Source organism: Fringilla coelebs, assembly GCF_963513975.1.
Source record: "Fringilla coelebs genome assembly, chromosome: 11".
Taxonomy (NCBI): domain Eukaryota; kingdom Metazoa; phylum Chordata; class Aves; order Passeriformes; family Fringillidae; genus Fringilla; species Fringilla coelebs.
Window position 1 is genome coordinate 13,585,274 of NC_140037.1, and position 72,089 is coordinate 13,657,362.

A 72,089-nucleotide genomic window follows, 5' to 3' on the forward strand; every position below is an offset into this window, starting at 1 on the left:
CTGCAGGAGGGTACCTCACTTTGCTCAGTGTGTGTATGCATGTACAAATTTATTTATGTGCCTGTGATTTGCATGCAGCAGCGGCCAGGCAGAGGTCCCTGGCATTATCATGAGAGATTTCTTGGTGAAAACACTGTCAATCAGTCTGCTGATTATTCCCTCATATTTTTGGAGTCAAACTCAGAAGACCTCAGCTTGACTTGCTGATGAAGTCCTGCTTGGCTTCTCCATTCTGAGTCTCAAAATACTAATGATGTGATGCAGAAGCCATTTAAATCATCCATGGCTGTTCTCTGTTGTGTAAATGTGAGATCTGTTCCACACCACGAGTGTCTTCAGATATTTCTTCTTTCTTTACCATCATTTCTGTGACATGAGACCAAGGGTTTTCAGCTACCCTTTATTTTCCTCTCTCATACTCAGGCAGCACAGGACTTCAGGCAAAGCACTGCCTGAAATTGGAGTGGGTCAATCCAAGATGGAAACACTTGGAATAGCTGTTGCACTGTATATGTGCAGATTCTTTGTATTTGCAGACATCTTGGTAGATGAGGAAGTTTTAGATAAAATGATTTTCCTTGCACCCAACCATAGTTTCAACTGTTTTAAATGCAGATTGGATTGTAGAGTTGTTTGCTCGAAAACTCTGGGAACAGTCAATAACAAGGAAATACTTACATTCCCTCCTCTCTTCTCTTCAGGGATTATTTAGTACTTAGTGTCTCAGAAGCTTAATAGAAATCTTCCTTACCATAAATTTTAATAGGGCAGAACTGTAAAATATAAAAATGCCAATATACGTTTTCTAAATATTTAAAAAGATTCTCTTGCTCAATTATTTAGATCACATCCAGAGTTCCCTTGAAACAAATTTAAAGTTTTACATGGATTTAACAAAGTACACAAACACAGTTTGTGTACTGACACTGCTGAATACAGAAAAAAATTTCAGTCAAACTTCCAAATTAAAATTTAAGGCTTTCAGGATTTTTAGTGATGTACTAAAACAGATAAAAGTACTAGAAATTACAAAGAGATACTGGAAATGTTTTATTAATGTTTTGGCTTTTCTTTACCAATAATTTTTTTGTTTTCTTTCTTTTTTTCTTCTTTTCTTTCTTTCAAACACATCTTTTTGTGTTTCAGCTTTGCTGACAGCTCTTGAAATTAAAAAGGAAAATTTAATCTGGGCCTGTGTACATTGGGAATTATCGATCACAGACTTAATCTCAGAATAGTTTACTCTTTGCAAGAGAATATTTTGCTGTTTGCAAATCACTTTATTAGGGAGCAAATCTTTGATTTCTCTATAATCAAAGGAGCAGTCTGGAGGAGGCCCTGATTTGTTCTTGCTTCCAAAGAAAGCCATGACCAGAGACCTTTCCTGGTGAAACTTGGTCCCAGTGCCCAGGGCCACTCAAAAATGCAGGTCCCTCTGGTCACAGTGTAAACCTGGTCTTGAGCTTGAAAAGGCCTGAATGTTCCTGCACTGATTCCTTCTGCTGCTCTGGAGAAGCAAACGTGGCCCAGATTCTCACTATTTTTAATTTCTTCTCTGTGCTCCATTGCAGCTCTCAAGCACAGTTTAATGGCAGTCTTTACAACCACAGTCAGAACTCATAATTTTGAAACAATAGGAGAAGAATTATCAGGGGAATAAGTGTCTGGCATGGGGCAGTTTTGCTTCCTTGCTAGAGAAGAAGAATCCAGGACATTTTAAAATATAAACCAATTCCTAACAGTTATTTTTCACTTTAAGACAGTAAGGCAGCTTGTAAAGCCCATCAAATGCCTGAGGTGAGCTCTAATGAGTTTTAACCTTGCTTTTTGCACAAAAAGCTTTGCAGACTTCCTGTGCTCGTTGAAAAATGTGGTATTTTCTGATGCACAGATTGTTTCAAAACCACTCTATAAAATCCCTGTGGACACAAACACTGCTGATATTCATGCACTAGCATTTGAATCTTCCTAGAATGGCAGTTTTTTAGCTCAATTTTTTACTTCCTACTATATTCAGGAGGTGAGTTAATCTGTGACTGCATCAACATGAGGCTACCATCACGAAAATGTCGTTTTTTCTTAGTGGCCCAGAGTTTTCCAATGTCCTCGTAGAATTCAGATGAGATGGAATCGCTTTATTCCCCTTGATCAGGTATTCTGGAAAGAGAGGTGGACCTGAGCACCATGCCACACATTTAAAACACCAACAGACTGATTTACTACCTGCTGACAACTTGGGTGCTCACAATAATCCTGTTTTAAGATGCTGTCTAGAACAGCTATAGAAACAGTGCTTGGAAAGTCAGCCTTCCAGCAGCTGCAGTGCCAAACTTCAGGATTAAGCTAACACACAGTGTGAGGAGTTTCTTTTCAAGGAGCTGGGTGCTGGAGGAATCAGCCCTGTCCTTGTCCTTTTTCCTCCTCAGGGTGCTGGTTGTGTGGTTTTACTCAGCATCAGTAAATGACATGCAATGATGGGTTTTAATGTGAGGTATAAATGTATGTAGAAAAGGCTGCTGCCTGTTCCCAGGAGCTTGGTTCAAAGATTTGGGTTTGAAGGGGCTTTAAACCTCATCCAGTTTCACCCCCTGCTGTGGGCAGGGACCCCTTCCTCTATCCCAGGCTGTTCCAGCCTGGCCTTGGACACTTCCAGGGATCCAGGGGCAGCCACAGCTGCTCTGGGAAACCTCTTCTAGTGGCTCAGCACTCTCATAGGGAAGAATTTTTTTTTGTAATACCTAATCTAAGCCTGCTCTCTGTCATTTTGAATAAAGAGAAGCATCCCTGCACATCCTGGTATCCCCTCCTTCAGCTTCCACAGAGGAGATGGCAGTTGCCTGCTGTTCAGAGAGCTTGGCGAGGTTTAATTTTGTAATTATTATAATTTGGGGCCTTGAGTTGTGTAATCCTTTATTAATATTAAGCATTATAAAAATCAGCTGTAGAAATGCTAATGTATAAAGCTTCAATTAAAGGAGCAAATATAGCATTGTGAAAATTTCTCTCAGTGCAAAAAAAAGCAGCTCTCATCTACATTTCTGGTTTTGACACTTGTAGCAGTGATCACTTTTCTTTTTTGTTTACTCATTATTTATGTTAACTATTTTACTTATTGCAAGCCACTGTGAATTTTTTATTTTTCCCTTTTGAGAAGCAGATTCTTTTCCCATCAGGAAGAAATGAGAACCATATAGGGTTTATTCTAAGAACTGTTGAAAAAAAGAGGCAGGAAAATCCAGACCAGTAAGAAAGCCACGAGCTTACCATCACCAATAAAATTTTACCTCGTATATAAAAGTGCATGTGTGTCTCTTGGGTCAAATCCAATGCACTCTTTGTGCTTTATTAGTTCCTTTGATGTCAAAGGGACCAACTCTAGCTGTTGAAAATAAGGTGAGAATTATAATTTACTGCTTCCAGAAGCTCCATCAATTCTGTATATCCCTGGGCAAGCTGGATATTTTGAGACACCTGGAAGACCAATAACCACCCTTTATTTTCACTGCTGGCCAATCTGAGTGTATAACCTGCACAAACTATATCCAAGGACTCCTGTTGAATATCTGTTCTGCTCAGTTGCTATTCACTTCTGACTACTTGTAATATTATAGATTTATTCTGGATGTGAGTGCAAGTTGCAAGACAAATATATTGATTCAGAATACCTGGTAATAGAACAGTAATTGCTTTGTTTTAAAATTAAGTGACCATACTCATTTTAGAATCTATAGTATTTCATCATTTCTAGTGGTATCATGATTTGAAATAGAAGAGACTCCACAGCCAATTACCCTCACAGAAACAATAATCCATGTTGTATTTCACAAACAAATGACAATCAGGAAAGCTGCTCTTACTTATCAGAAATGCATCTGATTTGAATGAATGTTCCATTTCCAGGGAAAGATGAGGAAAATAATATGTGCCTTTTGAATTATTTGTAGATACTTACATAACTTAATGGAAACTATTTTTGCTTTTGTTCATATAAATCTGCTTCAGTTTTATGCTAAACGAATAAAGCAGCTTGGAATTAGGTACATTCTGTAGTTTTTTTAATGAATACAAATGCAATATAAAAGCATAGTCTTCAGTAAATAATAGGTTTTTCGCTCCATTACCATATTTAACAAGTAGAGGGGAAAAAAAACACTGCTTCCAGTCCTGAGTTAGTGTTCTGCTGGAAATGGAGTCTGATGCATTTTTCTGCTCTCAAAGATTAAATTCCCTGTGGCACACAAACTGCATATTTTCTGAATTGTGGCCTAATTTGCATTTTTTAAAACATCTGTTTATGAATATCTTTGTGATAATAATTACTATTTACAAAGTTTTAATCAGGAGAGGGAAATTTTTAAATGAAGAATACTGGAGGGAACAGATTTTAACCTTCTGGTCATTACTGCCACAATTTATTCTCCCTTGGTCTGCCAGTTCATTTTCCCCCCATCCCTACTTATTTTGTCTCCATTTTAATCACATTTCCTTTCTCATTTTTCTCCTGTTACCAGTGGTGGCATGAAAACCCAGGGCTGAAGCTCCTGTTTTACTTGGTAAACAAGACCTTGTTTGAGAGGGGATGAGAGGAAGGGTTTACTGGGGTGGGGTGGAGGGGTTGCTTTTAAGAAGATTAACTTCTTTAATAAAATTGGAGGAACACAGGGACCTGATGTGCCTGCTGGAACAAGGTAGGCATGTACTGAGTAAGGAATTGTCAGTGGTAGTGTAGCTGTGTACAATTACCTGGTCAGAATCCTGCCAGCTCCCTCAGAACCTCTAAATGAGAAAAACCCACATCCTACAGCCATACAGAGCATCAGAAAAATCTAATAACTGGGCTTGTCCTTCAAAGCAAGAAACAATAACTAAGCAGCTCTAAGTGTTTTTCTTCTCCAGCTCCTCAGCTGGGGGAGGACTTTATAAAAGATGCCCTGAGCCAGTTGTGCACAAACAAGTGGAAAATCTCATTAGATTTTAACACCTTGAAGGAGCTGTGCTTTTTTATAGTAGAACTATTTTCCTTTCAGACCCCCAGCACGTTAATCAATTAAATACCACAGACCTGACACTGATTCATAAAAATGTTAGCATGAAGTGGTTTTGCAGTGCAGAAAACATATCTTCAAAAATGAGGGAAAGGGAGTTTTGTCTATGTGAGAATCAGTCCCAGTGTTATGACACTCCCTTGATCTGCTGCATGTTTTTTGGATTTGCAGACACAGGACCTGAGGTAGCTGGACGTGATAATGAGAAAAACAAGAGGAAAAGTCTTTGGCTTTTTTATCCATGATGGGAAGAAAGATGACCTTGTCTTAATCCTCCTCTCCCCCTCTTCACTCACAGCAATTTTGCTAGCACTGGCCGATTAGTGTAAGGTAAAATACTGTCACAGCCAAGAAGCTGGAGATTTAGTATGTTACTTAGCTGAGGAAAATAGGCTACTGCTCTGTCCTCATTGGGGAAAAAAACCAAAATGTGGAGTCTTTAAGTTGGCCAGGCTGAGATGGGTGACTTGGATAGAAAGCTTAATGAAAATTCTGTAAATTTCAGATGAGGTCAAGTCTCTGTTCCCTTTCTCTTTTTACACAAAGGCAAATGTACTAATCCTCATCTCTGCCTGTCTTGTACGTTGTTACAGCTCATTCAAGTGAGTAGCACTGCTGCAGAAAGCTCTCCATCCATCCTAATTAAGACAGGCTGCACAAAACATCATTAGGTGGAACAAAGCAAAGCATCTACTTGCAATGCTGTCTGTAACTGCATTACATAGCTTGAGTCCTTTAGCCATCAATTACCTTGGAGTAAAGCACTTGAGGCCAACAAGCCCTTTGTGGTGGTGATGAAGCAAGGTGCTGTAATCCTGAGCTATTATATTATCACAGGATTTTTGCTAAATAGAAATAACTAAAGTAGAGTAAGATTTATGTGCTAAGTTTTTTTCCTTTTAACTCATGCTGTATGGTTTCTCTACTACACTGAGGAGGTTTGTTGGATAATGTTTGCCCAAGGAACAACATTATCATCAAAATTGTGCAGTTTTCTCTTTCTTTTTCTAATGATTGGAGTGATGGGTGAAATGCTTTGCTTTGTTTTTTAGATGGTCTTGATTTTCGAAAAAGTGTGCTTAAAAGACTATATTTATTCAGAGGATAAAGAATGGAAAAGTTTTGATTCACCTTTCCATGTGTGGGAACTCATTTCAAGGTTGTGGTCCTTGGCCTGTAGTGTTTAAATTTGAAAAGTAACTCAGAGGTGGCCAAGAATTTCCTTCCATTATAATTGATTAATTGAAAAGTACATTCCCAGTTTTTCTTTTTTCCTTTTCTTTTTTGTTGTTGTTTCCTCTTTTTTCCAATGAGGAAATTTGAGTGGAATTGAAATATTTTCTGCTTCATAAAGCTAAAGCAATTTGGTTTTTTTTGATTATACATTTATTTGCATCCACATAGGAAGTCAGATTGAGAGGAATACTTTATTTTTTCTTCTTCAGTGGAAAAAAATGTTAACACAAACTTTTAAAACTATGTGCACTGGCTTCCAGCAGACTCATTTCTGACCAGCACATTGGGCTCTCTGACTGCAGCAGAATTTTTCTTTTAAAAACCCAGAAAAAAATTGTAGATAGATGGCTTAAGTTTTTACTCTTTATCTAAGAAAGAAATATAAAAATATTGGCATTTTTGTTGGAAACTGGGAAATGGCACAGGAACAGCAGTCACACCACAACCCCATTGTGGGAGAGGTCAGTACCGGTAGCTGTCACCTCCCATCCACTTTTACAGACTGTCATGTTTGTCTGCAGAAAAGAATCAGCTGAAAGGCTCAGCAGCATCATCATCCTCCCTCTTGCATCCTGTGTTTCTCAGGATGAGCATCACGGAGTTGCCTGCCTCTTTTTGTTTTTTCTGGTTCAGCACAAACCCCAGGCAAGGTGAGGCAGGACAGCTTTAAGGTCTCTCCAGGAGGAGATGAATTCCCAACACGGCATACCTATGTGTCAGCCTCTCCTCAGACTGTTTGTTGTTTGTTGTGCTGCTTCTGGAGCAGAGTTCACTGGTGGCATCCTTCCTCTGCAGTGTAGCTCAGCATCCTCCAGCCCCTCGTGTCGTGGGAGAGCGGGGAGCCCTGTCTGCACTTAGCAGAATCAAGCATTTCTAGAGAAAGAGAAGGAAAATCTAGCAGGAGAAATAATTTGAAAGAGGAAAGAGGAGGAGGAGGAGCACAAAGAGGAAAGATAAAGGCAAAGGAAGAGACAGGATCAAAAGAGAGGGGAGATGACAAGGGAGAGCAGAACTGTGAGGGAGAGAGCGAGGGAAATGCTGCAGCAGCACCAGGAGACTGTAAAAAATGTTCAGCCTTCATATGTTCAGGGTTCAACTTTCCTTTAGCAATGCATGGAACAGGATGTCCATATGGAGTTTTAGCATCCACATGTGACAAAGCAACCACTTTTATCCATTATTTAAACACAAGGTGCCAAGATTGACAGTGCAGCTTTGCCCAGTACAAGGGCAGATGTCTTGTTTCCTTTGGGGGACAAAGACTACATTTCCTTGGCTGTGTCTGCACGTGTCTCCTGCAGTTGCACATTGCAGAAATAATGCAAGACCAGATGCACAAGCTCTGTCACACAGGACCTGCAGTCAAGTCCTGCCTGCTCACATATGCCCAAGAAAAGATAGATATTCCTTTGAAAGCAACAGGCAGGTTGGGTATCTGCCTTTTCATATTACCTTTAAGATTAAGAACATAAGCAGTACTTTATTCTTTGTCTTTTAAGATGCCATTTAACTTTCCCAAGCAGCTGATTACACATTAGGTATTGGAGGACAGGAGGGTGCTTTTTGTCTTATCTCTGTGATTTATGGTTGAGCGCTCAAGCCATTGGATTCAGACACCTGAAACCCTCACTCATCTCACCAGCTCTAAAGAGAAAAGTGCTTCTGGTTTTGATTTATTCTAGAAATAAACATTTTTTATTATGAAGCACAAATTTACTATAATGGTTTTCAGATCCCTAAGGAGAAGCTTTTCCAGCCTGCTACACATATTGATAATGTAATACAATATATTTTCCCTTATGGCTTTGAAGTGTAGGTCTCAAAAACTCAACTTGAAAAAATCTGTTTGAAACTTGCAAGTCACTCCGTGGAGGTGATTTGTGTTGTAATGCCTGCAGACTGTGCTGTCTGTATTGGATGGAAAACAGCACCTCAATATTAGCAAAGCTGAGACAAGGAGCATGCAGTGCTTTGTTTTATAAATGTTTTGTTCCTTTTTGGAGGATCGTTTGTTTTATATCTGCTTCCCTATGGTGACTGGCATGGCACTGTGTGATTCATCACAATAGGACACGATAAGAAACACACCTCAAAGATACAACACTGTTATCAGAAAAAGAGGGGCCATTTTGGCATTAAGAAAATTTAAGGACAAAGTCTATAGGTATAAATGCGTGCAGTTCTCATTGGAATTAAATGTCACTTCTTTTCAGATAAGAAGTGAAGAATGTAAGAGCTTTAAATTGTCAGTGAAGAGACATGACAAGGTTTATCAGGGTCTGCTGAGTGAAGTCACCTCCCCTGGACCTGTGGTGCCACCAGCCTCACTGAGGGGATTGGCAGTGGGACTGTGCCTCAGCTCTCCTCAGAGGGACCCCTGCACAGAGCCAGCATGCACACACTTCTTTGTCCTTGACAATTCAGGCAGAATTCAGATCTTCTTTCCAGAGCTTGTGCCCAATAGGGCATCACAGGGGGGCTGGAGCACTGCTCCTGTGAAGGCAGGCTGAGAGAGATGAGGTTGCTCAGCCTGGAGAAGAGGAGGCTTCAGGGAAGCCTTGTGGCCCCTTCCAATACCTAAGGGCTCTACAAGAGAGCTGGAGAGGGACTTTTGATGAGGGCATGAAGGGATAGAACAAGGAAGAATGGCTTTAAACTGAAAGAGGCCAGGTTTAGATTACATAAGGGGAAGAAATTCTTCCCTGTGAGAGTGGTGAGGCACTGGAACAGGTTGCTCAGGGAAACTGTGGATGCTCTATCTCTGCAAGTGTTCAAGGCTAGGTTCAACAGTGCTTGGAGCAACCTGACCTGGTGGGTGCTATCCCTGTGCGTGGCAGGGAGTTGGAACCAGGTGATCTTTAAGGTCCCTTGCAGTGCAGACCACTCTGTGATGGTCTAAATACTTTCTGTTCCCCCCATCCCTGCCTGCTCATGGCTCTGGGAATGGCCACCTTTGCTGGTCTGTCACAGAGGCCCAAGGTGCAGCTGAGAAGTTGAGTTTACAAAACAAAGTCAGGACCAGCAAGGTACCTCACAGGGCTCAGGTGTGGGCTGGGGAAAGGAGGAGTGTGCCTGGGGAGCACCCCTGGAGCCATGGCACTGCAGGGCATCCCTGCTGCCCTGTCTGGAAAACCACCTGCTTTCCAGAGAGGCAGAGGTTTTCAGCACCCTCCCTTTGCTTTCAGTGGGGTTTCCTTGACAGGGGAGCTAGAAGTTGGCAAACCTTCAGGACATCCCAGGAAACACAGCATGTTTCTAATTCATACCATTTAAGCATCTGAGCAGCTCAGGAGAACCCCTGTGCCAGTGCAGCCATTTCAGAGGCCTTTGGGGGACAGAGGGTGACTTTAAACCAGCTCCTGCTGTAAGTTTGTAGTCACCTTTTTGCTGGAGTTTCTCAATATGTGCTTCCCTTTTGCTGCTTTGAAAGCCCACAAGGTTACTGGCAATGTTTATCTTTCTTGTCTCAGTCACTTTTATTAGATCTTCTGTAAACACTCCCTCCTGAAAGAACATTTTCCAGAACACATTTGGGAAGCAGACAAAGAAGTACTGGGATATTTCTTTGCAGACACGCTTTTGGCAGCACTAAGCCAGGCCAGTGGCCAGGAGCTGGCCAGGGACAGGTGAGCACATCAATCCCACTGCTGCTGGGGAAAGAACCTTGGCATCAAGCACAGCAGGCTGTTGTAATCAATTAAATGCCTGCATCAGAAAGAGAAACATTTCTGAAAGTTAACTCAAACTGGGATTTCAGTCCCTCAGTGTTCAGATTCAAAATACTTGGATAATTGGGGTTTTTTTTCCTGTTTTTCAATGCTTTCATGCTATTCTCCTTGCTGTACCAGTCTAAGCAGGTGAGTGTTTGTTTTTGGGCTGTTTCCTGAGCTTCCCTCCTCACACTTTGTCTCCACAGGCAACTGCAGAGAACAGGAGCTGCCTGAATGCTCAGTGCACTTCTCTCCCTTCCTTACATTTATTGCTGCTCTTTACTGGAGCTGTAAGAGGCATCAGGGCTTTAGCAGTCCCCAAAGTGCATCTCCTGGAATGGAGGTGCTCTGGATGGGAATGCTGTGAAGCAGCACAGAGAGCTGGTGGGGAATGCACTGAGGGCAGGAGCTGGGGCAAGGGGTCAGTGGGAACCCTTTCAGTGAGTTGGTGCTGAGGCTGCACTTTAGGAACTGCAAGAGGTGTGAGGTGTTCCAGCAGTACCAACTAGAAAAGTCACCATTTCTCAGCAGCTGCCACACAGTGGTACCAGAGATATCCAGCATTTCCTAGTGCACAGGCAGGAAATCCTGGTGTGTCACATGTAACCCCATCCCTGGAGTCAGAGCAGGGAATAGAGGGAGTGAATCCCAAGAACTGGCAAACAGCTGGAACCTCAGATTCAGGAGGTCACTCACCACAGATCCCCTGAAGCTCAGGCCCTTAGAAAGGATCAACACCTGTGCTCCTGGTCCCATCAGAGGTGGGGAGGTGCCTGTGTCGGTGCTGCAGTGAATTGTTGGCTGTGTTGGAGGGTCCTGCTACCAAAGGATGGCTGTGATGCCGGCTACAGAGGTGGGAAGGCTTTGAGTGCTCTTGGCTTAACTTTCATGAGGATTTATTGATCACCCTTCTGTGTTTGAAGTGTTCCTCAGAGCAGGCTGCAAAAGGTAGGGTAAGATTTTCTATGCTGTGGCCTGCAGCACCTTTCCTGAAGCAAAGATTGATCCTTTTCTTTCTCTTTTTGTTGTTGTTGTACTTAAATATGAGGAGGTTTGAAGAAAAAACGATGTTACAATATTTTTTGAGTTGTTCTTTTTTAATGATGGTTGTATTAGAAGTAGTCTGTGCCCCTGATATCCCTGTGTTATCTGGGAAGGCAATTGGGTCTCTGTTTCTTGTGCCTACTAAAGAAGTACCTGATGTTTGGGAGTCTTCTATGTATCATCATCTGTGCCCTTGTATTTTGATAATGCTGCCAGTGATTTGCTGTCCCTATAACTTTTTGGAATTTCTTAAAGGAAAAGCATCACAGTGGTATAGATTAGGCTGATATTTGTAAATTACTTACTTTATGGAAGGTTGTGGCCCTAAAAATAGTTTTCATTTCATGAATCACTCTTATTCCTCCATAATTCTATTTTTCTCATGTTGCTAGAAGTGCCAGTCTTTAGGATACAGCATTCCTGCTGTATCCTAATTCTGCTGAGATCCTTTAATTCTGCTGAGAAGTGCATCCCACATTTCACACATACACAAAGTATTTTTTTACATTCCTGTCCTTCTCACTGATGATGTATGGAATAACTTTATGGACCACACACACGATGCACAAAGATGACATAAATGGTTTCTGTACATCTTCCAGCTGGCCTCTCTAAAGGGACAGAGAGGCAGAACAAGGCAAGGCAAAGAAGCAGGTTGGGGAAAGAGTGGGCTACAGGCAGGATATTAGTAGTGAGGTTAAGAGCAAGTGTGTTTGTAGTGGGTGTGTGAGATTAAGAGCAGAGGTGTTTGTTGCTGGTGCTATGGAAATCCATGCTGAGGTCAAGGAGAGCTGATGCTTTCAGTCTCCATCCTGTGCAGTGGCAGCAGTGCCCACTGCAGCCCCATGCTGTGCTTTCAGCCCTGAGCTGGGCACAGATAGCAAGCACTGCTCTGGACAAAGGGTGTTACTTTGGTGTGTGTGCTCTGAGTACTAAACCAGGTCTAAACCATCAAATGGTTTTTCTCTACTGTGTATGTATGCATGCAGGTTTTTAACACGTCTGCCATCCCTTTGTTCTGCCCTCTGTAATAAAAGTTAGCCACAGCACAGCTCCACATTGCTCCTGTGCTCAGGCTGAGCTGTGCTGCTCTGCCTGGACTGGGTGCATTGTTATCCAAAAGTATTGCCAATTTTAATGCTTCAGAACCACAGGGTCTAGCTCTGCAAACCTTAAGCCCCACGAGCAATCCCCTATCCACTGAAATCAATAGAATCCCTTGTGTGAATAAGGATTATGGTAGTGAATAAAGGGTTTTCGGATCATGGCCCTAACCCTTTTTTAATTAACCTTCTAAGAAGGAATTTATACAGGAAAACTCTGTCTCAGTGGTGAGCAGTCAATAAACCATGTCTTTGTGACTCCTTCCTTCCTTTATGGGTCCTTTGTGTGAGGCTTAAGTGAAATGGATCTCACTCTATATCCCTTCCTTACTTCCCTTCTGCCCAAGCCAATCACTTTATAAATGTCATAATTTCTCTCTATTGGTCCCTTTTTGGGTGTATTTGCTCTTGTCTCATTCACTGATGTCTAGCTCAACTGGTTTTTTGCATTAGGAAGAAGAAAGGAGAAAAAATGGACTGAAATATCAGGAACAGAGATTCCATCTTATTTTAACCTCTGGGAATAAAGCCACTAGTTTATACACTGAGAATCCCATAAGTGAGTTTTTGCTTTATGGAAGTTTCCACTTCCAGTATTTCACTATTAAAGATGATCTGTCCTAAATACAAAGTTCTAGGATTTGGAGGCTTAACTTTCAAGTAATCTCCTGTAATTTTCCATCTTCAGGTTCACCCCAATGCCTTAAAATGTCACAGTTATTGTTTGCCATTACAGATAACCACAGTGGCCCAAAAGCAAAACGAGCAAATGACAGAAAATAGAATAATACTAAGATGTGCTTGTTTAGCTAAAGTGTTTTCTGATAGCATTGCAGCCTAGTGAATCACAAGTGTTAGGAAATGGTGAGGATAGAGAAAATTAAGATCTCCACTACTTCTAACAGAAAAGTGTGGATTTGACTGCAATCTGCAGGACATAAGGGATTCCTGAACACTGCAAAGAGTGTAATGTTGTTTTCTCAGTGCTGAAATGAAGCTGAAAGATAAATGAAAAGTTTGTGAGTCAACAGTAGTATTCTGTGCTTTCTGTTTTCCAATTACCCACAAACGGTTTTTTAATTTCTGTGAGTATTTGCAGCTCTCTGTAAATTGTAAACACTCTGTCATACGCTGCCTGCTTTGTTTGTGTCTGGCTGCCTGGCTGGAACTGTATCCCATGGTTTCATGGTCTTTTCTGGATTTTAGCTGGATAATTGTGACTTAATCACAATGTTTCCTGGTGAACATACAAATGTTTACCCAAAATTAAGTGGAATTAAGATTGCAGAAAGACTTATGAGAAGAACATTTCAATTCATGCGAATATTTGCAGGTATATGGATTTAACAGAATTGGACATCTTAATTCAAGACAGTACCAGGATAAAACATTCATTAATTTTCCTGCTGTTGTTCATACCTAAGCAATTTTATTTCTAGGAAGATGTTGAATTAGCTGGTAAGTGGCTCAGCTGATCCATTGAGAAGCAAGGTCAGTTGTGTCATGGACACTTAGTTAATCCTGAAGAATAACAGGCATGTCATAATGCTCACACTGGGCTCAGCCCAGTTCTTCCTGAAGGATACCCTGCACTTGATTTGTTTGCCTTTCCTCTGATATTTCTTTGAACTCATTCCCTCTTTTCTTCTCTCTGCTTAGACATTCATAGCATGTTCAAAATAATTGATTTGGTTCTGTGAAGATTTATGTCTGTAATGACCAAGTCTCATCTTTCTTCATTTCTCTTCTTTTTTTTTTCCCTCATCACTGTTGTTAGCAATAGAGATTTCCTCCTAAATAAATGCAGGAACAAGTATGGAAATGCAGTGGATAGCTGCTGGTGCTTCAGCTTTGAAGGAAGCTGTCTTTGGAGAGGTGCTCAGTAGAGTATTCCTCCTTTTAAAAATTCTCTGGAAATCCAATATTTTTCCTTTTCCTCCGGCATATTAGGCAAAGACAGTAGATTTATGCCTGCAAGTTTTACAACTTGGGAGTACTCTTTAGAGAATCTTTTTGTTTTGTTATCTTTCTAATTCCACCTATTATTTGCTGGGAAAAAAACCCAAACAATTTCACAATTTCCAACTTTTCAAATGATCTAAGGGTTATTATTCTCAGCTCTTTCCTTCTGGTAACAACCTGCAGCCACAGATTTATTGGGGTAGAAAGGCCAGTTTTTCTGCTTTGACTCCCCCCAAGTCAGACAAGGTAGTGTTGTGCAGCAGCTGGCCCCAAATGCTGGTATTGCCCTCCCAGCTCTCTGCAGCCTTCAACTCTGCTGCTGGGCAGCATGTGAAATGTTTTTTAAGTTCATTCTTTTTATTCTGGAATAAAGGCTGAGGTGGGGAAGGCTTTTACTATGAACCTTAAAGTGAAGAAATACTTTCTCCATATTTCTAACTGACCTTGTTACTACACTCCCCTCTCCTCTAATGCTCCTCTACCAGACCTTCAATAATACACTCAATTTCTGCTATCTGAGACAAGCTGCTGTCTAATCTCAAAATTTCTCTCTTCCTTTTAGCTTGTGTTTTCTTCCATGAGTTTGTTGCATCATACTCACAATTCCCTTGCTAATACTCTGTGTCTTCGAGGCTTTATCTCTTGGTCTCAGAAAAGAATTAATAATCCTTCTGACAACTTTATACATTTAGCCTTTCACCCCAATATTTTCTCAGAGAAATTTTTACAGCCTAAAAATCCTCTGGTATGAAGGTACATGTAGCTCTTAATCTCAGTTTTGCTTTCAGTGAGCTATCATTTTAAGCAGACTCAAATATACAGTCTGTTATTTACAGGACTGTTTGTTTACCCAGTTAATACCACAACATAAACCTAGATAGATCACTGTTCTAACCCCCCTCCCAATTTATTTACCCTTTATTAATCAAAAAGCCTTTAAATCTCACATAAGAAGTTTCTTAAAACTACAGCTCGTTTCCCCCAAAAGAGATGCTTTCAAAAGATTGCATCAGCATCTTAGATTTTTAAGTATTCCTGTGTCTTGATTTCCAAAACAAGCTGACCATTAAGATTCTCTGAAGGCAGCAGTCTTGTGGGTGGTTTTGTTTGTTTAATTAAAATGTCTGTCAATTTTTGGAAAAATCCAATTTTGAAGCTCCTATTATGACTTGATAAAACTTAACATGCTTTGGTTATTTAAGGGGATGGAGTAAAAGTATCTTTTCTAAACAAGCTGAACTGGCAGTAGAGGTTACCGGAAATTTTCTTTTAATATTGTTAGACAATCTAAAAATCATGATGAGGGACTTGCATGGATAGAAGGAAGACTTTGGTAATTATAAATTTCATGGTAATTTTTTATCAATAAAGGCCTGAGTAATAAGTTCCCTTCTCATATTCCCAATGCAGTTCAGAAAGGTCAGAATCTTTGTGGTAGGCACTGCCCATTGCTGGTTGTTTGCACCAATCTGAGATTTTAGTACCCACTTTTCAAGTCATCTTTTCTCAAATATAACTTTTCTGGTGCTTGGTGTCTCAAATGCAGTACTGTTCAATATAGGCCTAAATTTTCCAGAGTAATTGCAGACACTGAATAAAACTGAATTTGATTCATAAGGGATCAGTGATTCTTTCAAACCCAGTTAAGCTATTCTTTTTAATACCCCTTTAAATAACTTATAAATTTCTAACAGTTTAAATTTCTTGGTGGAAGACACTAGGCAATTACAGAACATCTGTGTGTCTAGTAATTCTGGTTTTTGCTTGGTGAGTTTGTTTTGTTTTTTTTTTTTTTTTTCTTTCAGCAATTGCTACAAACAATTTTGGGAATTAGGTTGTGTAATTTCCAATTTCCATGTACCACGAGGAGATAAGGCTTTATGGATGCTTGTGGTGGCCTGATTGCAGCATGCAGCAGGAGCAAGGGGTACAGAGAGCCTGGGGTTTGCACCCTGAGAATGGCAAATGCTGCAGGGATAGAGAGGAGCTCACAGGGAGGGGGAAAGCAGGGATGTCTCATGCTGCTCTAGAGAACTGGTCTGTGTCAGGCAATAGGAACAGTGTATTATAACAAATGATATGAGTAATGAGAAAAAGGTGACACTTTTACAGAGTGTAATGAGGGCTAAAACCTATAAGGTGCTGGATAGCTTAACAGCTGGTATTAAATCAGCAGACAAAACATTTGCTGAGATTGTGGAAAGTCTGCAAAATTACCTTTCTGGTATCTGCTGAGTGTATCTGCTTCTATAAAGAGGATCAAAAGAGAAAATGAGACAATTCTTGAATTTGTCAGTTCAGAAAGGGTTTAAATGATGTGTTAAAGAGACTGGATGGTGTATTATATGCAGAAATGAAACAGCCTAAAAATGGTTATTGACTGGGGTAATTGATCCAGGGCAGGACCCTGAGAGTGGCGGGGCTGTGGGAGACACTAAATGCTCTGGGCGACCTGTGTGACCACTAAGCAGTGTCCCAGGCTGAAAGCTCAAACCAGACAAGCAAAGCAGCATGTCTTGTCTCTACGCAAATGAGTGCTGATGTGAAATAGCTAAGAGAAAATGGGATATGCAGGTTGCAAACCTATTAGCACCCCTTGGAAAGGGGACATAAACAGCATTTGGAGCCGTGGTGCTGCACAGGGCAGCGTCTGTTGTGCTCTGTTGTAGGGAATTGTAAAAGCACTAATACCTTTACAGCGGTTTAAGTTAGGATACAATAGCCAAAATGTTATTGGATTTTGTTAGAAGTGGAGGGAATGGAATGTGAAATGTATTTTTGGCAGTGTGCTCACACACCAGGAATGAAGCATCGAGTTCATGACGTTTTAAACGGACGGAAAGAGAATCTGCATCTTCCAAGTGCTATTGCAATGAAGGTGTAATTGTAAAATACCTTCTGTATTCTTCTGCAGCATGTTGTGAAATTTCCTACATGTTTTAGGAGGACATGAATATCTTAAAATTGTGCTTTTGGGAGTGATTAAACATACAGGTTTCTAGGCTTCTGCAGGAATTAGAAAAAAGAAGAAAAAGGTGGAATATGAGCCCCCCTCAGAAATCTTTTGGAAACCTGGGTGGAACACTGCAAGGTGTTTCCACCAGCTGGAAACCAGTTAAGGCTCTTTGCATCCAAACTGAGTTCAATATGAACTCACACTTGCAATTTAGTAACTTTTAACTGAAAGAGTGGGTAAACTTGTTCCATTAGTTGGTGGTAAACTCCCAAATCTATCTAGAGAAATATGTCTATAAAATTGGAGATTGAAGTTGATAGCAAGAAATAGCTCTTCAAAGACAGTTGCAATATCACCAGCTAATCCTATCAATGCCATCAGCACTTGTTTTTAGCACTGAACAATAAAACTAATGTTTTATGACATTGTTAGCACTCCGTGGTACTGGAAGCTACCAGCAGAGCACCTTAAATAGCACTGCTGAGAAATTGTCAAGAATTTGAAGGTAATATGAAAAATCAGATTTTTTTTTTTCTTTTTGGAGATTCTACTATATATGGCTGGCAGAGTTTCACCTAAGCCTTGTGATTTATCTTGAGGAACCTCAACCTCCAAAAGCTCCCCCTGTGAGCCCCTGCCTGCAGTCAGTCTGTTATTTCTGCAGGGTTTTGCCCAGGGCAGTAACAGTGTTCGATCTGCAGCATGAACTGTTAGAGAATGAACAGAAACACATTGATCCTTGTGGCATTCTGGGACTGCTCCTGAGTGATGGTGCTCATATTGTGTGAGAAAGTCCTTACACACCTTTGTCTATAAAGGTACCTTATGATGCTTCCCTAACTGGAACAGGAGCAGTAATTTCACATCTGATGGAAGATCAGAGTGAAAGGTTCATTGCCTTTGCCTCTAAATTCCTTACTTTGGTAAAATGGAGCTGCATGGAAATAGAGAAAGGAACTCTGAGCTATTCTTGGCAGTTTAAAATTTTCCACCAGTGTTATATAGAGGATGATTTATGCTGGTTGAAGATCATCAACTGTGCTTTCAGCTTTAATCCCACAAAAAAGAGTTCCAATCTTAACTATTGCAAAGCTTTCAGGATGGGAAGATGGCTCAACTGAATTGATTGCAAAGCTATCAACAGCTTAGTGAATTTTTGTCTGGCAAAATTTTCACTGAAAAAATAACCATTAAGGGGGGGGCCTATAGACTCTGCATGGCAGAAATTCAAGGTCTTGAAAAATGCATTAAAATAAAAGAGTAATCTGAAGATTAAAATTTGTACAACACAAAGCGGGCACATTTGTACATCCAAACTAGTCCATCAGCAATATAACATCCTTCTTCCTACAAACGTGTTTCTTACAACTCTTTCATCTTTGGAAGAATTTTGTGTTTCTCTGACTTCTACAACTTTGTCCTTCCCATTGTGTATCCAGTCAGGTACTGACCCCCTAATAATTTCCATCACCCCTGTTGCTGCTGTCTCCTGTTTCATGGTAAAGGGAAGAAGTGGCTGGGGTGGATTGTGATTGGGTGGTTTTGTTTTGGTTTTTTTTTTTGGTTTGACTTTTTTTTATGGTGGGGTAGTAAGTTTTTTGGGGTTTTTGGTGGTTTTGTTTCTTGAAGAATTAAAATCTGTGGTTTTTACTGATATGTCAGGTTTGGTTGCATCTGGGGTGGATATAGATGTGTTTGGAGGATGGAAACAGTTAAACCAGGTATGTTTAACCTTAGAGAGGCATTCTGCAAATTACAGAGAAATTACACGATAAGCCTTGTAAAATTTGATTGCTCCTATTGTTCTTTCATTACAGAGTCATCACCTAGAAACCAGGCTTAAGATAGCTCCATTTTTAATTCTATTTTATTAAGACTTGCTGGGTCTCAATTAAAATCAAGATGTGATTTTTAAAGGGCCTGTTTTTTTCCAAATTCCAAATATAGGGAATACTTAAAGTCCAGGTTGTCTGTCTCACTCCTCTATCTCAGTGGTGAGGGACTTCTACAGAAATAGATTATAAAGCATAATGGTCTCAAGGGTTTTAAAAATGCATCTTATGCCTAAATATTTTAATTTTCACCAGAGTTTAGTGTTTTGATTAGACTATGCTGGGCCATTTATTAGGTATGTACATCTCTCTATTTGTGGAATCTAATGCTTTAACTTCATTAGATATTCACTAGTGCCCAGGATATAGCAGTGCAGGGACTGGAAAGTGTAAAATTCTCATTTCTGAACTTGGATAAATTGCATAAATTTGAAGAGCAGAATGTTATTCTCACCTTGAGGGCCCTAATTGTTTTTTGAAACGAGCAGAATGTCAGAGCAGCTCCTCACCACTCTGACAGTGCATTGCTGCAAAGATTTATTCACACTTTCAGGAAAGGACTGACTCATACTGTAGCATGGGCAAAGATAATGTACAGTGAAACATCAGATTTCTGTGGGGCAGCTGGAATACAGAACAGGCCATTACAAAGGAGATGTTGCCTGTATCACTGAGGAGCTGAATTTTGAACTCTCTCAAGGTTGGGGTTTTGGTTGGTTGGTCTTTTTGTTTTTAATCCAAATAGGTAGAGGGATATTGAAAAAAAAAACAGAGTAGTTGGGGGATTCCTTGAGTATTTCTTTTTATTGCAGGAGGAAAATGAAGCACTGAGAGGCAGCAGAGATAATTTATGGAAGCTTGGGGTGGTAATGTCACAGCTTCATCTGTCATATGTTTAACCAGAAGTGGTATAGGCTGTGACACAGACAAGTAGGATGTTTACCTGCATATTCTGCAGAAGGGATACTCAGTGAAAACACAGGGCACCAATACAGCCAGACAGTGATGTGTGCTGGTACCAGTGAGCTTTTGGCCGGCTTTCATGTGAAGGCATTCTTTGAGATATTCTGTGTGAAGCAAGAAATGGTCTCTATAACAAACACCCTTGAAAGTTCCAGAGTATTTGTTGACCACCTGCTGGCCATACTGAAAGGCACATTGTGCATCACCACCCAGCAGACAGACTGCTTGTGCCCTGCATGCCGTGGGTTGGTGGTTAAGGCTGGAGCGGTCCTTGGTGTGGAGGTTCTCAGGGCGCTCACCCTGCGTGGCAGGAGGTGCTGTTAATGAGCACAGAGCAGCTGCTTGCAGCCCTGCAGGTGGCCAGGGTGGCTCCTGCAGCCTGTGCAAGGGCACAGCAGCAACCTGGGGCAGCTTCCCAGCCCTCTGCAGCAGGCTGTGCTTTCCCCGTGCAGAGGGAGGGTTCTGGAGCAATGTCGATGTAGGAGGATCCTGCCGTGATCCTGGCGTGGCAATTATGGATGATCTTAGATCCTCTCTGTATGTATGTCAAATGCATGATTGGGCTTTTTGCATTCCAAATCAGCAAGTATGGGTATGAGGAAGTGCAAATGTTGTGTAGATGGTGCTGGCAATACAGAGAGTAGTAAAAGTGGCCCCACATCCGTTGAATGGATGTAATCTGAGAGGTGTTCATCAGATAATTCAAATGCTCAGAAACTCTGTGCTGGTTATGGAGATTAAAAAAGTACTTCTTAGATCAGTTTGTGTAGCAATTTCTGCTGTTACCTTTGTGGTACAATCTGCTCAGCACTTAGCCAATTGATGTACAGATACTATGCAAAAAGATCAATTTGGATCTATGGGAAAAGCTATAACAATTCATCAGTTGGAATCAGATGACAATCTTGAATTGTGATGAAGCCATAAAGACCCTTTGTTTCTTCCCTGGCTGTCAATACAAGTGTTTATATTCCAACACACTTGAGGTAACTTTTTTTTGCTGCCTTTTGTTAAATCTTAATTTCACAAGTGGCTGTTGACATTTTGGAGTGAATAATAAGAGGCAAACATCAAGCAAACAGTCTAATCAAACTGAAAATACACTGAAGTGGGATGTAAAAACACTTTCTCCTTCTGCACCTTCATCAGGTTGACCCTTTTCAGTGCTCTGCAGAAGGCTGCCAAAACACTGCACTTTGTTAAAACATGTAAGAATACCTTTATTATAGATTTACCATTATTTATGTACTAGCTGACAAATTTGTTCCTCTTTACTTCTTGAGCAATAAAAAAATAATGTGCTAAATTTCTGCTTTCTAATATGAAGGCCCTTTTACCTTGCCAAGCCTTGGGTCATAAGTGAAGAGCCCAGCACTGTGGCTATTGATCTCTTCTGTCCCAAAATCCTATTTTCAGAAACACTCACTGATTTGTGTGCTTCATTAACATTTGTTTCTTCTTCACCATAATAATGAGCTGTTTATATCTTGCTCAGAAATAGACATAGATTAATGCAACGTTGACTGCAAAATCACCAAGGAAGAAAACTGCTGCACTAGATAAACTTTATAGGTCACGTTCCTCCAGTTTCACAGTCTGGGATGACTCTTTGTCTAATAAGGCATGGCAGGGATTGTGATTATCACAGAATAAATGCTGGAGTATTTTAAAAGTGCAAAGCATAACTGCCAATGTTTGACTTCCTAGAAATAGAACTGTATGGTAACATGTGGTATCATCAGAGATGACTAATTAGTGAGCACATACATGTTCACAGGTGTTTATGCATATCCATTCATACAGAATGGAGGTAGGAAAAAAACCCAGTTCATTTTTACTGTGTTCTAATGCATAGAAATGCATTAAGAAATTAGAACTGGAAAAAATGCAAAGCACTTCAATGTGGGAGAAGTAAGAATTTCATCTTGCTTGTAGTATCAGTAATAAGAATTACGGTTCCATTCTACATTGCAGATGTACACGTGTCTTGCACTTAAGTAAAACATATCAGCACTGATTCTAGAGGTTTCTTAACATGCCAGAAGGAAAGGATTAGAGTAACAATCCAACCCAAGTTAGGCAATTTCTCAGCAATGTACATATCTCTGTTAAAAATAGACACCTGAACATCATTGGGACTTTCCATGAGTCACCTGATGGAATGATCTGATCCTTTTTTTCCTCGATATGTTCTCTGTACTTATTTCAGAGTCTCAGCAGGGTGGATGTAACTGCATATTGCACAGGTTGATTTTTCTGAGTACAGCAGGCACTGAACTGAAACAGCAGCTTTGCATTTCAGTTCCTGTGGTTTCATCAGGCCAAGACACATACGTACCTTTTGTGTTCTTCCCCATTGCTTGTTCAGTTTAAAGGGAATTCCAGGAAGAAGTAGGATGGTTGGGCATATCTCCTCTCCCTATTCTTCACACCTGTTCCCTTAATGGTGTGAGTTCAGTGTAAGTCTGCAGGACTGCTTTAATCAGGTGGAGTGGGAACCAGGTGTGTCTTCAGCCCCGTGAATCCTTAAAATATAGCACTGAGACATTGGAGCTCTTTTGAGTGTTGTACAGGAAATACTTTTCTTGAAGGAAAAAAAACTAAAAGAACATGGAATGCAATTGGCAACTCTTAATAATGAATGAATTCAATGGTTATCCTGTGCAACCTTTTTTAATAATGTGTTTCTTCCCAGACACAATTTTTCAGCGCCTAGAGGTTTTTCTCCCTCCCCTTTGAATTAATTACTCAAAAAAAATGTTCCTTAATATCACTAACAAAAGTGTTTGTGACATGTCTCTCTGCCAACACAAAAACTTTATAAGCCACAAAACTTCATTCTGACCTCAACCATTTACAGTGTTCAGGAAGGCTTAGAATTGTACCTGCAATTTAGGTGTAAGTCTTCGTGTAACCTCTCCAAGGAAAAGCACAGGTTGCTGCAAATCTTTACACTGAGATTCATTGGCAAGAATCTGAATTCAGGAGAGGCATAATGAGGGGAAATGGCACGAGTTATAAATCTTTAAACAGAAGTAAGGTGTGTATATTGCCCTTTTGGGCTTCCAGCTCTCATGGGTTGACCAAGGGCCACATGTTGGAACCTCCCCAGTTCTTAGAGCTAATGTGCCTGTGCAAATTGAGTAGACACTGTTATTTAGGGTGTAATAGTGACTTCTTTGCATGAGCTTCCTTGTTATTGTGATTAGTCACAGCAGTGTGCGCTGTATTTTGGAGATGTTAGTCACGCTGCAGATGTGTCATAACTTGTTATCAAGACAAATGGCTGTTCATGGAAGAAAGGTTGCACCTGTGGAGAAGAGATTCAAGAGACAACTTGTGCATCACCTCAGCCGATGGTTCCCAGGTTTACATGTGTACCAAGGCTAGGAGGGCAGGAGATGTTGGATTTCTGACACTTTTTGTGTTGAGAGATGGGCAAAGTGTATGAAGAGAAAAGCATACAACATATTTCTTCCTGAAATTATGCTGCTGACTTTCTAAGCCAGGAATCCTCAGGAGTTTTATAATAAAAATAAACTGTCATCCTGCAGTATTTCACTCAGTCATCATGTTTCTGCATGAATCATCAGATATTTATTTTTTCTTAACATTGCAAAACCTGTATTGGTCTATCTACCAGTTGCAGAACACTTAAAATGGCCTTAAAAATATGTCAGGCCATCTAGTAAGAATATTGAAGGCCTGAAAGTATAATTTCTCAATATCTTTTTTCTTCAGCTGTTGATGTCACACTTAATACTCACTTAACTTAGCAGTATAGGACAGTATGGCTGTGTAGGACCAATTATCATCTGCAGTGCGATTATTTAGGTACTACTAGTGGTTTTCTGGGCAGCTTAAAACAAATGTAAACACAAAAGAAGATGCAAATAAATTAGCAAGGCAGCTTAAATTTAGTGCCAGCAAAAGCAACTTGATTCACCGTGCTAGGCTACAAATATATTGAATCTGTTTTCTCCCAAATACAGAATTAATCTATAGAACTCATTGCCACAAAATAGTAAGCTCTTAATGGAATTCATCGACCAGATATTTATATGGCTATTGAATGTCACAGACATGATGGGCACTGTGCAAGCACAGTTCTGATTATTGCAAATCCTCTCAGAACCTGCAAATTAGAAAGAAACCCTCCCCAGAAAGTGAGTTATTTCATAATCATCCATTATAGGATCTCCTGAATCTTCAGCTGCCTCTGGTTGCTCTGGGAGATGCACTTTTCTGTCTGACACAGCACAGGTGTTTGTTAGTTAGGATCAGTCTTGTAGTGATTTAATGACAACCAAGCTGTTCATCAGTGCTCAGTTAGTTGCTTGTCCTGGAAGGCACTGGGGTCTGACCAAGCCCCTGCCTCACCTGTCCTGGCTGAGCAGTGTCTGGAAGCTGAGAGGTGGTGGGCAGCAGTTTATGGAACACCTTGGTGCCACGTATAGAAATGATTTTATTTTATTACAATGTGCAGGACTGTTTCCCCATCCTGCTCTCTCCATGAGATGCTGCCATTCCTCCCCAGAGCTGCTGAATATTGTGGTTAATATTGGACAAATCTGGTGGTGGTGCTGAAGTCTCCATCCTGCTGCATTTTGTCCACAGAGAGACAGGGAGCAGTGAGAAACCCTGATAGACACACCCTGGATGGAGCAAACCTGGACACAAAACTGGGCCCCCTGAGTGCCACTGCACCTGCAGAGAAGCTCCTCAACCTTCTGGTTCTCCATCAAAACCAGAAATTTTGGCGTCTTATTAACTCAGCCTGGCTTACATGATGCCCTGTGGCCTGTTTTGCCAAGTTACTTTCAAAAAGACAAAATTATTTCAGGCTTTAAAGTGCACTTTTTTAAAGCTAATGGAGCTGTATTGGAAGAAATCTGAAATGGAAATGCACTTAATAGCAATATGAAATACCAGTCCTTGCAAGGGGAATGATAGAAGGTGAACCAATGTTTGCATAAGGATAAATGCATATATATATATATAAATAAACAGAAGATCTTCAGCTTGCGTCATTTAGCTTGTGAAGATTTAGAATTAAATGGAAATTTAGCAAATAGTTAAATATTCATCTTTAATAAGTAATACTCTTCAATAATGTGCATTGTAGTACTAATGCATAATAAGGAGCATCAAATGGTGAGGATGGCTTCGCTGTCATTTAAAATTCGTTCTGCTGTGGTCAGAGCAACACTCAGTAAAAAAAAGACAAAGTTCCATCCTAAACTGACAGTGTTGAATTCCCAGTGAGACTGCAATGACATTCCTGTGACAGCAATTGTGCTAAGCCACTGATGTGAAGGACACTTTAAACACCTCGTCCTATTGCTGCCTTCAGTCCAAGTTAAATGGTTAAAAGCAGGAAAACAGAACTTCTAGCCTTCATATATCTGTGGCTGTGCTGGCCTCTAAAAGCTGAGGGGTTTATGGAGTAAAATTGCAATTCAGGGTATTTGGGGGATTCTCACCCAGATTTTTCTGTCACAGGAGCTTTATTCTCTTGCAATCACAGTGTTTTCTGCAAAGTTACTGTTACGTTATTGACGGTGGACACACGACTGACACCAAAAATGGTGGCAAGCATCAGCCCTTTATTATTCCCCAGTACAACTTTTTGTACCTTTGTTTTTTCACATGCATAACACCTGCATACCCTTTTGTGGCAGGTCAATACACATCAGCATGCCAGGCCTGTTCCCCTTCCGTGCTGTTCACCTGTCCTATACAGGTGCACCCCATTAGAGGGGAGGCTTGGCCCCAGCCCCATTCCTGTTCTCCCTCACATTATGAAGCTGCTGGAAATCAGATGGGTAACTTTAAACAAATGTTCTTAAAGGCTTGCATAGGTACACAGTAAGAGCCCTTGAGGAGCAGGGGAAAGATATTTGCATTTTCTGATTTTGCAGTTTTTACCCCAAGCTTTGGTCTCAACTGTTGAAGAAAGTTAACTGCATTTCTGGTTTCTTTATACCTACCTTGTTCTATGCTGGAACTTCTCATTCCAACATGCAGAATTGTTATTTCTGTGCTATTAACGTTCAGATGGAGGTGGTGATATTGCCACTGCAGTTTAATACCCTCTTTTGCTTTGCCATCAGATGGATTGTTGATGTAGAAAGTGAAGCAGTGAAGTGAAATACCCATGGTGATGTGTAAATGGGTCAACAGGTTTTTCAGGCACCTTTGCCAGGAATCGTAAAGTGTGTGGAGCATCCATTTAAATTTTTATATTTGGCTGCATCTCATTCAATTAGTCTATCAAATTCCTCATTAAAGTTCTTGAGCATTTAGAACTACATAATTAAAATACCATTACACTTGGTGGAGGGGAAAAAAATCTTTAAAGTGCTCTGTATCATTAGAAAAAAAAACCCATCAAGGAATGATATTGCATTAGTATTCATTACTATTAAAACATGTTGGAAGTGGAAAGAATAAAAAGGATTCATTTTATAATGCCAGCTCCAGGAATGACCTAAGGCTTCAAATTTATATTGATTCCTTTAGTTTCTGGTTTCTATGTGATCACTGTGTACATACAGGAAGAATTGACTGAGAGACATTTCAGTAAACTATTCTAACTATTCAGTATTACCCATACTTCACTAAATCACCAGTTTCAGTACTGATTCTTTTTAAGAACACGCTTCTAATGAAGTCATTACAAGACTACAAGTGTATAAGGAATGACAGTTTCATGAATAGTACCTCTCAGTGATTACAGACTATGGTTTGGAATAAATCAATCAAAAAGCAGATCCCCAAACAAAACTAACAGGAATGCAGCAACCTCTCCATGCAAGGGGGAAACTGTCCCAGATCCCGTGGTGCCTAGTTGGGGATTTAAATAATGGCACTTGGGATTTTTTTTCCCTCAATAATGGCATAGACTTTTCACCAGAAATTCGCTTTTATTGGCACAGCAGGCAACTAATGGCTTGTCTTGTTTTTGCATTTTAATACAAAGGGCAAGAACACCAAGCCTGTGGCACTCGTGGGAATGACAGATGATCACAGCCTTGGAGCAGGGTGCAAAGGTGTGTGTCCCACCTGGCACACCTCGAGCAGTTTGACACAGACTCAGCAAAGGCAGTATGCTACCTTCATTTATAAAACACAGGACACAGCACACTTGAAAAATACTGATTTTCATTTTTTCATGGAGAATAACCTCTGGCAAAATTCAATTTGCTCTTCTCTTCACTTTTTACTGCCTTTTAAAAATAATTGTATCTCTAGGAATTTCAGTAATTGGTTCTATTGCACTTACAGTTAATTATATATTTTTGATTAATGTATTCTATTATGAAATAATTTGCTTAGAATATCTGATAGCGATTTAATTTCCAGGTTATTTTCCTTCTCAGCAACCTGAGGAATTGGCTTCCAGATAGTGATGTGAATGGGTTATGGTGACAAGCATTATGATCTAAGATAAATCACTGTATTGTAGTTAGTAACCTTTATGTTGTCAAACATGTCAAACATTGCCTCTTAATTGATTTCATTTTTCATTTTAATTAAATTTTGTATTCACAAAAACCACCAGAAAGAGGAGAGTTTAGAAGTAAAGCTTTTCAAAAGCATGGAAATTGAGTTCAGTAATACCAGAGACACCTGGTTTTCATCTTGTAACAGACATGCAAAGGCATGGAGTTTCATATTTGAACACTCCTCTATGCTTTAACTTTAGATGGGGACTTTATATTATAAAAGTTACTGATTTTTAAGTTTATTTTAATTTTGCATCATTTGAAGCAATTAAGTGGCTTTGACTTTTAGCTAAATGGAGAAAAGTGTACAGTCAAAAAGAAAACATGAAAACATTTTACATTTGTAAATCACAGTAGAAGTTTCTTTTCAGTAGCTCTGTAATTCCATACCTTTATTTTTTTAGGGTGATTGAATTAGGTGAGATATTTATACCTAGAGATCAAATGAACCATCTTACAATTTTGTGAGAAACCTGTCTTTGCATTTAAATCTCTCAATACCCAAGCCAAGTGGGAAAGTACTTATATTTGCCTAAAACAAATCACAAAGGGAAGGGGATTAAACAACTGACTCTAATTTACCACTTAGAATGTACAGGTACCTAAGTGCTGGTGCATCGTGAGGGTTAGGCTGTCCTTGACTCCCTAAACACAGATTTTCAAAACATGCCAGGAAGGCTCAGGTAATTGACAAGGTAATTCAAATAGCACTGCTTTTGGGAGAAAACCAGTTTAATTTTAATGACCTTTCCAGAAGTCTGAACTGTTCCCTTGTTCACACGTTTTTGCCTGTTTGCCTCAGGAGTGCAGTCAGTGGTAGTTAAAACCCTGCTGGAAATCCCCTCTTCTGTTCTCCTCACTGAGCTTATTTCATGAGAAAACCTTTTTCCAGGAGTTTTCTTGTCTGTTTTGTTTTTTTCCCTGGCATTGGCAATTTGGCTACTATTAGAATACGTTGCCTGTGCCAGCTGATCTCATGACTAAAATTCTCCAAGTTCTGTGAGGTGCTGATTGCAGCTCCTCAGTTTCAGGTTCTGACAGTGGCAGATGATAAATCTGTTTCCTTCTCTCTTCAGATTGCTGTGGTGTTGTCTGTGTGGTCTTTTGCTGATGGTTCATCTGGGGTTTTTCTGTTCAGCTAATTTGTCCTTCTGTATAGGATTTGTATTTTAGCAAAACACCTTCTTTGGAAATTTGGCTGATTTCTATGAGTGACATCAAAATTAGCTCACCCTGAGCTAATTTGTGAGTTCCTAGGTAGGTAATCCCAGTATTTGAGTTTCTAGGTAGAGATTTAAAAACAAAACAACAACCTCACACTTCAGAAGAGTATGAAATCTCATCTGTGTTTTGTAACTATGAAAACTTGCTTCTGGATGACCTAAGGTGCAATGTATGCTTCAGGTAGTTTGGCATTTTTAATACAATTTTAGTACTCCCAGGCATAATTATTTGATATTTAAGTTAATGTGATGCTGCAGTGTCTAAAGAATAGACAAGGTACAAATAATGAAGACCAGTCAAAGAAGATAATTGAAACTGCTGGGGGTTATATTTGCCTTTGCATCAGCTTTCTTTTAAAACCTTCCTTCATGTAAATCTAATGAACTGGAACAATCCAAGACTTCATCAACAACTAATCAAACACATACTATTTTTTTTTTAATGGTGAGAAATCACAGATCCAGTTGTGGCTAATGGAAGCTGTGGTAACTCACCACTTATTAAAAATGTGTTTTGTGATGGTTTTTTAAGGAAGAGGAGGGATCTGGCAATCATAGGCCAAAAGCCTCTGAGAATAGAGCTGGCCAATACTATTTTTTTCAGTCAGAAAAGAGCCTCCCAAAGCTGTAAACTTTAATTAACAGTTTATTAAAAACTCTGATGAAACCTCCTCTGGGACTACATCAAATAAACACTAATAATGACCTTAATATGGAAATTTTGACAGTGAATGGCATCTCCTAATCACAAATTAATTTCTTGTATAGACTTGATCAACCACAAAAAATACCAAAACTGCTTTTTTTTTCCTATATACACATAGATGTTTGTGTAAGCATATAAATATATAAAGAGATATGTAAGAATGGACATGTATAAACATTTGTGCTTATGCAGGCATTTGATGTGTATATAAATGTGTGTAGGTATGTCCACATATTTGAATTTGTAGATAATAAGTACAAACTTCTATGCTACCAAAGCTCTCCTTACTCTTTAAATTACAACTGGTTTTTTGGTATCCTGAATACATATCCCAGCTTTCTTCAAGAGGAAAATTAATTTAGTATGTACAACCTGCAACATTACATAGATTGGTAAACACAAGGCACCAGTTTTATTTTGTTGGTATTTTCTCTGTATTTTATAATTGAATAGACTCTATAGATAGTTAGACTCCTTTATGAATTTCATTAGGTTTTTAAATTGGTCGATGGTTTTAGTGTGAGGCATCCAGAAATCTGAGGCTCTCGGACTTCATTTTTCCTATCTGCGAACACATCTAATTCTGAGTTGGTGCCTGTGTGTGCTGCAGTGGAAGCACTTTAATTCTTATCTCTTCTTCTCCAGCAGCTCCTTGCAGGCAGCTGCTGAAGGGTGTGGGAGGGGGCAGAGCTGTGTGTGCTGTGTTCAGCAGCCCACAAAGGGCCCCCAGCCTGTCCCTGTGTGCTGGGGCTGCCTTGCTGCTCCCCAGAGGGTGACAGCAGCTGCCAGAAATTGCACCCACCTCTGGATTATTTCCCTTAATTCAAAGAAAAGTGGTAAAGAGGAATATTTTGGTATTTCTATGTGGGTTTTCATGCTCCCAAAACCAAAACCACAGTTCTTATTTTCGTGTATTTTTGGGGTCAGCCAGCCGCTCTGTTGGAAGTAGGGGTTTTTGCCTACAAATAGGGAAAAGTTACAGAAAGGACTTGCTCTAGCAGAAGTGCAGGGGAGAGTTTGGGTCTCAGAGGGGAGATGCAGGTTAAAACAAGGTGTAAGTATTTAGACAAATGTGAACAACTGTGCTTCTCTGCTTTCTTGGACACGTTGATAGGAGACGCTACCCAAGGTCTCCCAACAGGATCCTTAAGATAAAGCTCAGTATAAATACAGCTGAATTAGAGCCAGTGAGTTGTCTGACCTTTTCTCTAAAGCTAAGAATATTGGGTACTGTAAAGGTGAAAAAAGCAGGATAATAGATCCCTCTGGGGCTCAGGGTGTGTGGGTTTGCCATCCAGACCGTGTGCTTGGGCTGGCAAGGGGATGTCCTTGAGGGTCAGGGCTGCTGCAGAGCCATCCCCCACTCGGGGCAGGATGTGTGGTGACACCCTGGTGCTGTCACCTGCAGCAGGGGCCATGTGCACCCCTGCCACCCTGGGTGTGTGAGAAGCAGGATTTTTCTAGTGCTCTATTCTATTTCTGGGTATGTCATGGGTGAGAAGGGCAGCTGAAGGGAGATGCTCACACAGTCAGCTGGGACCTGCCTTTCTTCAGCACAGCAGCACAGGCACCTCTGACTTCTCCCCTCTGCTCCTTCTTTGCCTTGGGAGGTCAGGAGTGCCAAGTTTCTGCTGCTAGCTCTCTGACTTGGCCAGTTTGTTGATCACATTGCTATGTGAACCTGGAAAATGCAGTGATTTTTGCAGCACTCCTAATGATTGCTGGCTCTGGACTTCCCCAGTATAGTGCAAAATTTTCAAAGTAGCTCTCAAAATATGCTCTTCCAAAAAAAACCAATTTGATCTAAAGCAATTGAGTAGAAACCCAGTTGTGGGCTTTATGGGTCAGTTTTGTTTATCTCCAGCTAATGATATTGATGTTTAATATTTTCTATAATTACTTTTACTTCTCCTGCTGTGTTTTTGTTCTTTCTCAAAAACATTGGTATTTTCCCCCTGAACTGCTTCTCCTGCAGCCAGCCCCTGACACTTGGGGAGCAGTCAGTCCCTGGGCAGCAGGGGAGCACCAGGCTGTACAAAAGCTCAAGCTTATCACTCAGCTCAAGCTCTGTTTAAATTTTCAGCACAGAGCCTGCAAAGCTGTTCTGAACTGACTGGGTGTGCTGGGTCAGTTGCCCCACGTTGTGAGGAGGGTGAAACTGGTTCTTCCATCTCCTTCAGCCTCACCCTGAACCTTCTTAAGGCTCCTTCTGGCCAGGGAGGACCAAAAGGATTCACCACGGACGGGTGGCAGAACCAGGCGCTGCCAGCAAGGTCCAGCAGCAGCCTCAGACCTGGTGGGAGCCCTGGCTGAGCCAGGACAGGCTCCTGAGCAGGACTGGGTGGGGGCTCAGGGGATGCTGGACGTGGTCATTGAGAGGTGTCAGTGTCCCCAGGGCTGTGATTACTCATTTGAGAGAATTTTAGGATTTTGAGATCCTTGCGCTAGATATTAAGATCATCTTAAAATCTGCGCTTTGGAGTTAGCTCATTTATGATAACAACCCACCGAAAAGATTTTAAAAACCAAACAAATAACCCCCCCAAACAAACAAACAAGAAACCTCACTCTGTTCAGCAAATGTGCAGCATGAATTTCAGTCACCCAGTACTAAAATCACATTATTGCAAAGTGTCCTGTTCTTTATCTGTAATCTGGCAGATGTCACGGCCTTTGGGATTTGTGGGAATCTTCAGCTGGGAATCTTCATTAGCTCCTGCAGGATTTAGAGCCACATTTGTTCTCAAAGAGGAAAAGATGTTTCAACCCACCAAATTTAAACCCCATATATTTAGCCATGGCTTATAAATTTCTGAAAGGGTCTTATCCAGACTGGGAGCTACTTACAGTGTCTTTGAATGATAAAAGTGTACAAGTGCAAAACATGAATGAAATGAAGGGGCAGGTATATGTGTGCACAGATTTCATCATCTAAGATACCCTGAGGGGCAGATTCCCCATCCAAGATGAGAAGCCTGCCCTGCAGCTGCCACAGTCATGGAAGTGAAGAGTTGAAATTAGCATTTAGCCCTGGGCACAATATCTTGTTCTGGACATGGCAATTTTCTAAGAATTTTTACGCCACTGAGCAATCTTCTTGGTTTGTGAATCAGTGCCTCAGCTTGGATGTCAATGTGCTCACAGTTTAAAATGAGTTTAACAGAGTAGGTGATTTGATCCAGGATCTTATATAGTGTATAATATAAGGGTATAATTTTATATATAAAATAATTTGGATTTTAAGGAGTGTCAATAACTATTACAATGATACCACTTTTTACCACAAATTTTTGTTTGGAAATAGATTTTTGCCCAATTTTGGATGGTGCAGACATTCAGGCTCTGTAGAGCTGGAGTAAAACTTTACAATCTTTTCCATAATTAGCTCAGTGATAACCGAGTATCTAAAAATTGAAAATACAAAATGTTTGAATGTCTGTTCACATGGGATGCTGTTCATATTGGTGTGGTCATTAAGAAGCTGTTTCTATCAGTATCTAAAATTGGAGAACATTTGTTATCATTTATGAAGCCTCAGCAGCACTAAGTGCTTCCTGTGGAGTCCCAGCTCTTCCTGCAGAGTCTCTGTTCTGCTCCCTCACAGCTGCTCCTCCCTTGTAGTTTGTCTGTAATAGAACCAGAGAAAAACCCCCATGTTCATCTCTAAATTTTACAACCAAAGTGTGTAATTGGTGCGTGGCAGTGGTTTGGGAACAGCGCTGCAGGGGTTTCCAGCAGCCCTGGCAGTTCCATTTCCTCATGTTCACTGCAGAGCTCTCCCTGGCTGCTTGTTTGTGGTGTCTCCTCTGTCCTGTGCTTCAGAGCTACCCTTCAGTGTCTCCCTGCACTCCCAGTGGGAGTGTTAGAAGGCTTGTTGTGATGCTCTGGACGATGTGTTTGCAAAACCCCAAGAATTTCTGTGCCTTCAGTGTTAGCAGTGCAAACCAACCTTCACCAAAGGTTCAGTGTCCCCCTGCAAAACCACCTGTGCACAGCACTTTTCACTGGGATCAGAGTATTCCACTGGTGTATTTTGTACTTATACTCCTTTCACCTTGTTTTATATTTTTTAATAAACTGCACTAGCATCACATTCAGACTTTTTCTGCTTAAACATTCATAGGACAGAAAATGATTTGCAGAACCATAAAGTATCTGTAATGTGGCTGGTGAGCAGCCCAAAAGAAGGTAAGTACTCCAGAAATTAGCCCAGAGAATAGATGTAGAAAAAGAAAGACACTCTTATAAGATACACTTAAAATTCCACTTTTCATATATTTTTATAACCTGGATATTTTTTTGTTTACCCTCTCCCTTAAAAATGTGCAACTCTGTAAGTATTTTTTTCTCACTGTGACACTGTTACTTAAAGCCACTCTTTCTGTGTGTCCTCTGAGAAACTGCAACAGAGATCCTGGTAACATTTATTGAAGTTTTCAGGGTAATTGAGCTTTGATAGAGCATAGACACAGAAATAAGCTGGACAACTGCCAGGAGCCATAACTTAAGTGCAAAGAGGTATTTGCAGTTGGTGGAAGTAATACACACAGAACACACATAGCATGAGAAAAGCTGACAGGATAAATCCTGGCTATAGGTGAACAGCATTATCTTCACATGGGGTTAAAATTTGGATTTTTTTATAAAGCAATTCTAAATGACTTTTAAAGAAATTAAAGAATGAAACATTTACTAGTTTTTTTTATTATTCCAGAATCTGTGCTTATTATAGAGTTCTCCTGCTATAAATGTAGTGCTACTCCTCTTGTCTTACTTTACTGAGACCTCTGTTATCTGATATTTATTTTTTTAGTTCTTGCCTGTGAGCTTCCATTAAAAGCAGACTGATTTGTTATAGTACAAGTCCAAAACTGAAGGAAAAAAAAAAGTGCTCATTCCATTTACCTACCTCTCAAGCATGTAACAATGAAGTTGGAAGCCCAAGTAATCTCAGTGGACCCTGATAGATATGTTTTTCAGAGCTGACCATGAATTGCTGATGTGTTCTTGCAGAATTGTGGTAGGAAGGCACAAACAGATGTCTGGACACAATCCTGTGCCCCGTGCTCTGGGCTGACCCTGCTGGAGCAGGGAGCTTGGAGCAGGTGACCCACTCAGGTCCTTCCCACCTCACCCATTCTGGGATCATGCAGATGTGATTCCAGACAGTTTCAAACCACTGAAAATTACTTTCAGGTTCCAGTGATGCTGGCCCAGCTGTGGCTTGGCCTTGCCCTCGCTGGGCTGGCACTACCTGACTTTGCTGGCTGTACAAAGGCGTGAGGGCATTGCAGCCATCTCACTGTGCCTCCTGGAAAAGTTCAAAGGCACTCCAGAACAGCTCAGGGGGATGGGAGATAAAGCTGGAGAGAATTCTCACCCGTGGGTGTGTGTCAGAAGAGACTTAGATTAGGTGTTAGGGAAAGGCTCCTCACCCAGGGGGTGGCTGGGCACTGGGACTTCTCCTCAGGGCAGTGATCACAGCACCAAGCCTGACAGAGTGCAAGAAGCATTCAGAGAACACTCTCAGGCACATGGTGTGATTCTTGGGGCTGGACTGTGATCATCCTTGTAGGTCTCTTCCAACTCAGGAAATTCCAGGAGTTTGTCTTGTGGTGTTTGTAGGACCAGAGCCCCACAGAAATGTGACAGCAGTTCCCATTTGTAGGTTGTTCTTGATGGACAGTTTGTGGCTGGTTAGGGCCCCTTGGGACCACTTAGGTGGTATAAAGGAATGGATCTCAGAGCAGAAGTTTTAGTAATGCTGATTGTTCTCATTAGGCACATTCTCCTCCTTTCCTGACACACCCCCTCAAATCCAGCTCTTATGGTACTTGGTTTGTAATAGCTGACAGATAATCTTCAGTTTTGCTAATGCATTTTGCCATCTAAATCTGGGTCAGGGGGAATGAGCAGGACTGTACAACTTGCACTACCCTGAATTAGTAGAGCTGGTCATCACAAAGCCGCTTGGTAAATCCTCTTCCTTTCATATCTCCTTGCCCCTCTAGAGAAACAGGGCATTTATTATAAAAAACTCTGCAATTCTGGGAATTGTCAGGGTAATTAAAGATTTTTAAAGTTTCATTCTGACATGTGAGAATCTCAAGAACAGTTATTGCTCTTGATTAAGAATGAACTCTAACTCAGTAATACAAAAAAAGGTTTATTCTGTGTTTTTGCCTGTGTGTGTTTCTAAACAAGCCTGTCACATTTTTTCCCCTGTTGCTTTGCTCATGTAAGATGAGCTCTTTGTAAACATCTGCAAGCATCCTACTTCACAACCCCCTTCGAGATCTTCTGTGCAAGAGGCTGCAAAAACTTGACAAGGAGGGAGTGGGTGATTTAGTATCAGGATTGCCTCCCTGCTGAGAAGAGTGCTCTCAGAGGTTTTCGTGCTCCCTTTGTTTTTTCTGTCTCCATGTGTTGTCTGTTGTATGACCTCTCTTGAGGAAAGAAGCCTTGTTGTTGTTGCTGTTACTGGTTTATTCGACACCAGGGACAGCCAAATTCTGATCCCACGTCTGTAGCTCCACACATTATTCAAGTACAAATAAATAAGTTCATGCAGGGTGCACTCAAGAAGGAAGGATGCAGCTCTCATAAAGCATTCCCAGCGTCTCTTAGATAAACTCGGAGATGTTTCCTGTGCCGTTGTTGTCAGATGTGGAAGATGCGTTCTAAATGAACAAATCTAATGAAATTCAATTATTGAAATAGCTTATTTTTTCTTCACATTCTTTTGTCTTGATGTAATTTTGAAAGTCTGATGGGAATGTTTTAGTTATTCAGGTCTGAGGTACACAGAGTTCATCAAAGTGAATCCAAATGGAATATGCTTGTAATGTGTTTGCTGTGTAATAACACAGAGGTTCTGTGTCTGCTCTCTGTGTGTTAATACAAAAAGAAAAAAGGGGAGATTTGTTGGTATCTCAGTAAATGCCACATATCTTGCAAGAGAAGAGAAAGTTCCAGGTCTGTCTGCCTAGCACACCTGGCTTCCACAGTAATTTCCTTTAATGGTAGATACTTGTTTGCATGAGATGCTGTTGCTTAGTATATTATGCAGGCAATTTCATGCTGCAGACAAAAGGTTGACTTTGGGACTGCCTCTCAGCTTAGAGATATGCAGCATTTTTCTATGCAACTTGCATAAAAATCAGGCAGATTTCCAAATCAATGTGTGCCTTCTGTAAATTCCCTCCCTATGCATGAATTTCACATATTCCAAAGTCAGATGAGAAAAGCCCCCACTATGTCATGATAGAAATATACCAGTGATGGCGTAATCTGCTGGTGAAGGAGGCCTGTGGTGTGGCATTCTAGGTTGAGGATGCAGATCAGTTTGTTTTGCAATAGTTCATAAAGCTTCATTTAGCATTAATGTACAATATCGTACAGTATAATGATGGCATGGCTGTGGAGGAAATGAGGACAGCATTTGCATGCTAACAATAAAGAAGGGATAAACACCATTTCACTGAAAGGCAAAATTAGGAACAGAAACAGCAAGTGCAAATTAAATGTTTAGAGTCGTTACTTCCAAGCCATTTAGGATTTCTCCTCGCCGGCAGGCAGGAGCAGCCCGATCCCGTGCAGAGGGAGACACAGGCTGTGCCTCCTCTGCTGCAGCTCCTGCTGCTCCCTCCTGCCTCCCCAGGGCTGCCTTCCGGGCATTTCTGCAGCGTGCTTGGGATTCTGAGGTAGAACTACTGCTTGCTCTGGGAGAAAATCACAAAATATCCTGTGGTAGCCAGAGGCAGAGGAGGGGATGAAAAGGTGTCTGAAAGAACGCCCAGCACAGCACTGTCATCTGTGACAGAGCACAGAGCTGCAGGGTTGTGGTCCTGTGTCTGCTCTTGGGCTGCCTGAGCTCTTTAGGGGTTTTTCTTTAGTTTTTATCTGATTTTAAAATTTGGTAGAGAGACTATATCATCTCTCTTAATCTGGGATGGGGATAACCAGGTCACACAGCTTTATGTAACAACTGAAAACAGATTTCCTTTATCTTACTTCTGTGCTGCGATGGGTTTTATTTTGGTTTGGTTTGGGGTTATTTTGTTTTTATTTATTTTTTTAAATCAAAGTATCTATGTTAATGTTTCAGTGCTTACTGCAAATGTCTTCATTTGCTAAAGGGTTTTAGAAACTATACATAAAACCCACCAAAACTGCCTAAGTAAAACAGACTTTTTAAAAACATGCATTTGCTATCTGAAATTTTCTGGGGATGGTGATTACTCTGTTAAACTATATATAGGCATTCAAAATTAACCAAGTATTCTGGAACAGATCACAAAAGTAGCGTCTGCAATAGAGAAATTTCTTCACGGAAAGAGTTGCCAAACACTGGAACACGCTTTCCAGGGAAGTGTTTTAAATCTCAGGGAATTTAAAAGAGGTGCATATGTGGCTTACTGGTTGTACTCTATGATCCAAAAGATGTTTTCCACCTGAAACAAATTTCTGACTCTCAGAAACAGGGTTGCATCTGTCCTCTGGAAAGACTCTGGGTAGTAACTGCAGTGCTGTTCTGCCACCTTGACCTCGGAGTAATGAACAGGCTCATTAAAGGTGTCGTGGGTTAAGCAAGGCCAGGATGGGGGTACAGTGGGTCAGGTGGTGCTCAGACTCAGAATTAAGAGCGAGAAGATGTCTTGTACCTAGAGAAGGCACGTTCCTGGTTATTGCTGAGGGGCTCAGATGAGCCCATTACTGCTGGAGACCTTTCCTCACAGGTCTGAGCTTTAGGTCTGTGCATGAGATGCTGTGATTTGAGCAGCTGCCCTTGTACCTTCACAGGGGGCAGAAAGAACATTTAAAAGGATTCTTGGTTCCCCATGCTGTGATGTGCACTTTGTCAGTTATGATACAGAAGGGTGTGATAAACTATTTATTTTTCTGCACAAAAGAGCAGAGTTTTGTGTCTTTGCCCTTCTCCCTAAGAGGGTGGCCATTGTGTCACAGAATGGAAAAGCAGGGTTCAGCTGGAACCAAAGTTGACCTACTTCTGCCACTGTATTTAAGGCATGGGATGTCTCTTATGAGCTATTGCAAGTTGCCAATCCAACACTGGCAGTGCTGACCTGAATAGCATTAATGACTGGCACATGTGACAGATTCCAGACCCCACTGAGGTCTTATTCTCAACTTATCTAAAAATAAAACTGATGTCTGTGGTGGAAAAAAGGAGCTGAGTCACCTTGCTAATCAAACAGATTGGCCATTTTGCTGGTTTTTTCCCCCAGTTTAATAGCTCATGTGATTTCAGTGATTTATTCCCAATCTATTGAGCCATGAATAATTTTAGTTCTGCTTAAAAAAACAAGCTTGTGCTCATCTAAAAAAAAAAAAAAGTAGAACTATTTTAGTTAAGCTGCATTTCTGACAGAGTATTTGGTGTCTGCTAGTGTCAGTCTCCCTCCTGTTGAATCATCTTGTTTGATTCTCCTCTACAGATAATAATTGTTTACCCATGAGAATTTGTTTTCATTTTGTTCTGAAATGAAAACAAGGAGTAGAGGAGCTGATTTGGATTATATTGATTAAAATATTTTTTTTCAATAAAGTTAAAAAGAGTTTTCTCACAATATTAATTCTATGATGATACTGAGGGTTTTGTGTAGGTGAATCACAGAGGAAAACAGTTCAAAAATCCTACAATGTTAAATCCTATATGCTTAAACAAACTTTTCTGTTCCACTAATTCCTATCTATATGGAGATATATATCTTCTGAGGATCAGTTACTGTATTTCTACAGAAGAAATAACTAGCTAAATCCCTAAATATCCTTTTGGATCTGTTTTCTAGAGGGAAAGCTATAAGAACCCCTCATTTAGAGTAAGAAGCAAATATTTACTTAACAAAATTTAATTTTAAAAATATGAAGTTTGCAAAGTTCCTCTGAAAAGTTTTGTGTTGCTTGGATCTTATATCTGCATTTCTATGTTCAAATTAGCAAGAAAGGTGAAAAGACGAGACATGGAGGTAAATTTTTAATTGACCAGTAGTATAAGAATAAAATTCTTGGGATAGAACAGATATTGAATTAAGTCTTAAGCATAATTTAATCTCACTTTCTTCTATTAATGTTTTATCACCTACTTTGACATTACTGCATGTAGAAGGTATATTGGTATTTTTGACTGAGTTCTACAAAATCTAAGTTATAAATTTTTATCTTTGCAAAGGTCATTGAGCCAGGGCTTTCTCACAAGAGCACCCTAGTACATGGGAAGGAACCTGAAATAAGTACTCTGAATAAAAATAAGCTAATGTTGTCTCCAATGCTGAATTAAAATATGGGTCCTCCTACCACCATATGTAGTGTAATGTGCAGAAAAGTGATTGGAAATAGCTCACCATTAGTTACACAGCCCAAGTCCACATGAGTAAAACATCACATGGGCCTCCTGTCCATCCTTTTACAAGTCTTACACCCTTTAATGATTTTTGGTTTTCTTCCTAAGATGTTGAAATGGAAGGTTTTTGTGGCAGCATTGATTAATGTCTGTGTGCTGGGTCCTGAGAAGCTTTCTGGGCTGTGTCAAATCCCATTCCTTGGCTCTACCCAGACTTTTTAGCACAATTCCATGTGAATTTGAGCATTACTATCACAAGCTGTTACTATTGGCTCCTGTTGGGTGCCTGGGTTTGCTCTGCAGCCAGGGTCTGACCCAATTCAGTCTTGACCCAATCCCACTATGGTTTTTCAGGATGCAATTTTGGCATGGGGCACCAGAATTGCACCTACCTTTAAGATGAAAATTTAGGTTTTCCTGACTAAGTCACTGTCTTCTAACCTGGAATTTTCAGCCCATTTCCACAGAAGAAAAAAATACCCTTGACAAACTGATGCCACAGGGACAGGGAGTGGTCTATGTTAAATATGCCTACTGCCTTTCCAAAAAAGATTAAAAAAAAATAATATTTCAGAGCTAGCCCAGGAGTCTTAGATTTAGAATGCAATCCATTTCATAAATATTATTTTTGATGCATCTAGTGAAAATGAAATAAAAATCAAGTTACTTAACATAAAAAAGAGGAGCCTGGTGCTTCAGGAAAGCACCACAGGGCCACTGGTGGTACCATTGCTGGAAAAGCAATAATGCCTCATGATTAGATACCAGTTTTCTCCAGCTGTGCTGTTTCCACCACACTGCTAGGAGTAGATGCTTTGTTTCCTCTGGGGTGATACAACTTGATTTAAAAAGGAAGTCATAAACTAGAACACATGACACAGAGAAATAAGGTTATTAAAGGAATTAGCAGACAGTAAGCTGCTGAAGGCTGTCAGGGTCTATAAAATTACAGTGGAAATGGTATTTGTTGACATTTGTTTTATTTTCAATGGCTGATGGCAAGAAATTCAAAAAAAGAGAGTAGAATTGTAAGATTCTGCTTCTATCAAGATATAGTTTGGATAAAAATGCAGAAGTGGTGATAAGACTGAACAGCATTTCTGGTATGTGCAAACAGTCTGAAGGTAATTAAAACTGAAATTTTAGAAACACTGCCTATTAATTACCTGACAGAAGTTTGCTTTGTGACCATTTTGCAATGCTTCTGTTACTTGGCTGGGGCTGTTCCTGTCTTCAAAGAAGTCTGCTAATATCTTTTGGCTGTGCTTGGGCTGAACAGATGCACAGAGGGAAGCTGGCAGGCTGTCTGTGTGTCTCCTGGGTTATAGACATTCTAACACCTCCCTGATTTATAGGGAGGGCACTTAAACACTTGCAGGACTCACAGGTTTTGTGGATTTTTGGTGGTTTTTTTTTTTACCTGGGGGAGATACTTCAATTGGCAGGATGCAAACTGGTATTAAAATAAATAATTAATAGAAACAACCCAGGAAACTCTTGTGCTTCTGAAATATTTGAAAACACAATTCTTCTTCACCCCACCTGCCTTGGGAATTGAGGGACTGGTTGTGTCTCATCCATCCCAGAGCATCACTGAACAGCTTCAGATTTTGCCCAGCTGTTTGAGGCTCAAAGAGCCAGTCCCTAAAGCAGCATTTCAGGGGTTCTGGCCTCAACTGTGCCATCAGGGCCAGAGCTCTGCAGAGGCACTCGCAGAATGACAAACTGCAAGGCCTCTGCAAAACCTGCACCTTGTCTTGTATGTTATTGCACACGTGTGGAAATCTTGTTATTTTTATCTCAGTAAAAATATTGCTATTATCCAAATTGTTAATTTTGTTTTTGGAGAACAAATATGTATCTGAAAAGAATTTTTTTTTTAAAGAGTTGTTAATTAGGCAGAATGTTTCTCCTCTGGGGACACATGAAGGGATTAATGTGCTGTATTCTGCATCTCTGTGTAAATCTCTCTGGGAAGTCAAAATTGATTCACTACAGTGGTGGTTATGCCCTGAAATTTCACTGAAAAGTAGTGTAGTTCCCAATCTTGCTGTCCACATTCATGATTCTAAAAGACTGTAATAGGATCATATCATCTCATTGGGACCAATTTTCTTCTGTCATATTTAAGCACTACAGAGGTTTTAACGATTTAATGGCTATATTTCATGCTTAACAAGAGAAACACTGTAATATTTCTCATCCTGTTATGAGTGCCCCTCTCCTGGTGCTCTGTTATTAAATATAGATTAGCTTTCCTGGAAAGAAAAAAAAGTGCTATCATGTTCTGATATTTTAGATCTTTCTTCTTATTCTCCTAAATATTTTGCAGAACTTCTTTTATTATCCTCACCCACAGGATTACAACTTTTAATATTAAAATTTCAGACAAAAGTATTTAAATTAATTTTTTATCAAAAAAGCTAGTACTCTGAGCAAAATTTTTTATCTATCTCCTACTGGCTTGTGTCCAAAGGTGATGGGAGTTTGGTGCCCTGTTCCTCTCTGTCCCTGAGCAAATGTGTATTTGAGGAGGATGACTGGATCATTCTCCCAGAATGGAGTTTGAGAAAACACTAATTCTAACAGTTGGACTGAATTATATTGGTTACACTGAATAGTAATTTCACTTTAATGATGTACTTCATGTAGAACAGAAAATCAGAGCTAATAATATGGAGCACTTTTTTTGGCCTTCAGCCTTTTTACACTTAAGCTCTGTCAGGTAATGAACAGGAACATTCCTTTCAAATATAGACACTGTTTAATGAAGATGCATAATATTGGCCTATTGCTAAAGCAAACTCAGTGTGGGAGCCAAAAAGCAGGATTTTGTTCCTTTTTTTTTTTCTTCTTGAATACCAATCAGTTTCATCTTTAGGCTGGTCATATGTCAATTGCAAAGCAGATTTCTCTGGTGTATCTATGAAGGATTTCTATTTTTTTTTCTTTTGAGATGGAGAGAGAGATCTATCTGTACGTCAAGAAAAGTTATTGGCTTGAAATAGAAATAGTCCCAAACTTTCCTTAGTGGGCCAAGATGCTGTGTCCTTGTTAAAAACATCTCATGCTCCTGAGCAAGTGAGGAATGAGAGCAGCTTTGTGCCCCTCTTCACTCCCAATTCTCAGTCTATAATGACATGTCAAACTATTCTGGTTATCCTGCATTGAAATTATTGGCAATAAAGTTTGTTGTCATGGAATGGTGATGTTACCATTCTCAAATAAGGCTTCCAAAAGTTAAACACCAAGAGGCACCGAGTGGGGTTTTTTTTTTTTTTTGCCTTTCATACCTGCCAACTGTAAGAAGGAAGGAAAGAAGCACTAAAATATTTGAAATACACACAATATACCACATTTTAGTAAGCAATGATTAAAGCCTAGATATCTAAGTATCACTATCATTGCTATGAATTATATGTACTCCTTTTGTTTTAAAACTAACTTTTTGTTTCAAACTTTTATGAATTTAGATTTTTTTTTTTGAAGACTTTATTTTCACTTTGAATATGGGCTTTTTCTTCCTTTTGTCTAGTAAGGTAGAAAGTGCCTTTTGAAAAACCTTTGTGTTTCTCTTGACCTATACAGCTGTGTAGCTTTGATCTTTAGATAGTCTGGGTGAGCAGCTGACCTTTGTGTTTCAAAGGAATCAGGATTTTTAGTACAGCTCCTTCCCATTTCCTTCCTAACCACCCCCAAAAAATAACCAACCAAGCCCACCTCTATTCTATTTCAGTGGGAATTGATTCTTTTGTAACTCAGATTCTAAAGTTTTCTTGGAAGATGTGATTAATGCCTAGAAAATATTTGGTGGTTAGTGCTTGTGTCCACCCTTGCAAGCATGAGTGGCAGGTATATTTTATACTCCATTCCAACACCTGCACTTCTCAACAGGCAGTGACTGCCAGCTGTTTCCCAATAGCCTTTTCAGGAACAGGAGGACTTTCACTCTACTGTCCATAAAAATATGCCTCTGCTGTTGCCACTAAACTTTATGTAAACCATAAAATATCTTTTGGCTCCGACTTGAAACACAAGGAGAATGTTTGCACAATGAACATCAGACATTGTCAATGTTAATGTGTAATGTCTGTTGGCAGGGTTGTCTGTAAAGATTTTTTAGCCAGCCAAATGTTACTTCTATTTCACTCAGAGCTCATGTCTGTCATAGGGTGGGAAGAATAACAGGTTGTATTAAAATTGGCTACAGGCAGTTTAATTTTTTCCTGTTGCTAGCCTTTTGAGGAACCCCTGGCAGAAATTGTGTGTGTGTGTCTGTGTGTGTGTGTGTATATATATATGAAAAAACCACCTTATTTTCCAGTCTTCTTTAGCTGACTGTGGGTAGTGGAGCGCTCTATTGAAAATCTTACAATCTATACACAAATATCTGTGCATATATGTGTGTTTGATATAGGTATCTTAATGAATATCTTCAAAGTGATACACTGGGTCTTAAACAAAAATGCATGGAAAATGGTCAAGGCTTGCAATTAATTTCAGCAGTTTCTGACTTAGATTATTTATGTCCATAGTGACAACATTTGAGTCAATTCAGACTATACTTGAATAGAGATTTCAAGCTTCATAACTAAGAGTGAGCAAAACCCACAATCTTTTAAAAGATACCAAAGCTACACACAGCAAAAGAGAAGAAACAATCCAAGTCTTTTGTCGTCTCCTAAGGTTGTGAAGCTTCAGTACTTGCTGCTGTGAAAAATACAGATGTATTATTGTGCACCTGTGTCTGCACACATCAGCATCACTGCCAGTGTTCTGATGAAGACTTTAACTAAATCCCCAGATTTTTAATACAGAACTAAAAACCAGTAGTAGTCTGTCCTCAAGTAGTGGAACTAATTCAAGTGTGGGACTGTCTTCTTCTTCTTTTTTTTTTTTTTTTTTTCTTTTTGGCTTTAACACAAATTTTCCAGAACTTTGTTAATAATTTTCAGTCAAGACATGGAAATGAAAGGGGAGTTCATTATGCGGATGTCCAGCTATAGATTTATCACACTATATGGCACTGTGGTATTGAATGGAGGTATTTTGTAAAAGAGTTTTTTGCATCCATATCCCAGCACTTTTTTCAGGCTTGAAGCTTTACATATGGAAGTAATACTGGAAGAAATTTACTAGTACAATTAATCAAGAATCAATCTTGGGAACACTAAAACATATATTTAAAATTTTTGTATAAATACTATGTGATAAAGTCTGCTGCATGGAAACATAAGAGGCATTGTCAGTGTAAGGGAGTATTAGAATATCATATATAAAATAGAGACCCATGAGAACTTGGTGAATAAAAGTAAATATCTGCTATGGAAATCAGATCCATGGGTGTGGGAAAACCTAACATTAACTTCTGCAAGGTGAGAACTCACCCAGTGGGGAGGCTTTAGGTGTACAAGTTGATATAAGATGATTATGGTTCCCTGAGTGATGGAGCCATAAAAAGGCAAACATAATCTTTCAAAGTGCTGCATTTTTCTAATACAGAGGAAAATATTGTAATTACACAAAATGTTTTTCAGCTGTCTGCTGGGACATCTTAGTCTTAGTCACTGATGCTCAACATAAAAACCAACCAAACAAACCCCCACACCTGTTACTGCTGCTAGGCAGGTCAGAAGTATCCACATAAGGGAAGACTGAGGTAGCTCCCTTAAATTGCCTATCCAAAGCTCAGATCCTTTGATAAACATGCCAGAGAGGTAAACAGCATGGAGAGAGAAAAATTAATTGTAGAACAGTTGATCATAGAGCAAGGAATATATGGCTATAAAATTACTGTGAATATACAGAGAATTTGGGCAAAGTTCCCTACCTCTAGGTTAGTCAGGGTAAGAGAATACAGTATGGGTAAATGAGGGTGGTATGGAAGGTAACCTTATCCCCCAACGAGTTGCAGCTGGACCAATTACCAAAGATTAGAAGCAGGCCTGATCTTAACAGGCCACACCTGTAGCCAGTAAGATCAGGTGGTATAAAAGAGTGGATTGGTGGGAGCTGGGGAAAGAGGAGTTGGGTGATGCTGCAAGGACCAGGGACAGGCAGTGCGTGGAGGAGGTATGAAGCTCTGGTGATATGAAATCCTTGCACTATAATGATGTTAGAACTTGATATCTAAGGTGACAAGTCAGCCCTGGAGTAGCCCAAAAGAAGAAGCATGTCCCTGATGACTTCTGATGCTCCCAAGGGGATCATCCAGAAAAGATGCCCAGATAGTTTATGAAGTTGCACAGTACTCCAGTTGTATGTGGACTTTGGAAATATGCTTTGTAACTAAGAACTAAATCCCTAAATTAAAAAAAAAAAGAAAATTATAAGCAGCCAATAGAGTAGCCCTTACTACTACTCTTATACCTGGGCAAGCAAAGGGATTTTTTGTATAATCATGTATAGTCTCATTTATTTGGTGTACTTCTGTAAGTGTGTGCATGAGCAGCTAATATGGACAGAGGGGCTAGAGCCAAATCCCCAGATTGAGGCACTCCTGAGCTGTGAAGTGTTCAAAATCCAAATCAGGGCTTTACAGCTTGAGCCCTTCTCTAATATTTATTCAGATTTATGATAAATGTAGTACTTTAGAGCTAATTCTTGTTCATAATGTATCTGTTGTTCAGTCATGACTAAAGTGTATAAATATCACGCATTTATCTTTGAGCCTGTAGACGTTTAAGCCTCTCTGTTCTTTGGGGCGTTATTTATTTATTTACGCCTTTGCTTGTTTGATAGATGGCAGCAGATAAATGTTTCCTAACTGGAGATGTCTCATTAGTTTTTGCTTTTAGTATCATCTGTCATATGACAGCAAACAACAGGGAATTTTTGCACATTTGTATGACTGTATTGCGTTTTCACTTATAGCTGCTGCTGTGCTCTCATAGGTGAGGTGATACATAAATATAACCTTTCCCTTAAAGATTATCCTCAAAGAAAATGCATTTATCCTCTAAGCAGAGCCCTATAGTCCTGTCATTACAGCCCCACTCTTTTCAGAGCAGCAAGCTGGTTGTGTGATATAGAAGGTGGAGACTGGGAAGCTGGCTCTGCTAAGCCTTGCCTAATGCAAACTGCTTTAGTATGCACATCACATCATGCCGGCTATACTGCAGGGAGCAGGCAGTTATCGCACAAGCGTGCATCCTCAGAGCCAGGATAAACACTCCGTTACTCTCCCTCTAAACTGCTCTTCTGGGAGGGAGAGAAAATAAATAGGGAGCGAGAGAGGCATTTGAAGTAACCTTTCTAAGAAGGAGGCAGCAGCCAATAGAACCTTTCTTCTTTTTTTTTTTTTTTTTTTCTCCCCACTTCTTACTAGAGAAATTCGTGTTACCTCAGCAATTAAGGAGAAGAGCCAGCATCTAGGGTTCCAGGCTGTGAGGGGGAGTAGCAACTTGTACCAGGTAGGAAGCCCTTTCAACATCCTTTTAAATCCATGCAGCTCAGTTACTACTTGCTATGTTGCTATACAGTGTCTGACTTGTGGAGACCTTGTGTCTGCCAGTCACCGTTCCCTGAGTGAAAGAGACCTTGGGGAGCTTTAATTGCCGATGACCTTCAGGGTATTTCTTAGAAAGACACTGGTACTTAGTGCTGTAAAGTAAAGTAATCTATACTTTCATCTGATGGCTTAAAGTGTGCATTTAGCATCAGGATGCAGCTGGGTGAAACTGCAGCTGTTACCCATCTACAAAACCATGTCACAAATGAGTAAAAATTAGCCATTTTATAATAACTGAAGCAGCTGCTCTGCATTTTTAGCAACACGGCTGTATTACTTTCCAAAACTTATTACCATAAATTCTTTTTTGTGCTGGAAAGTCAGCAGATATGCTTTGCTGTATTCAAAGTTATTTTGACAGTTATCTACTATATTTTCATAGTTACTTATGCATATTTTATTAAGACTTTTCTAAACTTTCCCGAGGCATCTGTCTTGTGGCAGGTTAGCATTGCTGCTAACAAATAATTGATGTAATATTGTAGTGAGTGGTTACGATATTCGCTTTACAGGGCTGCCTGCTGCAAGCCTGTGGGAACGCAGGCACCTCCTGAGGTGTCTGAGGGCTGGGGTGGGATGGAGCCCGAGGTCACAAATGCTCATTTCCTCTGCCTTGGTAATGCAGGACACAGGGCAGAGCGGGGAGGAGGTGAAAGCTGGCATTGCACTTTGTGACCCCGTTGTGCAGTGTTTTCCTCCTTGTACTTTTATTTGTGTTCGCTCGCAGGAATGAATGCTTAGGTGACATCTCCTCCACCTCTACTGTGTGTATTGTGACAGGGATGGGACTTAATAAATTTATTAAAAACAGGAGCAGCATTTCCATGAGTTCTGAGGTTAAGAGTCAGCCCTGTGAGGGTCACCGTGGTGTCTGTGAGACCCAGAGTTTCATTGTGGGATCAGTGTAAGTTGTCATCTTCTGAGTAGCTAAGGGAATCTGAGGCAAACTTTTGCAATCTTTAACATTTTCTTCTGCACATCAGACCAGAATTGTCCAGACAAGGAATTCTTAAGGATAAATATCTATACATATTTTTGTAAGTCGTGGCGTCAGCAAGTATACCATGCCTAGGAATTCTGTTGCTTGCAAAAATGCCTGAAAATAGTGTTCAAAATAGTCAGAGCTTAGGTACCACTGCTGTAATAAAAAAATAAATACTGATAATAGCACAGGTCTCTCAATAGCCACACAACCTTTTCTTGTATGTAATTGCTCTATGCAGAAATAGCTCCGTATATTTTTTTTAAAGGTATCTTGTGACTCTTATCTGTAGGAAAAACTACTGAGGATGTCTAAATCCGTAGCCTTTTTTTTCTGATGAGCATAATGAAAAAAACAATTCTTAGAAAATGAGAATTGTATCTGATAGCTATAAAAGCTAAGGAGGTACAAAAGAAATAGCTGTGAAAATTACAGCTGTGAAATAGAGGTGAGATCTAGTCAGTGACCAGCACTGGTTAGAGGGTCTGGCAGTAGGTGAGAACAGTTTTACCCTCTGCTTTATCCGTTCTGAGAAATTCAATGCTTCAGAAAATTCACACTTGGAAAATACCAGTTCAATTAGCAACCTAGATGGGAAGGAAACTAGAACGGGAAAGTGATGTATTGACTCCTTTAATTTCTCTTGATATATGAAATTTGAGATGATGAAAATTATACTCAAGCCCTTCAGGTTGTTTTAACAGGTTGATGTAAAACTGAAGTGAATCATTACCTTGAAGAGAAAAAGGAGGTAATAAGTTGAACACATCACTGTATTTCAGTAGGGACTCATAAAATTCAGGTTTCAGGAACATTTAAGGTGAATTGCAGTTGGTGGTTTTGAGATTTATGGGGTTTTTTGTTTGATTTTATTTGTTTGGGGGACTTTTTTAAGCTCCAGTCCAAATGCTTACCCTAGGGATATGCAGAATTTTCCAAAAATCTTAAAAAATATTATTAATTAACTCAGGCCTTACAATTTGGATTGAAGTGGATTTATTAATGCATTGTCACACCTTGTAGGTTTCTGAGAGAAAGGGATCACAGGGACTGTGCATTGGAATCTATAGGTTTCTTAGCTTGGTATTGCTTGCAGGTCCCTACATTTTTATGCCTCAATTTACTCATAAATACAGGTGTTGACAGCTGCCTACTTGGGAACATATTGCAGATAGAAGTTTTTCTGGATTATCCTCACTCACATTAGTAGTGCTTTATGTAGGCTTGCTTTTTTGTGACTCTAGTTCCCCTTGTAGCTTAAGAACTTGGCTTTAATTACTTCTTTGGGTTTATTACCTGTTGTTTACCCTACTAAAAACCTGCTGAACTAATGCTGTTTTCTTCATGACTATAAATCATGTTTTAAACCATAAAACAGATAGCAGAAATCTTTATGCTTCATCCCTACCCTGGAAGAGATTCCCCTTACTGCAGAGAGCTTAGTGGGGATATGGGATGGCCCCATCTATGGGGGAACCTGTTACCTCTAACAAAACCCTTCAGAAGCTCAGGAGTCACTGATAGCAAATCTATAATGCCTGTGTATCTAAAAGTGGATTGGATTTACTCTCCCAGAAATCTTATGATTTCTCAGCAGAAATGGTGCAATTGGTTCTGTGTAGCTTTTTTAAAATATAAAACCAGGCAAATCTGACTTCCAGAGGCGTGAAACTTGGCTGACATTGCATTGTCTTATTGCAATGTGTGGGTATTCCTTTACATTGGTGCCTTTGACCAAGTCTCTCTATCAGTTCCCAGAACTGCTCTTTTAAGATGGAAAGCTTGGACTCCTAGTGCCTGTGGAAATCACATGACAAAGTTTCAGATTTGTTGCAAGGGTCTTATCTCTTGATGTATGAAAGGAAAAGTCTCTCTACAGCTAATTGATGTTTCTTGATGCTTTTTGACATTTTATTGTGTGAAATAATTGGCCTGAGCTGAGAGTCTGATGTCAGTAAAGGGACTATCAAATGCAATGTATGACGTTCTGTGTGTTGATATAATTCTGTGTTACTGTGTCCCCAGTGGCCATTATCTTTTCATCTAGGTTTAGTTAATTTTAATAACTTCCTGGTATTTTTGGAAGCAAAACACACTAAACACACAGTGCCAGTATTGTGTGGTGACTGCAAATTTATATATGAGGATTTCCCAACAACCTCACAGGTGGCAATTAGACTGAGCAGACATGTCAGCACTCAGGCTTGTCTTCCTTCTACTGTGAGCATGAACAAGACTACGAGGCTAAATTTTTCTTTTTCCACTGTCAAGATATTGGGTAACATTTTTCCAAATGAATAGTTGAAGACAATCAGGGACTTTTGTTCTTTGCTTTCGACGTATGCAAGGGATTAGAATTAATGGTTGGACTCAGGGGATCAGGATTAATGGTAAGGCTGACTACACTAACTAACCATTGGACTTCACTGCCAACTTTAAGAAAATTCTAAGTTACTTAACAGCACACAACTTTTAAGATTTATTTAAGGAATAATCCCCAAGAAGCCAATCATTACTAGCAATTAACTGTTGGTTTGTGGGTTGTTGGACCATTAATGCTCTGACAAACTGACTGTTAACTGCAGTAACAACAAATTCTGATGTATGCATTTGCTCTGACTGTGGGTTTTGTGTTATATAACTTTTTATCTGCCCTAGACTTTTTTAACAGCTAAGGAATCATTAAATAATTTATTCTGTTAGTGCCTTTTGATGCTATGTGGAAAGGCTGTGATGTTGGAGCAGTATTTATCATATCTATAAGGCTAAACTCCTGGCAGAAAGTTATTTTTTGCCTGACACTTTATTGCTGCTTTTTAAAAGACACTTAGTGCAACAGTTATGTTTAAATAATAATTTTAAACAATATATATATATGATTTCTTAAAACTTTTTTTTTCCTAAATGAAATGGTAACAGCCCTGATCTGATTCAATCAGTCCTAGCAGCAGTGTTTAGCACAAGTAAGTTCTGATAAAGGTCATTTGTAGAATAAGCAGAATTGAAAAAATAGCTTGTCATGTTTTTGCCTACTTGATATCCTCAGCCTCATTTAGAGTTTAAAATGGGAAGCAAAACTGAATGGTGAGAGACACAGAAAATAAACTGGAAGCTGAAAAACTGCTATTTTAATGAGTTTGTTTAAAGTTCTGGCTTTGTTTAATGTTGTATTCTATTTCATTGTTTAAGTTTTTGGGGGTCAGAAAAATAAAAGGACAGAAGCAGGCTAGATATAAAATTGTATCTTTTATAAAGTAGGACAGCTGTTTTATCTCTGTGAGCTTTGCTTGCTTGATCCAGGAATCACCAATAGCTTAGGGTGCAAGTGTGCATGTGTTGACTTTTCCTTAATGGAATTGAGGTGGGCAGCTCTACTAAGCCTGATTAGAACCATCACAAAATCTGCCATGCTACAATGAAATGTAGGGAGATGGATTTAGGTCAGTGTTTAATGAGCCCCACATACAATACTGGTGGGAAAAAAAAGAAACCTCTTAAAAGTTAAATATGTAGTCTGAGTAACTTAGAATAAAAAAAACAACCCAGACACTGGCTTACATGATTCTTAGTCTGAATCTTACCTAGGACAGAAAATGATGCTATTTTTACAACCCAAAAGGAGGTATTACACAAGGATTTGTACAATTCAGCCTCAGCAGGTTTGGCAGTGGCACTGAGCAGTGTGGTGTGGTTGGTGCTGGGAGGAAGGGATGGAGCCAGAGGGACCCGGGCAGGCTGGGCAGGGGACTCTGTGCAAAGCTCGGCAGCCAGGCCATGGGTGGGCTCCTGCACACGGGCTGAGACAAGCACAAGCTCAGCCTGGGTGGAGAATGGACTGAGAGCAGCCCTGAGCAGAGGGACTCGGGGCTGTAGGGGGTGAGCAGCTCAGTGTGAGCCAGCAATGTGTGCTCACAGCCCAGAAAGCCAAACGTGCCCTGGGCTGCATCCAAAGGATGCCGAGGAGGGGACTGCCCCTCTCTGCTCTGCTCTGCTGAGACCCTGCCTGGAGCGCTGCGTCCACCCCAGGGCACAGCCTGAGGAGGACACGGACTGGATCCACAGGGGTTACAAAGATGCTCAGGGGGCTGGAGCAGCTCTCCTCTGAACACAGGGTTGGGAAAGTTGGACTTGTTCAGCCTGAAGAAAAGAAGGGTCCGGGATGTCTCATGGCAGCCTTCCAGTGCCTAAAAGGGGATACAAGAGAGCTGGAAAGGGACTTTTTATACAGGCATGGAGTGATAGCAGAAGGGGCAATGGCTTTAAATTGGTAGGGCAGATTTAGTTGAGATGTCAGGAAGAAATTCTTCCCTGTGACTGTGATGAGGCACTGGAACAGGTTTCCCAGAGTAGCTGTGAATGCCCCATCCATGGAAGTTAAAGGCCAGGTTGGGGGACAGGGCTCCTGGTCTAGTGGAAGGTGTCCCTGCTCATGGCAAGGGGGTTGGAACCAGGTGATCTTCAAAGTCCCTTCTGACCCAAGCCATTCTATGATTCTATGAAAAATTAATCACTCTTTTTACAGTTCAAAAGCTCTTGTTTTTGTATTTATTTTAAGCAACCAGGCAATGTCAGGGTTGACAGCTGGTAAAATTTGTCAGGATTAAGGTTACTTATTGTAGAGCTGCAAGGGAGGCAGAAAGATGGGAGTGCAATTTTTATTTTATTATGGTGCATTAGTTTGGTACAATAAATGCATCTCTGAAGTACCTCTTTGGATAAAGCAAATTATTGTGGAAAGTATGGGAGGTGGAGAGAAGGAGGATCTCTATGTTCAGCACCCTACCTAGCATAATGTGCAGCAATTTGAAGGTACCTGTAAAGAAGCAGAAGAAAGCAACACAAATTCTGAGAAAGAAATTACTTTTGTGAAGTGGCCATGCTGTTGGGTTTAGTTTCCTTCTGGGCTTTTTTCTTTTCACTTCGGAGTCAATCATTCTGGTACAAATCTCTTGGAGAAGACAGACATCATTCAAGAGAAGGAGTAAAGATAAAACAGTTGTTCTTACAGACAACTTGTTTATTTTGTGAAGTCCTTTCTTAAAATGACAGGTACTTAATTGAAATAGGTTTTCCTGGAATAAAATATATCCATCAAGCTGCTGACATGAGTGCTTTGTTGAACGTGAGGCATACCCCAGTGTTCCAGACTGGCTGTACCTTTATTTACATTTGCCAAAAAAACACCTGCCAGATTTAACAGCAAATCACCACATAATATAATGGATAATGGATCTTTAAGTCAGCAGAAATGAATGACAGGCTTCTGTGTTTTCTTTTGCCAGAATGAAGGAATACTTGTGTAGGATAATAAAACACAAATGGTTTGCATAGAATAAAATTAATTTTTCCTTATTAAAACTTTATCTGTAGACCTAGAAATCAGAGAGAATAGACACTATACAGCATATAGAGGTAAGGAAATTAGAACTCTCTTTCAATGAATTGTGGCCTTTCAGTACTCAAATATTTATAATTAATTGTTCTTTGGTATATTAATAACAATTTATCATCTAAGATCAACATTTTTTGTAGGGGAGCATAATTCAGAATGATAGATGAATTACATGTTGCACTGACATGACATCCAAACAGTTCACTGTGATTTTACTGCAACACAAACCAAAGGTCAGCTGCTTGAAGCTGAACTATCAGCTGTGTTGGGGTTCCAGCCCAGCATTCACCACTGGGAGCCTCTACAGCCAGACAGAAGAACAGCTCACTTGAGTCTGTCTCTGTTAACCAGGAAAATTGCCCCCATTTTTAGCTGAGTTTCCTAAGAAGCTCCTTACAAGGTAGCCTAAGTGTAAGAGATCCCTAACTCTGAGGTCCATGTCCATACCTTGTCCCCAGACACAGCAGGCCAGAACTGCATTCCTTTCCTGGTATGGGCTGCAGTGCAAGCACCCAGGCAGCTGGAGCATTTGTCTTGATTCATAAGAAGACACTGAGCTTTTTAGGGTGTTATTTAAAAAGTATTTTTTGGTACTCTTCCCTTCAAATGGCCCTTCAATGGCCCCAATACACTTCATGCTTTGAATTTGTAGATTTAAAGAAGGGTTTGCCATTTTTTAAAGAAAGTTTGAAGACTTAAAGAAGGGTCTGCAGTCTGCCACTGATCTCTGTACAGGTACTGCACAGAGACCAGTGTGAGGTGGAGGGCAAGGAATAAACCACAGCAATGGAAGAATGTCTTCTTTACACGCTGTGTCCTTGCATAATGTGGTCTTTCTTAATATCTATTTGGTATGATGCTGAAATTTCCTGATTCAGGCAAAAGGGATTGAGATATCTGTACCACAGGAGGCCTTCCCGTGTTGTTTTGCAAATAAGCCTGTGATCTCTCCTATCTTTAGATGCTTATTCACAATTCTGCTCCACACAGAAATTTGCTTCCAAGCAATGTTAGTCCACATAGAATTCTGGAACTTGGCTAGTCATGGGGCTAGTGACAAAACCTGTCTTCCTCAGAACACTTGTTTATGTATGAGGAGATGAGGAACAGTCCCTGTCACTTATGCCTGTGTTTCATTTTCTCCTTCCATTTTTTCCTTCATTTGCTCATGTTTAAAACCAAGGGAATGAGCTTGCAGGAATTAGCTTGAGTAGCCCAAGACATTAAAAATATTTTACTGCCATAACTGCGGGCAATTTTGAAGAGAATTACAATAGGACATGCACTCTGAGAGTTTCTCTTTCTGTAGTAAATTTGAATAATCTTTTTCTCCATGTGACTTTCCTCTCTGAAATTCCATAAGACAATATGACAGGGAGCTGTATTGCTTAAATATTAAAAATCTAGATGTATAGTGTTCTGCAGAGATGTAAAAATGAGCTTTTGTAAGTCTCATAAAATTGTTTGAAGGCAATTCTTCCAATTATGTAATGAAAAACGTAACAAAGCCAGAGGGAAAAATTAAAAATTATAAAAAACTCTGTGCTTAATTTTAAGACTATTTTGATTTTCAGAAACTGTGTTCTCATTACAGTCTTTGGAATGAATGTGTTTAGAGTTTGATGTGACACTGGAAGGGTTTTGCTTATTAGACTCAGGTGAGTGCTCCAGGAGGCTCTTGGAAAACCTCCAATTTTCCCACTTCACTATCAATTAATTACACTCTTGAAGTTCATGAAATTTGCCTAATTATTTTGGAATGTTTTGGAGCTGCATTTACACTTTGAGCAGTGGCACAGTCTATGAGGATAGAGTCCAGTGAATACCATGTGTTCAGAAACTGACATTGTTAAATGTTCTGTAACATTTAAGAAAAGAGGTGTTAAGAACTGGTGCAAAGGTGTGCATGGGTTACCTCCTATACCTTGGCAAGTGTGATCACTGCAGGCTACAGGGGAAGAACAGTGCAGGTGTGTCCTCTGGCCTCACATAATTACACATGGTCAGAAGGCAGACTGAAGGTGACACCCAAATAAAATGTTGTGTGTTTCTAGAGGAAGAAGGATGCTGAGAGGCAGAAGGAACAGGAAGAAAGGATTCTCACAAGATGCTGGATTTTTGCTATGCAGCACATTGGAATACCTGTTCCCAAATGCAATATTTAGTGTAACAGCAGAATGACTGTTTCACCAATATTTTCCTGCAGGATAGAAATGGACTTCTGAATTTCAAGAATTGTTTTGCTGCGTAAATAAACCCAAGAGCAAAACTGACCTGCAGTTTCTGTGCTTCAGTTAAGGAGTAAAAGGGTCCTTCTCCACTCTTCATTCTTTCTTTGACTATTGCTGGTGGTGTGGCTAATGTTTCTGAAGTCCTGATGTATATCAACTGGATTGTTTTCTAAGTATTTCTAAGCTGTCTGGTAAAATACTATGAAAACAGTTATTTTCAAGATAGGTCATCATTCAAACCTTTGAGATGGAAAACCCAAAAGCAGGAAGAAAAAACTCTAAAAAATAGATTTCTTTGTAGCACAGGTAGATTGATCATCAGAGATAGACAAAGAACTTTATTTTCTTGGGGCTAGCATTGGTTTGTTCATCACTCAAGTTTATATTTCAATTTTCCAGTGTCCTGGACCTAGCATGCACATGTGTTTTTCTCTGAACTTGAGGAAGTTTCCAGTGCCACAAACTGATAATGGTTAGACTTGCCTTTAGAGACATATGGTTTTCCTTGTGGTAACTCTTTCATGATAAATGAAGTACTTGCTCTATCTCCAGTAAATACATTCAGTCACCTGGGACATCTCCAGGTACAGCTACTGTTTAGTGTAGAGATATCACAACTGCAGTGCCGTGATGTTTTAAATACAATTAATTTGGTTTAGACCATGTGCTGTATGGGGACAGTCAGAAATGTGAAAGATGCATAAAACAACTGATACTGTAGATAAGTAGAGTGCCTGGATGTCTCTGAATACTCTGGCTGTTTTTCAGAGAGAAAGATCAAATTATTCTGGAATTTTGCTTCAAGTACTTCAAAGTCATTGCAGTGACAATATCCATTACTGTAATCTGCCAGGGAAACACTGAGGTAATGTCAGGTAGTGGGGCTACAACTCAGTCCCTCAAGAAATATTCCTGGTATATCTCGTTTTAAAAATTTAGTAATTCCATTGAAAAAAGAAATTAGCAAAAACAATTTTTCTGAAGCCCAAAATGTTTGTGGGCCCTGTCACAGGGGCAGTTCAGAATTCCATACTGGAAGAGTAAAATGACCTTGAGGACTACAGTAATACTATCTGAATGAAATTCAATAGGACAAAGTGCAAGATCATGCACAAAAACAATACAATTCTGTTATAAGCTAGGAGCTTGTTAATTGGAAATGACAGAAGAGGAGAAAGTCATAGAATGACTGCAAGTCATCAGTGCAAAACATCAATGAATAGGGCAAATACAATCTTACACTAGGCTGGATGAGATATTTGTGTTAGCACAGGAAATAACAAACACCTGAACTAGGTCCCGCAGAAACAATAATGTGGGATATTTGTAATAATTTTCTTTTCCTGATTTTAAGGTGAATTCAAGCTGGAACTGGTGCAAAGAAATGCACCAGTTGAAATTCAACTAGGATGTTCAGGAGAATGGGATGTTTTATAAGAAGAGTCTGAGAGACTTTGTTGTGCTTAGTCCAACCAGACAAATTTATCAGAAGTTGAGCAATAAGTTAAGAATAATTATATAACTATATTTAAGTTGGAAAGAAGTGTGTCCAGCTCTCAGAGGCGTGATATTTTGGACCCAATTTTAATGGTGATCAAAACCCCCCACAAAGTACCAGCCTTTGAGCTAAAATCCTTTTGTCTTAAAGGGGAAAAACTAGCCTGCCTGCTAGTGACTGAAGGGAACAAGGGAACAATCATTTCCAGTGCTTCTAAGCATTTATAAGGAAAAGCCAATATTGAAATCAGTTCTATAATTCAGGTACTGCTGGGTTCATGTGTGGTTCAACCTCTGTTTATTTGGATTGCATTGGAGATGGAAGAAATCAGCCTAAGTCATAAACTGCCAGAATGGTGTTGTCAGACTGGGAAGAGCCACAGAGTTATAATGGCATTGATAATGCAGCTTATGCTCACTGGCATATTCTCCTTCTGTTCTCTCTGTAAGGACACATCCTGCAAATACCTTCCTGGATATTTGCTCTGCTGAAATGCTGCATTCCAATCTACTTTTCATCTCATTTTTCTAAATCCCAGTGGCTTAGATCTGACTGGACCCCATGTTGATCACAAATAGAGCAAACAAAGGCTTGAACTCCTGTCATGCAAACAGTTTTTTCTTGAGAATTTGCCTTAATGGTATTAATGAACTCCCATAAAATTACCTTCTCTGCCATCCTGCTGATCAGAAATTCTAGCTTTGCAGGTGTTGGGTGTTTTGTGGGGTTTTTTTCTTTTTTTCCCCTCATAATGAGCTGACACTAATTTTTTGCTGTTCTTGGCATTAGCCACTTCTTCTTTGTTGAGCTGAACTGGGACTTTGAAAAACAACATCTCTTCTCTGGTGTGGGAAATCAGTGGGCATGAAACAGGAGGATCTGCTTTCTTTGCAGTCCATTCAGTATGGCCATGGAGAGCTATTTTGGAGAAAAGGAAAGAATGAAAAATGTGTGGCAAACACAACAGAGACTAGGATGAAGAGAAAAACCATAAAGACACAAAGGTTGACAATGAAAAACAGGGAAGAGGAGAAGAAATATTAATAAAAGCAAGGCCAACATAAGCAAGGCATATTACCCCTTTTAACTATTTATTTAGGCTGAAAAGAATTGCCACAAGTAAAGTCACATCAATTTCAATTTGTGCTGCAAATTTTGTAGTAGAGCTAAATTTTTTGTAGCTGAAAGTGTCTGTCAGCCTCCTCCTGAAAAGTGTCCAGTGCTATTGCTGCACTGAAGGAGGCTCAAAATCATCCACTTATGTTTAGGGCTATCTTTAAACCCAGCCTGAAGATCCTGCAGCCCAAAGTCTGGTCTGCACTGGCTGTTTTTCTGCCCCAGAGGTGTGATCTTTCTGTAGCCATTTCCAGTTTTTCCATTATGGCTTCACATCCAAGGGTAATTTAGGTTGGGAACAGCCATCTCTCCAGGATAGAAGAATCCTTCTACAGATGATAGATGTTCTTACAGGAGTGTTGTGCCAGTGGAGTGAGAAAAGGTGCCCAGGAATGCTGCCAGGACAGTGAGCCCTGAAGGGCAAACTCCTGACTCCTCTGAGCTCTTGTGTTATGCTATAAAATTATCCTATTCCTTCCCAAGTTTTCACATTGGGATCGACATCCCTGCAAGCTCAGTCACCTTGGGAGAACCCAATTCTTCTGCATGTCGAATACTTACTGTATCTGATCCCCCTGGGTGCACACTTACAGGCTACAGCAGTTGAAATTCTACAGTGAAATCAGTTGAGAAATTCTACAATGCCTGAGGGTACTGGAGCAGCTCTGAGAGCAGATAATAACTGAAGTTCCTCAAATGCTGTCAAATGGTAATTGTGGGCTCAAATTGCAGCTTTATTGTCACAAAGTAGAATTGCTGGGAGGGAATTCCTAGAACCACCATGCCCATGTACAGAATACTTTTTTTCTTCCCCCTTACTTGAGTTTTCATTGGATTATATCTTCTTCACCTTCAATATTAACACTTATTAATCTTTTGATTTTGTTGCTGAGCTACTGGTTGTACCTAGTTAATGGGGAGCACTTAGGCAGGCAACGATGAGAAGCAAAGATGTTTTCTTTTAGGCTGTGTTTGAAGGGGATCATGAAGTAACTTTTAACAAGAAATAATCTTATTCCAAAATGATGTTCCATTTTGCTCCTTTAAAATTTGTTCTCATGTTGACTGCATATGTTCTTTTCAAATGGAAGTCAGAGAAATACTCTGCATACTTTCTAAGCTAGTCAGTTCCTGTGATGATTAGACACTTCCTGCTTCAGTGGTAAGTACCTAATTCACTGTCCTCAGAAGGTGAAATAATATATCTCTGCTACAGGATCAAAGGCTGATACAGAACCAAAACCAACCCCTACACCCCCAAGTTTGCTCTTAGAACACATGTATTGCCAGGATAGGCTTGATTTTGTTAGCAGTTTTAATACCTAAGAAGAGGTAGCAAGTAAGAGATATTGTGAGTTTTGGGAGAAATATTAAAGTAAGATACTCATTTTAAACTGCAAATTCAAATATTCTTCCTTGAAGCTTGAAAATTCAACTGTTTTATAGCATAATGTAGAGAATGACTGCATGATGTAGAAAAATGAAGCACTGTGATGGATTGATTAGGAGATATGTACTTCTAGCACATTAGCTATCAGAAAAATGCATGATTACATGAAGACTGAAGGAAGAGAAATGACTCTTCATATCCGTCACCTCTTCTCACACCATTCAAAAATCTCTGCCTATGCTTCATAAAGAGTTTCAGTTCTTGAATCACACAGCTGACAAACTTTCACATAAATTTATCTCAAGGAGTATTGCTTGAATTGATTTAGGATAAGCTGTCTTACTTCAGAGAGACATGGGTCTTAACCTGTGCTTTTTGAAGTAATTACTTTAGCTGCAGGTGTGAAGAATACAATAGTTGTGTTAAAATGTGACAGTTTTATAAGCCACAGTTATTGTGAACATGGGGAAAAATTAAGTCCAAAGACACGGTTTGGAAGTTTTGTTGAGAGAACTGCAAAATATAAAGCTGTGCCAGTCTCACTTTGCATTGCCTTCAGTCTTTCTGGAGCTAGAATAGGCTCCTGTTGGGAGACATTGGTCACAGTCACAGATTAAGTAGTGGAAAACATCTGTGTTGGGTTCACACCAGACTCCAGGAGCTGCTGGTGCTGAACACTCATGCTACAGAACTGCAGGCAAAGAGATTACTCCAGCTGCAGCCAAGTGCCAATATACCTTATAATTACTTTGAATCTTTTCAGACACATTAAAAATACATTCAGTAGAGCCAGCTTCTTGCATTTTTTGTCAAGGTACATGAACTTGCTGATGAGAACACAATGCAGAATGGAGATGAATGCAGAAAAGGTGAGAACAAACATCCTGACAGCAGCCAGGTGTTACTTGGGCTTTTGAAAGAGAACTTTCCTTGACCCTCTTAGAGCACATGGCTTATTACTGAAAGTGTCAAACACTTTGTTATCTCTGTTCAGCAGCACTGTACATCAGGCCATTTATTCATAACTTGGAGTGCTGCTCTTATTATAGAATCATAAAATATTCTGAGTTGGAAGGAACCCACAAGGACCATTGAGTCCAGCTCCTGGCCCTGCACCAGACAAAGCCAAAAATCCCACCATGTGATTCTTATTGCTGTACTGCAGTTGAGTTCTTGCAGGTTTGTGACTACAGTAAGCTGCAGTTTAAACCCCAAAGTTTAATGTTGTCTATGGCAGGTGCTTTCATGCTCTCATGAAAACCAAGGTCTGGCACTGCCCTGAAGAGGGAGAGAGGGCAATTCCTGCTGCAGAAACTACTATTGCCCCCTGAACCCCACTGTTTGCTCCTCTCCTCTGTCACAGTTAGTGCTCTTACCACAGTACCATTTGTGGCATCTGCTCCTGCTGCACTGACTCACCTTGGAGAGAAAATGAATCAGAATTGCACGTTGGTAGTGGCAGGGAGGAGAGCAGCAATTCTCAGCTTTATTTCTCTTTGTTTCTCATTGAGCCCTTTTTTTTCATTTCTTAACTCTAGTAAGCATTCTCCATATGTGTTTAGTATTTTCACATATGTTTCTGTGTATATTTAATTGTCTACAGAAGACTCTTCCCATCTTGTCTTCCGGCTTCTTGTGTCAACTGTCTGTTTTAAGCTATTTGAAAGCCATTTCTTTGTGTATTTCCATGCAGTAAGATACAACCCTGCAGTTAATTGGAGGCTCTGAATAATCTTGCCATATAAGAAGTATAATTGCTGAGAGTACACAGATTTTGGTAGTTTTTTAAGTGTCAATGTCTATGCAGGAAAAAATGACAGGTTCTTATCAATAACCACTTTTCTTAATGTGCCTGTGTAGATTCCCACAACTCACAGAGAAGAAATGTACCAGTAGATAGCAGTGCAACTATAGTATCTCTGTTGGCATTTTGATGAGCCTATTTTTGTGCTAGCTGTAAAACCTCATGGTTTGTGCTATTGGAAAGATTTTAATGCTATTCTGAATAGAGAACTCAAGCTTTATGAAGGTAAAAAGATAGAAAATAGGAATACTGCCTTTCTGAAGCATACTCTGCAAAGGCCTGTGATATATGAAGGCTTGCCCAGAACACAGAGTAAATGATTTGCTGGTAAAGGCTGTGTCCTTGTACTAATGTTCTATTCTTTTAGAATCCTCAGTTTAGCTTCAGGAATTCTTCATTACTCTTTGATGTTTATCTTAGTGATTTGCAATCTTATTTCTGGTGTAAAATGTTGCTACAATTAGTTTTTGGTTAATGACTACGATTTTGTCTGTATGTAGATGATACAAAGTAGGCTTTAATCTTCTAGGCTTATATTACTTTGCCACCATTTACTGTTTGGTTGTGTTATTTTTTTAAGTTGAAAACCAAAGGACACTTTTTTGTTGTTGTTTAGTATTTGCTGTGGTTTTTAGGTCCTGTTTGTTAATATCTAGGTCTTAATGGTTGGACTTCTAGCATTTGTAATTATGGTCAGAATGGCAATAACACAAACACCATGGGAAATGCCAAGTTTTCTTAGTAAGTTTGTACTTCATAAAAGTTGCTCCTTCTACAGTTAGCATGTGCTATCTGGAAAATACCTTAGTGTTAGAGACCTTTCAGACACAAGATTATGTACTTTCCCTGAGAACTGCTGCTACGAGGTGTTTAGATAAATGTGAATCTGTCTTCCTGTCCTTTTTCATGACAGCAGCAATAGGAAAGTACCAATCAGTTGGTTAATGAATCCGTGTGATAACTTCAAGATTCTTCATTTTCTTCCACCCGGCTTTTGGCAGTTCTAAAGATGTTAATCTCTCCACATTTGCAGGGGAGAGGTCTGCATTTGAGAGAGGTCTTTACATGCTCTACCTACGAAAGACCAGTGTGTCAAAAGGCACCACTGTTGATTTCATCTGTGTTTCATTAATTCCAGTCCCCTCGTCTTTCCCAGGCAGTTGTCACCCCTGCCTTTCAGAATCTACCATTCAAATGGCATTTTGGGTGTGGTAACAACTCCATCATCCCTGTCTCTGCTGAACTCTTTGTACATCCTCTGTGCTGGTCACACCTCAAAGCCACATTCTCTATTTGTTCTCCCACACAGTTTTTACTCTTGTCTATGTGAGGTGTTGGAAGATGAGTCCCTGAGGATAAACCCCTGAGACTGAGCACCATAAATGCCCTAGCTTCTAATTCTCTAGTTTTGACTGTATTTTGTTTCCACTTTTGCCTTTATTTTGTTTCCAGTTTCAGTTTTGTTTCAGTTCACTTGAAGGTTGCAATGATATGACACAAAACACTCTTCAGCTGTACTTCAGGATTAAAATGTAACCTAATTTGGTGAAAAAGCTTTTGTCTTGTGCTTTTGTGGCACCAGGTTTTCTTCATGTTTTGGCAAGACTTCTTGTGGGCAGAAATATTGCATTGCTTAGGAAATGCTGTTAATGGTTTGGTTTAAAAAAGGACAATTTCACTACCTTGAAATTAAATACATGAAAATAATCCTCATTTTTTTTGTCTTTCTAAAAATAAATAGTTTGGGATATTTCTATATATAAACTGAGTAGTGTTTAATGGTATTAGAGAGGACATGAATACTGAAGTTGGCAAACCACACTTTTGTGTTGGTTTTGTTTGAGGTTTTTAAAAAAATTTTTATTGCATTCATGATTGTTATGCTCCTTCATTTTCATAATTGGTCTATTATTGCAATGAGTCACACCTACCCATAGTGCATAGATGCGATGAATGTTTGCTCTATAGAGAAAATAAAATAGAAATTAAAATTTCTAAGGATCTTGCTGATATTTTCTTTTTTTTTGTATACATAAATTATCATACTTTTTAATTTTTGAACTCATTTGAACAAAAACCATGGGTAATATTTTAAGCCTATTATTCTTTCTACATAAAACAAGAGCAAAACTAATTATTCTTTTTCTGTATGATATTGCCATCAATCTTATGAGGAGAAACAGTTTCTACACTATCAGAATTTTTTTTTTTTTTTTTTTTTTTTTTTTGCTAGGCCATTGCTTAAATGCTAAGTGTGTCACTTTATTATATCACAGTGCATATTTCAATGATCCGGGTGGCACGGTTATAGCACTGTTGATCTGACTGTAGTGCTGTGAAATGAATAAGTAAAGGCTGACAACTGGCAGGGAAATCGATCCAGGCTCCACTAAGGTGGAGCTCATTATTGTGGGATACAACAGGCCAGCACTGGCTGTCAGAAGCAGGAGCCTCTTTCAAATGCTGCCAAGGTCAAACCCAGCACAGTAACAAGGGTTTGAGTGAGGAACCCTGCCCGGTGCAGTCGCACTGGTGTGGGGCAGATCATTTCCAATTCTCTCGGGTGCCAAAGCTTGCAGGTGTAGCTGCGGGGTGCAGCTGCAGAGCCAGTCTGCCTGCAGTGCCCAGGGGGATGCAGAGGGCGGCTGGGGAGGGGTGCTGCGCTCAGCAGGGCCCACAGCTTGTCCCTCTCCTCCCCTCTTTGGGAGGCTGGGCACCTCGACCTTCTCCCAGTTCAACTCCCATCTCAAATTGGTGTGAGTGGAAGGCCTTTTGGCTGCCCCTGTGCTCAGGAGGAGACCAGAGAAGGCTGGATGTGTCCTGTCTCCCGTGGCACGGTGAGGCCGGCCCTGTCCTGTCTCCCGTGGCACCGTGAGGCCGGCCGTGTCCTGTCTCCCGTGGCACGGTGAGGCCGGCCGTGTCCCGACTCCCGTGGCACGGTGAGGCCGGCCGTGTCCCGACTCCCGTGGCACCGTGAGGCCGGCCGTGTCCCGACTCCCGTGGCACGGTGAGGCCGGCCGTGTCCCGACTCCCGTGGCACGGTGAGGCCGGCCGTGTCCCGACTCCCGTGGCACGGTGAGGCCGGCCGTGTCCCGACTCCCGTGGCACCGTGAGGCCGGCCGTGTCCCGACTCCCGTGGCACCGTGAGGCCGGCCGTGTCCCGACTCCCGTGGCACCGTGAGGCCGGCCGTGTCCCGACTCCCGTGGCACCGTGAGGCCGGACGTGTCCCGACTCCCGTGGCACCGTGAGGCCGGCCGTGTCCCGACTCCCGTGGCACCGTGAGGCCGGCCGTGTCCCGACTCCCGTGGCACCGTGAGGCTGGCCATGTCCTGTCTCCCGTGGCACCGTGAGGCTGGCCATGTCCTGTCTCCCGTGGCACAGTGAGGCCGGCCGTATCTTGACTCCCGTGGCACAGTGAGGCCAGCCGTGTCCCGACTCCCGTGGCACTGTGAGGCTGGACAGGGTCAACACCTGAAGAGTAAGTTCTGTGCACAAAAAAAGAGAGAAGGAGTTGTGTGGAACCCTGGGACAATTAAATAAATGCAGCAGCCTGTTTTGGCTGGGCCTTGGTATGAGATTCTCACAGCACTGTCGCTGTCCTCTTTACTGTGGTCAAGCACAGAGGGTCTGGTTTGAAATGTGTAAAAATATATCAAATAGCTTGATGAAATGTTAAATGATTCACTAATGGTTTAAAGGGACTTTGGAAGTACCCTACAGAGGTACTACATTTAAAATAGGATAATTTTAGAATAACATTTAATGGGCTTGGAGAAATAAAGAGTAATTTTATTTGAAGATGTATTGTAATTTTCGTAGTTTGGACAATAAACAGAGTGTTGACTACAACAGCAGTAAAAGACTAGAATAGTTAAAATTGTGTCAGGTTCATCTTCTGCCAGCAAATGCTGTAACCCAAACTACAAAACCAAAGTACTATGTCAAATAATAAATAAAATAGAACAAAACAGCTTACAATCACAAGGCGATTATGTTCTTAATGCCTTAAGAATGGATAAATGTACTATTTTCTGCACTTGTACTCCTTGATGCATGAATGAAAATACATATAAAGCAGTCCATGCATGAAAATTTCATGTTAATTCATAATTTAAATGCTAAATTCAAATGCAATATCACCTAAATTTAATCCATTCTTTGTAAACACTGTAATACATGCACACAACACAGATACTGCAATCCACCTTCTGACAGTTGCCTTTACTACTTTCTATTTTCTATGAATTATTTGCAAGATGGTAGAAGCATGATTGAATTGGGAAGCTATTTCTATTTTGTATAGGTCCGTGTTTCTGAAATACTTATCTTGGAGCAAAATGTTAAGAATACCACGAAACATATCGTGTTGCTTACAGTTAAATGCTTGAGATACATGGATCACCTAATTGTTTTTCCTTTACAGTAATGCTCATCTCTGTAGTCAAGGGATTACTTTCTTTAGGCACTAGGGAGCAACAGTTCTTCACTTTTCTGTTATCCTTATTTTCTGCACTTTCTGACTTCTCTAAGCAGCAGTTATCAACCATGGAACTAATCCTGGGGTTTTCCATATCTGTTGCTTAGTTTAAGGCAAACATCCCAGATACTACCCAAATTCTTTTTGTTGTTGTTATTTCAGGATCATCATAGTTGTTTAAATAGGGTGGAGAAAAAAAAAAATCTTTCCTCAGAATTGCAAAACATGAAGCTACCAAATGGTGCAAATAAAGACTGTATTTTTCAGCCAGGTATTTAATGTGTTTTATCCCTGACAACACTGAAGCTCTGGTAGATGCTGTTAAAGACCAGTGTAATTCCTTTCAGCCCTCTGTACCAAACAGCCTCAAGCTGTTGAGCTGACATGTGCCCAGGGCATGTATGTATGCACAATGAATGTACAATTCTGATTATAGTGATGTGGTGGAAAAATGACAAGTGTCAAGCAATAATCTCAAATTTTTTTTGCAATGGAACTAGGATGAATGCACCTCAGCTCTTCTAAATTGACTGAAACATAGTAATGAATAAGGAATATTGCCAGTTTTGATTCCTGTAGTGTTGTACATGATGAGTGGAGTATGTGATACTCATAAGCTTAGCATATAAATTTTTTCTCTTTTCCTGGTAGTATCTCAGAACTTTAGAAACACCCCAGAATGCCTCTCTCAAATGAGTTGGATTTCAGAACTTACCTTAGGCGTCTGACTCAAGGCTGCTCTGTCCCTGCATTTTCCCAGGTGCCCTCTCTGCTTTTGTCCTTTTCTCCTCTGCCCACGCTGCTGGCCCATCAGCTCTGAGATGATTTAGGTAATCTTCTCTTGAGAATTCCAGCCACTGAATGAAACAATTGCCAATGCTGCCTAGTTTATCTTACGAGCACAAATTTCACTGCGCACTTAGTGGCCCTGTGAGCATTAAATAATATGCAGTCAAGCAGTTTGTCAGGCCATATCATTACTGTATTTGTAGCATGCTCTGCAAAGCGAGCACTGTGCCATCACTGAGCTGCTCAAGGAAACAGTTAATAGGGTCATTGCCTCATTTATCTGGAAGGAAGAGTAAAATTGATGGGTAGGGCATTGACCTACTATGGAGGTTAAAAAATAAGTTGAAGTATCTGTCCATTTAAGGTGTGCTATACCACTAGGTAATCCAGAGCAATGGATAACTGATTTGTAATTATACTGAAGTATTTCACTAGAAGGACTATATTCCTTTAAACTATTTTCCTGTTATCTGTGTGACACACATCTTGACAAAATATTCAGTCTAGAGGACTGTGTGGACAACTTGACATATTGCCTTCAAACTCCTGCTACTTTTGGTACATTTATGCTGGCAGTGTACAATTTGGTTTCTAGATTTTCATGCCAAATAGCAGATCTCTTTGATTCATGGCTGTCAGAAGCACACATTAGAAACTGCTTTGAGGAGTTGTATTTGGAAGTGTGAGATGACAGCGTGCTGGTTATTTTTAAGCATTAATCAGTTTATACATAGTGGAAGTGATTAGGAATACTTCTGCTTTTTCTTGTCCGCTTGCTTACACATCCCTTTCTTCTTCCAAAGTTTTGTCAGTGGTTGTCACTCAATCAGATTTTTTGTGCTTTCACTTTGTCATTCTTGTTATTCAGTGCCATAACCTCCAACTTGTAGATATTATTCTCAGGCATTTTTCCTAGTTTCCTTCCAGAATTGCAGATGGAAAGATATCGCACAGAATATTGGCTTACACTAGGTATTTGCCAACTATAATTGCACACATGAATTAAGAGTCTTGACTATACATATAACTGCAGAGAAATTGTAGATGAAATAGTTATACTTCAGTTTGACTCTTAATCCAGTTCATTTCACACTTTCTATTTTCATTTAACATGGAAAAAACTTATTTATATACCTACACACTTGTCTGCTCAGACTTGCTGGTATTGCCACACTTGTAAGGCTAAATCTAATTTGATTATATTAGCGATAAAGATTTTTGCGAATTGGTATTTCAAAATACATTCATGTTTTTAAAAAGTAGTAAGAAATAAGTAGCATTGATATTTTAAAATGAAAGACCTATTTATCTTGTGAGTCAGAAATATAATGAATTAAACTGAACTAACATGATAGGTACCCATGGCTGTTGAAATTAAATGTAGCTCTTTAGAACTCTCCCAAAGAGGTAAAGCCATCCTTATAGGTTAACTGTGTGTTATAATTTATGAATTCCTAAATTAGACTCCAAGTCTCCCTGATTCAGAGTCAACTTAAGCATGCAGTCATTTGGTTTACTGAGGTTAATGGTCCATAGTAGAGGCCCAGTTTAGCATGCCATAGTCTCCTTGGGGTCTGTGTTCCCATTCCCTCTGTGTGATGTTTTTAGGGTTTTTTTTTGATTTTTTTTCAGCCAAATGACTTTGCTACCTGAATGTTAGTAATTCCTTTGAAAATAGTACCTTACCTGTGAAATAATTACTGCTTTAATTCTAAAGCAATCCAAGGTAACCAAAGTAAATTTGTAATTACTTTTGAGTTCTATTAAAAACTCATGACCTCCATGGCCTATGTTCTTAAGTCTTGTTACCAAGACAGATGTCATGTGAGAGTATTTTTGCACTATGTTTCATGATCTTTAAGAACTTCAGGGTAATTTTGTCCACTTAGACATTTGAGAAGTACCTATTAAACTTTATTCAAATGCAGCCCAAACATGTTTTTCCAAAGTGTCCTTCTTAAAACAACTTGCACTGCTTGATCAATCCAGTTTTGTATGGACTGGTTCTGTTTTCAAAAAGCTCTTTAGAGGGGGCAGCTGCCAGAACCATTATGTAGCTGAAATGTCATTAAAGTAACAGAAGCAGGGAAGGAAGCCACATATTAACTACATATTACCCTGCATTGCCACTGGGCCTAGTAATTATTCTGTTTTAATGTGAGAGTTCAAATTAAAAATCTGTTAGAAAGCATTGTGCTGTATTTGTACCAGAGCTTCAAAGTCTGCCTTTTTATCAAGACTTACTTCTGATAGTTTTTATCCTCTTTCATCTTTTTTTTGAAACAAAGGTATTTTGAAGTATAAGACAGGTAAAGTATTTTTTGCAATGGATTCATTAAAAGGAAGCTGAGGGAGAGATCCATAATGTAGCTGAAATGCAGAAAAGGATGATTTGAAAGAATTAAATGGAAAATTATAATGAAATTGTGCCAAATAATAGGCAAAATTAGATTTTTTTTGCTTGGTTTACATATCAGAAGCCAAGACAAGATAACATACTGCCTTTTTTCTATTTGTACAAATTATGTTCAAACATAAGTCAATCTTCAAGACTCTTGAATGTACAGCCATAAACTCAGGCCTGAGAAAGAGCTGCAGAGATTCAAAACTTCTTTTTCTGCTTCGTACAAATCAAAGAGTTTTGGACTTACAGGGGATCTCTCATTGAATAAAGAGTTTAAAGAGATGGAAGCATTCCATTAGTTCTCATTAAGGGTTATTATGACTGTCATACACGTCTGTATGGATATCAAGATCTCTTCTTTGCGACTGCATCATTCTGTGCATCACCCTTGATTAAAGTCCCAGTGTGGTTATCTTCAAGCACATGAGATCCTACAGCTCTGCTGTGCACCAAGTGAGGGACAGCTCTGAGCTCACTTCCTAGCCAGTGCTTCCTCAAGCTGGGGACACATGCTTCATGCTCTCAGGTATTCCCAGCTCCACCTTTGATTTAGTTGGCTATTTAGGGAAAAGAGAGATTGTTTTATACTTTATTCTGACTTTTTTACTATTTGCTTTCTACTTAATTTGAGGAAAAGGGAAAACTTCTCTAACTGAACTTACTAACAACTGTGAAAAGTTTGGCTGGCTCCTTCATAAGTTGGGAACAGGCCATGCTTTGTGACACTGCATAATACTTAGCAGGGTATCTGCAAGAAAATACATTTGTGGCAGTATTCCTCTAAACATTTTTTTTTTTTCAGAATCCACTTTTTCCTTGAGCCTTGTGAATTCTGGCAGATTGGTGGAGCTAGGATTAACAGCTGTAGGGAGTTTCTGGTACAATGGGAAGTGTGCAATAGGAAATAGTGCCTTAGCAGGAAAAAAAAGGCACTAATTGTCATAGGTTTAAAAGCATGCTATTTCTTCATAATGTTCATATATGAGTTAGCAATCTGCTCCATGAATGTGCCACCTTTGAGGGCAGCAAGTATCTGTTTTGGGTGTACAATGGGACAGCACAAGCACATTTCTTACTGAATGCATGGGAGCACGAGAACACCCCATGCATGAGATTAGGCTCAACCAAAAGTTCTGCATGATCAAAGATTTGACTGTGAAATGAGCACTATCCTTAATTACATTGCTAATATAATAAACAGTAAGCTGTGAGGAAGGTTATTGCAATTATTGTCATCTTTGAAGCAGGGTAATTGTCACTCTGGGCTCATCAGGACATAAATGAAAGGAAAAAGCCCTCAGTGATATGGCATGTAGGACTATTCTTCCTTCCTTCATTCCCCTGGTCATTTTAATAGCCCAAGTTGAATTTCAGTGCTGGTCCCTGGAATCTTTATGACCCAGGGCATATGTGAAAAGGAAGTGTAAGGCTGCCACTCTGTTCAGAGCCGTAGTGAGCCTGTGGCTTCCTTCCTTCACAGCTTCAAGAGAAACGTTTTCTTAACAGTAGGTGCTTAAACTTTGACACCTGCATAGGCAGTTGGAAATTGCTGTGCCTGTTGAGGTGCTTGTGCTCCCATTCTGTTAGTACCAAAGAAGCACTGGGAGGCTCTGCCTTCCTGACTGAATCAGTTTTATATCTGAAATGGAGAGATGGAATGGGAGCCGGTGGAATTGTGTCCTTACCTGGTTTTCATAGGATGAAATTTTCATATGACTGTCATTCTAGAAGTTTTTAAAACATCTTGTGATCTCCTGGGCAATAATTCAGGAATTAAAAATGTCTTTAAAATAATCCAGTGTGATGTTGGTAGAAAGCTTTCAGGAAAATATCCTAAGAGTACAAGTAAACTAGCAAACTTTGTATTCAGGGCTGTGCTGACATGTTTAATTACACCATCAATTATGCTAATTTTAATGCATACTTGAGAATGTGATAAAAATAAACCAAAGGAGATTGTTCGTTAGCTGCCATTTCATGGCTGAAATTGAGCTGAACACTTGAAATAAGTCTGGATGAAACACTACACACTGTGCCATAGGGAACAATTCTACATAGGCAGCAAGTAGAGCAGGGAGCAGGGTGGAAACTAATAACTCTTCCATCTTAGTTTTATTTTATGACTCAATGCAAGAAAAACTAGATTCTTTTTTTTTTCTTTTTTTTCTTTTTTTACCCAGGGGGGCTGTAAGCTCCTGAAGCCAGGACAAAACTGAGAAAAACCTCTTCAGAGTAAAAAAAAATCTCATTGCATTTGGGATTATGCAATACTATATTCTTGGTGTTGACAATAAATGATTTCAATTATATCAGCAGAACAAACAGAGGTTCACCTCTTGTATTGAGTCCCTCTGTCACCAAAATCTGGTTGTCCACCTCTAGTTTAGTAATACTTTAAATTGTGCCTGTATTTGAATAGTTGTATTTTCCCCAAACTTCTTGTAATATTTCATAATATTTCATTCATGAATTCCCAGAACACTGAAATTAGAAGGTTTTCTTAGATGCTGAGTGTGGCTGACTTACAAGTATTGAACATGGAATTTCTCATACTGCCTCGTAAGAGGGAAAAACTGCAAGAACAGTAATTTTCACCTTCAGAGAAAGTACATTTATCACTTGGATCTTAGTGAATAGCTCATGGTCTTAGCCTAGACCATGTATTTGGGTTGATCTTGATTATATTGTCCACAGTTTACCTCCCATGAGCTCAAAATTCCATTTTTCTACAGTACATCTATACAATAAAATCTCTTGAAATATGCAATATGCCCTAGAGCTATTTGTAGTTTTCACAGTAGGCCCCCCAAATTTTTTTTAACCCAGCACATATACCTCACAACT